Consider the following 72,089-nt stretch of genomic DNA (forward strand, 5'->3'; position numbering starts at 1 on the left):
CTTCTGCATATGGATATCAAGTTTTCCATCATCTTTTATTGAAGAGATGGTCCTTTCCTCACCATAAGTTCTTGGCAATTTTGTCAAAGATAAGTTCATTTTAAAAGTGTGAATTCATTTCCGGGTTCTCTTTTTTGTTTCAGTGGTCTCTGTGTCTGTTTTTATGCCAGTGCCATGCTGTTTTGGTTACTATAGCTCTGTAGTATAATTTGAAGGCAGGTAATGTGATACCTCCAGCTTTGTGCTTTTTGCTCAGGATGTTTTTGGCTATTCTGGGTCTTTTGTGGTTCTATATAAATTTTAGGATTTTTTTTTCTATTTCTATGAAGAATGTCATTGGTGTTCTTATGGGGATTTAATGCAGGTTTCTTTAGAATTCCTTTGCTATAATCTTCAAATAAATAGCATTCATCATATCTATGCCAATAGTCTTCATAGAATATGCCCCACAATAGTTTAGGGTTTACATAAAATGAATTGTATTTTACAAATAAGATGCTGGAAATATTTAGTATTTATTTAAACTCAATACTTCATAGTATCTCTGGAGAAGTTTTGAAAGGCATAGTATTGAGTACATGTGTTTGTTACTCCTTTCTTACGATGTTTCACTCAGAAGAATGGTTTGCAGTAGTTTTAATCACTACTTCTTTTATATTTTTGAAGTTGAGACTTTTTCATATGTTCAAGGACATTAATTTTTTAACATTTTTGTCATCTTCCTTGCACTCAATAGAATCTGCAGTATGTTACTTATTTATTTGTGTTCCAGGTCATCATTTCTCTTTTGTTATTGGGTATCCTTTGTAAAGGTCAATACTTGGCTCTCTAGCTCATCACTGACTCATAAGTTTCCTGCACAATAGACAGTAGTCTTCCTTACTAGATTTTCAGCAAATATTTGTTGAACAAATGACTCAGTGCAGTAATGTGAGTCCAGCAGGAGGTTTCTAGCATACTGTCCATAATTCTGTGCCCAATTACTTCTGTATCTCCTAAAACAGTTGTTTAGCTTTTAAGATTTTTTTGAAAGCTTTTTTAGTGATTCAAAATGGAATTGAGAAGTGCAGTACTTGAAAAGTCTCATACTTAATATTTTAGAATGTTATTTCCTTATGGTTTCTCTAAAGTGTCTAAATTACAACCACAGTTCAATAAGTTTGTTTAACTTATTTTTTCAGCACTATCACAGAAAGGGAAGTAGGAAGAGGATAAAAACATTTGTTTATGGACCTTTGTATTATACACTAGGCACTGCAAAACTTTTCTGTTAAAAAATACACAAAATTTGGTGCATTGAGTTAGTCATTGGATGAGAAAGAATAGTTTTAAGAAATGGAAATTATTTTAAAAGTAACTATCGAAGCATTGAGCTAGAATCATAAAATATCCATAACTTAAAACTCCGCTTTCCACAGGAAGCATCATACCATATGGAAATTCTTTCAGTAGCTATGAATACATAACAGTTGTTGAAATGTTAGGTAGCTTTGTAGTGCATCTGAGAGACTAATTTTTAAAAAATGAATAAATATTACTATGTTTTGAGGCAGAATTCAAGAAATAGTGTTTATGTTCTTTCTTGGCTAAGCGTTAAAGGTTGTTGTGTAAAGATGTCTTGTGGTTTCAGAGGCTATCTAGTCTTGCTAGTCATATTAAATTATTAGAAGCCTAGAAATAAGTCTTTATTTTCCTCAGCAGTGCATCAGAATTACAAATGTAAATTTGTCTCAGAGTTTACTCTGTAGGAAATGTTTGAGATGAGAGGGTTTAAAGGGCTCTGCCAATGATCTAAAACTCCGGCTTCATTCTGGGCAGTGCCACACATCTGAGATGTTGTCAGTTTAACTGATTTTGGGATTTGCATTAAGGAAACTAAAGAAAGGAGGGAAGGTATTTAGGTAGTCAGAAGAGAAGGGTCTCAGATTCCAGGGAAAGATAGAAGAGCTTTGAAATACAAACAGAGCAGGCATAGCTAAGATACTCCAGGAGACGTGCTACTTTATAACAAATTTTTAATTTCTTTTCTTCATTGTAATGCTTCAATGCAATACTTAAAATTTCAGGCGCGTTTGTTAAACCAATACAATTTCCAATAAACTGTTGTAGGGAAGTGACATATGGGTATATCCAGGTCTTGGGGCTGAAATTGCCTTGACAGTGTAGGCTCTGTAAAGACAATGAATGATGGGAAGGGCAGAGACAATTGCTGAAGAATCTCCACTCTATAGTCAAATCTGGGAAATGACAATGAAAGCCTAAAAGTGTAAGTACATCCCACATTTTGTGAACCTCAGAAACAGCAGAGATGGGATCTAGATTTCCTGTATTCATGGAGGTGAGACTTGGATTTTAGTTAAATGATAAAGGGTAAACTCAGAAGACTAGACAAGTTGAAGAAGGATCAATTGTAACTTGAAGACACATTGACAGATTTGTTCTAAGTCCACAGTATAGTTCAAGAGTGGTTCTTGTCTTATATTTCAGGGCTTACGTTATGTACTCTCAGAAAGACAGCTATATGTTCATGTGCGTTAGTATCTTCTTCCTCACCAGATCATGAACTCCTTGAAAAATTGGGATTAAGTCTTATAAATCATGGTTATCTCTGGTAATATCTACCCTGGTGCTGAGCCATATTGTGGCGCTCACCATATATGTATGAAAGGAACATTTTATTATATATTTCTTTTTAGGACTACATAGGCTGTAGTCTGAAATGATTGTAATCACATGAAATGGGATCTTACATGTATTTACATTTCTTTTCCTTTTGGAATGTGGACTTTTAGTTATGATTTCACTATTATTTTTTTCTTTCATTACTATAGCCACTATCAATGTTTTGTGCCCTTTCAATAGCATCTGATTTTCAGGGTTCCTTAAAAAGAATATAAAGATAACTTTGAATTAAATTCTTTTCTAAAAGTTAAAACAAAACACACAACTAATTCACATCACAAATGTATACTCCTGTGTTAAGTATAATTCATGAATGCTTAAGTCCACACATGCCAACTGATTGTCCAGCTTTTCACACACATGAAGTGCAAACATGGTTTGACGTGCTGAGTGGAATTGTGACCAGCCAATATTAATCTGACAAAAATAAATAAACCTTTTTTTTTTCTCCAAAGTGTCTTCTTCTCAAAGTTTTATGGATATGTTTAACTGATTTCTTAGGACCAGGTAAGCCCGAAGATTAATAAGCGTCAGGAATAGCAGTGAACAAATAACATGTATTTCATTTCCTCTGTGGAATGGGAAGAGGCAAGAGGCAGGAGACAGAAAGAAGCCAACTGGTCACTTACTTCTTATGCACAGAATCTCTCCACTTATGGAAATACCAGATTGATCAGAACCCTGCCTGCGCCAGTCCATGATTAAAGAGAACAAACCACACCAAGACGGGCATGCCGTTTGCTTTTCCAGTCATCTTCAGGAATAATATATGATACTTTCAATCAAGCTGGAAATTTCTGGTGGCTATATTATAATTTTAGCTAGCGAGTTTTCAGGATTGGTAGGTGAAGAAAAGCTCTATTAAAAAAAAAAGTTGTCAATAAGATGGGAGGGGGAAAGTCTTGGTTGTTCCCTGTGCTGTTGCTTCTGCTAATTCACAGCACGTTTTCCGAGATTGTGCAGCTGACGCTCAGCAGACTTTTAGTTTTTGTTCAGGTCTGGTTTTGATCTGTAGTGTTCAGGGATGAGCAATTCCTTTCAAGTTATTTGCAAACCTTGTCAAAGCCTGATTGCAGCATGACATTGATGACAGACTGATTATTACTTGTCTCAAAAAGCGGTGTAAGAACATTTTGGCTTTCATGCAAACATCCAGCTTGTCATTAGCGTACAGTGCAAATGGCAGCGGTTTCATACTGGAGTCCTGGAAGCACAGGCAAAAGGAAGGGTTTCTGTTTCGATTGGTCCTAGAAAAATTTCAATAAAATTTTAGTGATAATTTATGTCAAGTTCAATTCCCACAACACCAAGACAAATGGTCTTTCTTTGACGTTCTATAGGTCATCTTGAGAGACATTTATTACAGTAAGTTAGACAAAGAATGAAAAAACCATATAAAATATTATTGAAATACAAATAACTCCTTTTCCAAGAACTCAGTAAGCTTACAAGTGAGTTCATTTGCAAACTTCTGCTTACTTAGAAGCCCTAGGTGTTGATAATTTCTCAATAACTTGACCCAGATTCAGCCAATTGAATAAATTAGCTACCTGGGAGGTGAATTAGACCTTGCATTAGGTACTTATGGTTTTCAAGCCACAGGAACTTAATTGCATTAAAGAAGCATATGTAGTCTAAAACTCTTTCCATGAAGTAACAACTCTGTAACTTCAATTTTATTTGAGAGCTATAAAAGTTAGCTCCATGTCTACCTGAAGCTTAGAAAAAAGTTACGGGCTGGCAACTAGTGGCATCTAAGATCGAGATCTTATATTGCCTCTTTATCTGTGTTCCTTTGCTATTTCTTGCGTCTATTTATAGAAAGTTAAGGGAATAATATCATTAGGTCAGAGCCACTTGTAGAGAGAAGAAACCCAACTCTATTTCTTTTTTTTTTAATATAACATTTTATTTTTATTTATTTATTTACTTTTTGCAGTTTTTGTCTGGGGCCAGGTTTGAACCCACCACCTTGGTGTATGGGGCTGGCGCCCTACTCCTTTGAGCCACAGGCACCACCCTCAACTCAATTTCTTTTTAAAAAATATTAACTATATAAGGACATGACTTGTTTAAAGTTAATGGGAACTTTTAACTGAAAAACTGTGTGTACGTGGAAAATAATAAATCAATATGCAAAAAGAATCACATGTATAAATATATTAGCAACAAAATTTATTAAGAGAGAAATCAATAAATTAGCCAGGCATGGTAGCTAATGTCTAATATTCTTAGCACTCTGGAAGGCCGAGGTGGGAAGATTGCTTGAGTTCAAGACTAGCTTGAGCAAGAGCGAGACCCTGTCTTTAGTAAAAATAGAAAAATCAGCTGGGCCTGGTGGTGGGTACCTGTAGTCTCAGCTATTTGGGAGGCTGAAGCAGGAGGATCACTTGAACTCAGGAGTTTGAGATTGCTGTGAGCTAGGCTGATGCCAAGGCACTCTAGACCAGGAGACAGTGAGATTCTGTCTCAAATAAAAAATAATCAATAAATAACATTTACAAATAAAGAAATAAGCCCCCAATACTTATGAATAATTTTCATGAAAACCATCAAAGTCCTCTATATTGCACACAACAAAACTACTGAGAAAAAAATTCTTTAATCCAAATAATTAGAGGGATACACAATGTTTTTTCATTGGAGAGTGCAATATTATTACGCTGTAAGTTCCTCCCAAGGTGATTTATAATGCTGTGTTCTCTAAATACAAACTAACAGAAAGATATCTTTTTCCTCTTCTCTTTAATGAGAGAGAAGTGATTGGCGTGCTAACTCTAAGACACAGATGAAAATGCAGACGACCCAGAATAGGTAGGCAGTCTTGAAAAGAACAAATCTGGAAGAGTGATACAAAAGAGTCAAGTCATCATAAAGGTGTGGTGATTAAAACAGTGTGGTGTTGATGCAAAAGTAAATAAATAAGCCAGTAGAACAGAAAAGATATTCAGAAACTGACCCAGATAAATGATCACTTGATTTATTGTAAAGATGTCACAGTTACTCCATGTGAAAAAGATGACAGTTCTGTTAAATGATTTCATCAATTGGATATCTGTTTGAAATAAATTAATCTGTATCAATCTTACACCCCCACTTCAAAAATTTATTTTACAGTGGAGTTTAGACCTACACGTGCAAGTCCAGAGAACTATAGTTTTCTAGAAATCATAGGAGAATACCTTCATAGTGGCAGGATAGGAGGATTTCTTAAATTGTGTTGTATAAAAGAAAAGATTACTAAGTTAGATTTTATTTAAATTAGTTAATTCTATTAAGGAGGGATAGCTATAATAGTATATAAAGGGAAACTGCCGAATGGGAGAAGATAATTGAAAAAATATAGAGAGACAGAAAAAAAAGAGTCACACATTTATATGTAGAATTGTCTACATTTACGTATTTATTCATATTTAAGGTATATATAGAAAGCCAGTAAATGAGAGAAAGAATAACTAAGATGAGAAATATGATTTAACAGTCACTTAACCAAACAGAATATTCAAAAGGACAGTAGCTATATGAAAAATTAGTCAAAATCATTAGTCATCAGCTAAATACAAATTAAAGCCACATGAAATAACACTACATCTCAAGCAGAATGACCAAAATGTGAAATGTTTAAAAATATCGTGTTTAAGGATGTGAATGAAATAGACTTCTCAAAAATCATACAAATTCACACTCTGTAACTCAATAGTCACTTTGTTGGAAAAGTGGCAATATCAACAAAAGCCAAACATAGATATAAAACCAATTCTTGTCTGAGTTATATACACAATAGAAATGAGTGATTATGGCAACAAAAACATGCATAGAAAATTTCCCTAGTGCCTTCATAATACCTGCAAATAGGAAACAACTCAATTATCCACAAGCAGAAGAATAAATCAAAACATTCTATTTGTAAAGGAGAATACTTAGCAGGAAGGAGCAGTAAGAATTACTTGCAGTGAACACTGATAACATAGAAAGAAGTGATGTATTTGAAAAGATCAGGAAAAAGAGACAGAAATTTCAGAATCCTAATTTTTCATGTGCATGCACATAATAAGGAGCAAGCTGATACTTTCTAACATTGATGGATCAGTAAAAAGAGATAAGGTATAAGAATGCTGTCTACAGTAACTATTAGAAAAGATTCCAAAAACTAATTACAAGGCATTTGATCCCTTTATATTTTTACTTCTAAACAATATGTATTTTATAAAATGTTTTACAATTAACATTTTAAAAATACAAACGTATTTTGTATTTGAGGCTACTGAATGTGAATTAAAAGCTGCAGGACACCCATTTTGCTAATGTTGATATGTATACCACAGGAAAGCCATCACAAAAGGAGCAAAAGCCAAAATCTCTCCAAGTCAAGAATTTAGATAGGCCTTGACTGAACGCTTCTCACCTACCCGCCTCAGTTAAAGACCATTTACACCAACACAAGCATATGCATTAGTCAGTGTGTGAGATTCAGAGGGGAGAACTTGGCAGAAAGACAAAAAAGAGTCTCCAAACTTCTTTGGAAAGTGTTTTGCCACTTATCCTAAAGCTATAACTCTGCCAACTGGAGTCAGTGGGCTATTATAAATTTATATATGCATTTAATCTGCCTGGAGAATTTTTTTACTTATATGGTACGTCAACATTTCAAAACAACCTTTTAAGATACAGAATCTTCCAAGAGGAAGGTTCTTTATATGTGAGAGGCAGCTTTCCTTCTGAGGGACAGCAATGACTAGTTTGTTTGAGAACAAAACTGACAGTTGGGAAAGTCTTAAATATAATTCTGGCTTTTCTACTTCCTTAGGTTGGCCATACAGAATAAAAACGAACCTGTTAAGGAAGCAGAATTTTGGAGGAGGATATACACGTAGTAGAGAAGCATGAGAAACTCCAGTGTAACGAGAGTGGACCTTGACCACTATTTGCGTTATTGTGTCTGATTAGATTCAGCTGGAAACAATTAGCGATTAAGCATCTAGGTTTGTTGAATCTTTGTGAAGCGAAATGAAAATATGCCAAAAGGATTCTGTTGAAAGTGTATAGGATTCTGTGAAATTTATTTTGCTTTTATAATCTGAAAAGAAAATAGTTTAAAATATAGCAAATGAGTGAGTTTTTTAATTAATGAAAACAATAAATGAAATAAATAATATCATAACCTGGAAGTAAAGTTCTTATAGAAAGCCCATATCTGTTATGGAAGAGGGATCTTTGCCTCTAATAGGTCCTGTAAATAGATATGGTTCCCTATCGGGAAATAACCCATAGTCTCAGGGGTCTAAAGCTATCTCAAAGAAACGCAGGTCACTGGCTGGAGACATAGTCTACCAGTAATTCTTTATGGGTGAATATTTGTACTCTGTTTAGTTTAACTTCATGCAAGAAAACAAAATTGAGCATAGAGCCCAAAATATTTACCTCAAACTGTATCTGATAGAAGGAAGTAAAGCAAAGGGACTCAACAGGAAGCCACTGGAGTTTCAAGGAATTAAATGGAGGATAAGGTGAGTAGATAGAGGTGCCAGTAGAAAGATTCTTATAATAAGGAAACCTTCATTTTCAAATGGGCTCCATAAATCCTGGTTTAGTAACTAGTGGAATTATGAAGTTGATTAATTTATTATAGTATTTGTCAGAGAATTAAGCTTCTCCAAAATAAAAGTCTAGTCTTTTAAGGGATGATAGAAAATTCAATATTTAAGGCAAATATTTCAGGTAGGCTAAGATAATAAATAGTAAATGAAAAAGAATTGACATAATCACGTATGGTCCACACCTTAGAAAATATATAGCTATGATCATTTCACAAATCCTGATATGAAACATCATAACTCAACTTAGGATATGTATCTACTCAGAGAATCTTTGTAACTTACAGAAAATGAAAGTTTTTACAATTATGATGAGTAAGCATGTTGTAGGACTGATCATGTAAGAATAATTCCAAGATCTTTATTATGACTCCTTTACTGTATTTATTGCAAGAGGGTACAGTAGAACATTGAAAGGTTCGAAATATTATCTGTGGGGTATTGCATGACCTAAAATTCCTTGGGATTTACATAGCAGTATTTCTCCTAGGCTTAGATTTTCAATGTCCATGTTTTTGATATCTTCCAATCTCTAACTGTGATCTAACGACTAGGCCTCAGACCATACTTCTATTTGCATCTGTACCTAGATATTTCAGGTAAGTAACTTCAAACTCATAATGTTGAAACTAAAGTCATTTATTCAAACCTGGTCCTATTCCTAAGTTCCCCATCTTAAGGACTGAGATTGCCGTCTACTTAGAGAAACTCCTCTCTCAAATCATATTTCTCAATATATTCTGCCTAAACCTGCAAAGTTTACCCCTTGTCCTAACAATTAAATAGGAAATTAATATTCAACACTTCATTTACTTTAAAACTTTGAGTTAGTGCCCCGCCTGTGGCTCAGTGAGTAGGGCGCCAGCCCCATATGCCAAGGGTTGCGGGTTCAAACCCAGCCCCGGCCAAACTGCAACAACAACAAAAAATAAATAAACATTTAAAACTTTGAGTTAAATTCTTGATTGTGCATGCACACATACATATATGTATGTACATATACACACAAACATACTCCTATGCATATACCAGCATACACACACACGCACAGAAAAGGAACCAGAATGCCATTAACCTAAACAAATTTCAAAAATACTGGTTATGAGAAGACTCTCAAGGAAAACTCTACCTTGAGAAAGAGAAAGGAATGCCTCATAGGGTTTTAGCAGGACAGGTAGGTAAAGTTCCTCTAGTTACAGAGAACAGTTGGACAAAGGTAGGTCTCAGAAGAGGCAAGAATTGTTCTTAGGAGGAAGAAGTCAAGGTCATATGCATGAGGGGGGAAAAACCATCTGTGAGGGACAATGATATATGAAGGCCACCCTGGAAAAGTCCCTCAGTTCTTGAGGGTGTCTCACAGTTTCCAGCAAAAACAAAGAATAAAAATAAAGAAAGGAATGATGTATAACTTCTACACTAAAACACAATCAACAAATGCCTAGATTCTGCCTCTTTTTATTGTATTTCATTTCCACGGCTATTTGACATAGAATTTTCTGTGATTGTAATCCTTAGTAAAAAAGGTATGTTTGAATTCACATAAATATATTTAAGGTATATATTTAGATATATCTCTTTTACATCAAAGAATCATGTTTAGAAAACATTTCCATAACCTGATGTTAAATAGAAGTGCCAAGAATAGCATTGAAAAAGTGCATGCAGTAATGTATTTTTAATGATTTACTGTTTGCTGACAAAGCCCTTTAATATATGATTATTCCCCTCATATCTAGATCCAAAAGTAGAAATAGAGCACAATGCCCTAGATGGTTCCATTATTATTTTTTTTAAAGGCATCTGAAAAATCTCCCTCTAACATTTATTTAAAATATATTTCTGGTAAGAGTGAGTTAAAATTAAAGTGTTCTGGAATCTGTCGTAGCCAAGTTGGTATGCAATTGAGTTAGCTATCAAAGCAGACATCCGAGAATGATAACGTACATTCGGTTGGAACATTCACAATGAGAAAAGGACAGACACAAATAATACAGAAACCTCTTGCCACCCATTATCAACCCTTCTGAGAGAAGGGATTTCACCAAACACTGGGCTCTAGGAGTGAATGAGGCATTAATGTCTGAGTAGTAATCATGAAATGGTGAACAAGTTAAAAATGTTGACAGCTTAAATATCTTATAGAATGAATGAGGTCCTGAAATGTGTCTGACAGAAGTCTTGGGAGATGAAAAATAAGAAAAAGAACGTGTTAGATAGACTTGCCATTGTTTTTGAATGAAATAAAATACAGTGAAGCAGCATCTCTGGAATGTTAATATACAAAGCAGGAAGGAAAAAAGATGTAAGAGAACTACTGTCTTCTGTCAGTCCCTCTGCCTTCCGCTTCTGTCCTTTCTTAATCACCACCTCTTAGGTCCTGTCTTCTAGTTAATATTCTTCTCTAAGCCTTTTACGTTTGTGCCCTCAGGCGCAGTCTTTGGAATGCCAATAGTCTTCAAAGATTTCTCTCTATTAGTTTCACCTTATAATGTTTCAACAGTTATGTATTTTCCAGCATCTGAGATTGAAATTTCTGTTGGGTGAGGAACATGAACGCAAGGGAGATTTCTTTGCATTAAGAGCCCGAAACTAACAAAGGAGTCTTTCCCTCAATTTTAGCAAGCATATCACAAAAACGGTGAATTATTTATTCTCAGACCATCATATCAGGAGGTACATAATATTATCTCTGTATACATTGATGGCGTTAATATTGATAGAGGCTTAGACGAAGGTGGTATAGGGAGGGAAAATTTTTCCTTTCTCCTCTTGGGGTTTTTCTGCGGGGCCTGAGAATTAAACACAAGACAGATTGATAGGAGAAAAGCATAGGATTTATTTAATGCATGTTTTATGTGACAGAAAAGCCCCTCGTAAGGTGATAAAGATCAAAAGAAGTGGCAAAACCTAAATGCTTTTATATTAGGTTGAAAAAGAGGCAATTATAGGAAATTAAACTATAACTATATGGGGAGGCTAAAGGAAGATAAACGTTGTTTTGAAAAGGTCTTTTTCTACAGTTTTCTTGGTCTGAACTTCGTATTTTTATTTTTATTTTTTTTAGAGACAGAGTCTCACTTTATCGCCCTTGGTAGAGTGTCGTAGCATCATAGCTCACAGCAACCTCCAACTCCTGGGTGTAGGTGATTCTCTTGCCTCAGCCTCCCGAATAGCTGGGACTAGAAGCACCTGACAAAATGCCCAGCTATTTTTTTGTTGCAGTTTGGCCAGGGCTGGGTTTGAACCCACCACCCTCGGTATATGGGGCCGGCGCCCTGCTCACTGAGCCACAGGCACTGCTCCTGAACTTCTTATTTTTTATGGTAGGAATGTTGCTTTGTTACTTTCCTTCTGCTATAGAGACAGCACTTTCCATGTGGGGGTTTTATCTCTTCTTTAGGAAGAAAAAGGGGAAGATTCCCTTCCAGCACCTGCTTTTTATTTTTTTCTTAATGCCTCTAATTGAAAATAGCCCTTATGCTAACGTAGTATATTTGGGGGTAGCATATTCTGCCTCCCTTCAGTGGGTAATGTACCAGGTTTCTCCCTGGTAAAGTTGTTGTTTTCTCTAAGAAATTAGAAGCAATTTGTGGGGTGAGTCTTTGATACTCTAAGATACCCTCTTCCTCATCAACATTTTACCCACTATTTTAGAATCCATTGATTATGAAGGATGGGTTATTAACTGTATCATGGTATTTGTGTGTATTAGTTGGCATTCTACTATGAAGGAAAAGTCTTCCTTTCCTTTCTTTCTTTCTCTCTCTCTTTCTTTCTCTTTTTTTCCTTATTCGGAATAAATTCAGGGAGTCTAATTTTGTTCAATAAGTTATAAATGATAATCATTACATTTTTAAGCTTAAAACAACTATGGTTGATCAATGGAGCCCCTTGAAGTCCTGTGTCTTTCTGACACTTTTAAGGATGTTCTTATTTTCTGGGCAAAAAGATTTCCTAGGAACCTTTTATTCGTGATGTCCTAGAATCCAGCCATCCTTGCCATTTCAAGTTAAAGAAAGTTCAGTTCTATTGGATCATCTCTGTCTCCTTCCTCCTTAACTTTATGCTGGATCCCACCCAGGAGAGTTATGAATCCTCCCTTATGCCTTCATCAGTAAGAAATTATTTTCACTCAATCTAGCAGATTTATTGAAGAATCAGAAAGATTTTTGACATAGTTTTAAATTTCCTTAGAAGATGTTGACTTTAGTCACTTCATGGTCTATCAATCTTTGCCATGGAAATGAAAGATCAGACAACCTTGCTCAAAATGACTTTCCCACTCAAAACCAATTAGAATCATTCTGTGACTATTCAGTGGATTATTTTGTTAAAGTATCCAGTCATGAAAGAGTTAAGAGAGACAGAGAGGGAGAGAGAGAGAGAGAGAGAGAGAGAGAGAGAGAGAGAGAGAAGGAAGGGAGGAAGGGAGAAGGGAAGGAAGACAGGATAGAATGAAGGAGGGAAGGAGGAAGGAGTAAGAGGGAGGAAAGAAGGATGGAAGGAAGGAAGGAAGGGAGGGAAGGAGGGAGAGAAGGAGGGAGGGAATAGAAGGATGGAAGGAAGGAAGGGAGGGAGGGAGAGAAGGAGGGAGGGAGGAAAGAAGGAAGGAGGGAGGAAAGAAGGAGGGAAGGAAGGGAGGGAGGGAGGGAGGGAAAGAAGGAAGGGAAGGAGGGAGAGAAGAAGGACGGGAGGAAGGAAGAGAAGGATGGAAGGGAGGGAGGGAAGGAAGGACAGGAGGAAGGAAGAGAAGGAGGGAGCGAGGAAAGAAGGAGGGAAGGAAGGAAGGAAGGTTGTTTTCTTTATCACTAAAGAAAACACAATGGATTCAATTCAGATAGTTCACTTGAGAAGTTTTTTTTTTTTTTTTTTTGCAGTTTTTGGCCAGGGCTGGGTTTGAACCCACCACCTCCGGCAACTGGGGCCGGCGCCCTACTCCTTTGAGCCACAGGCACTGCCCCTCTTGAGAAGTTTTTAATAGAGCGTGAGCAGAGAGAAGAGAGCAAAGAGGAGCTGGTGAGACACTCGCAGACTAGCAATATTAGGGAGACTTAACTACTGAAAGGTCAAAGGGACACAGGAAAGACACAGAGTTCTGGTGAACCACTGGAGTGAGGACCACAGAGGCGGCTCTCTGATGGATGCATTTGTGGTAGAGGGACATGGCCGCTGATGTATGTGGCACTCACACAGGAAGACACTGCCCTCTTCTCCTGCTTGTGCTCTCATTGCCCAAATCTAAATGAAGGTCAGCCTGCAAGACAGCCAAGGACATGCACTTCACAGCAATCATCTCTGGGAACACAAGGGCACCAGAGAGGAGAGGAAAATAGGTTTTATGGGCAGAGGAAGAAGATCCAGTGCAAAAACGCTCCAAGCCCTCTTCGCTGCCCTGGGAGCTCAGTGTAATCTCATCTTCAGCGAGGTTGTAAATGCTGAGTTTTTCTATGCTTAATGCCTTGAAAATGCACTTTTCGTTTAGTTTCAGAAGATTCTCCCATGCACATGTGATGTTATATTTACTTTATTAGAAGGAGCTTGCACTTCTCTCCTGCTCTGGAAATATCCAATTTGTTATTCCACAGAGACAGTATGTCAGGTGCACATTTAGACAAGGCAGTCATAAACAAGTCTACATTCAGCTCACACAGTCTAACCCTGTTAGCGGCTATCAGTTAGGGTATTTTCAAGGGGACTGAAGTTGATTATGTGAGAACAAAGAAGCAAAAGTCATACTACATAATAAAAATGGAAATTAGTTTAAATTCTCAATTCCGTTCCCTGAGCCAATGAACATAAAGTTCATGTTCTGCACATCTGTTTGCTGAGAGGGATCTCTGGTTATGTTAGGGTGAACTAAAATAAACCCCATGTAGGTTTTTGGGGTCATCCTCAAAACTGAAAACATATATCTAGGTCTCTCTGCGGGCAGATTTAGGGATATACTAGTTGGGGGGTTTATGCAGGTTGTGATTTTCTCATTTCTACAAGAGCTATCAAATTGCAGTGTTTTCCCATTATATTTTCCTTTTTAAGCTTGGCTAGCAAGTCGCACTGATCTAGTGCCAATATTACATCTATGAGATAGCTGAGGCCAAATGTCTGCATTTTAGAAAATTTAATTATAAAGAAAAGAAGAATTTATAAATAGCCTGCTACCGCTAGAAATGTTTTCATTACATGTATTTTCATCCAATTATGAGCCAAAGCAGCTTTCTCTTTTCTGATTCATTTTCTTTCTCTTTTCCTGAACTGTGTTGGTGATGTGTTTACAGCCTGGTACTGCAGCGCCGTGGCGGTGCCGGGAGACGAGGCAGCCGACGTGACCAGACACAAAGGTGATAAAGGCTCGTCTCATTTCAGTGTTCAACCAGAGTGGAATGCAAATAGCAAGCAGCGCATGACAAAAAGTAAATTCGATCTTTAAAGTCCTTCTTTTAATAATCTCAGATGGTATTGGCAGGTCAGGTAAGGCTTTTCTACAAATATAGGATTTTTAGCTCAACAAAATCCCCTTAAAATCCAGATAAGAGGTAAGATAGCTTTGTCCCTTCACGATAAATGACATTTCTTCCTTTTCCACACTGCCTTTTAAACACACAAATGCATATGTGCACCTGTGTTTTTCTAATGGCTTCTCCTTATTCCATCATTTAATTATACATCACACTCCCGTAGCAAATGTTTTTGTGTAGCTACTGTTTTGAGACACTGACCTGGATGCTGGAAGTTCAAAGGTCAACAAGATACAAAATGTGAAGGCAAGAAAAGATACAAAATGTGTTCTCTGGATCATCTCATGCTGCCTGGAGGAGGCATACCCAAAGACAAATAATGATCTTGTGTAATATGGCAAAATGCTTTAATACAGATGCAAATCCAGTGCTTTCTGGAGCACCAGGAAGGGAGTAACTAGGTCTGTCTTTTGGAATCAAAGGGCGTATCCAAAAACATACATCAGAACTAGATTATAAAAGATGAAATAGAAGGAATTAGAGAAATGCATTCTAGGCAAAGCAAACAAATTGTTCAAATAAAGAGTCAGTCCTGTGATGAAGTTCGTTCGAATCATTTTAAACCCTTTTTGTTCATTTCAAGATGCCACAATAACTTCAAGAGTGCATAAAGTGTATAGCTCTTTATGCTCTGTTGAGTTGAGGTCGATAGAAGTTAAGGGCACACATTATATACTGGGGTAGCCTCCTGTTTAAATTTTGGCAGATCCTTAAACCAGCTTAAGGGCTTTTGTGTTCTAATATCTGAAATACTGAGAAGAGTACTCCACCAGAGGACTCATTTGGAGTTGATTAAATGGCCCAGCTTGTAGAGGTGTAGGGCACCTAAGGGACTCTTGCAAAATGATTTAATTACAAATAAAGTTGTACCTTATGATTAGTGTAGGGTGATTAACACAGGCTTCAGAATCAGACCACATTGGATACAAACCTCTCTCACATTTACTAGCTAGCGAGCCTGGGCAAGTTAACTAACTGCTCTGAATGTCAGTATTCTTCTCTGCAAGACAAACACAATGGGGTTTAGAAGCACTGTTGGGAGGACTGACAACACCGCAGGTCAGGCTTCTGGCATACCGACTCTAGACCATAGCAGCTGCTTCATTAATGAGTAATGGCAAAATGATTCACAAAGTTGATTTATCCTAGTCACCAGGCAGGAAATAAAGGCAACAGTGTATTTACATGGTAAATGATCCATTCTGCTTTTTAAAGAAACTGTATTATCCTGCTGCCGCTCTAAAATAGTATTTTGCAGCCCCCAGTACTTCTGAGATGGCATTAGCGTCTGTGCTCTGTGTTCCACAGTTCATGGGGAAGAAAGCGGTGAGTAGTGCGTTAAGAGTCAAGGGGACGGTTGCCATAAAGGAGAAAGGTGGACAGGAGAGTGAGTTCATGTTTTTGCCATTCTAGAACCTTCCTGCTCTGTGCTCACTTTCAACAGAACAGGTTCCTGATAGGAGAACACAATGCTTTTGATGTAGCAGGCTCTTTAAACATTTATATAGGATAGATTAAAATCAGGGTGGGAATTTTCTCTTCCATTTTCCACTTGGAGCAGGTTTCTTTGTCTCTTACAACCACACTCAAGCTGAGCATGTCAGCAGCGGCAGAGGGAGACTTGTGATCTGAAGCTCGGTCTCGAAGTTGTTTACTGTTGAGTACGTTCAAGCACCATTGCATTTTCTTCTCTTTTTAACATGTTCCTGGCAGTCGGATGGCTTAAAGCATCTCTGTCCAAATGGAATCTTTTTTTGCTTTGTTCTCTCTTCTCTCTGCCCCAGACACATGGCCACTTGGCATATGCTGTGAGTTCTCCGTGCAGAGCCTGCCAGCAGGCAGACAAAGCGTGTGTGGACACGCATGGGCAGAGCAGCCACAGTGGCTGTGAATTCAGTCAAACCACTGGTCATTTGGTCAAGCATTCAGATCAAATGGTTTCTTTGGCTGAATTAACTGTAGAAACAGTAGATCCTGTCGTACATAGACACAGAAAAGAAGGGCAGTCATTCACAAGTTTCCTTTCAATGCCCTGCATCATAGAAAAACGATTCCTTAACAACTTTGATATTTAAAAAATTCAAATTAGGTAATTATTAGCCTCATGCTATCCAATTACTTTAGAATCTGCACAGGAACGAGAGAAGGGTAAACCCAAATAATCAGTTTAAAAGACAATGCCCGTATCTCCTTAGAAATGACAAGGATTTTTAGAAAGCTTTGTAACAGTTATTCTAGACATAACAGGCAGTTTTCAAGGTTAGTATATTCCAGAAGGTCATTTCTGTATAAATCCAAATGAATTATAATGAGTATCATTTAGAAAGAAAAAAGAAACAAATGTGCATATAAAAGTAGCTAATATAATTTTTAAGTGGTAGCCATACATATTTTGCATTGCTTTTTTTTCTGCAAACAGAAAACACACAGAGGGCATAAGAGATGCAATGGCTTCTTAATTTCATTGGTTTGCTAAATTTACATTTCACTATTTGAAAAATACAGTATTTTTTAAAACTTGAAATGCACAATTGTTGCTATTTTTGCTAAGAAAAACTTCTTGGCAAACACTCTATGGCTCACTAAGTTTAGCATAAAATGGTGTATTTACTGTTACAATAAGACAGCGCTTCTCAAGCTGGCACATTTTTTTTTTTTTTTCCATTTGCAGTAAGATTAAGCATGGGGGCCACTGAACTATAAGAACACATTGAAGCTATGTGGTATGGTTTCAGGTCCTGAAGAGGTAGTGTATGGATTTGCTGTGTGACCAACATTCATAAGATAAACAATAAACAGCTGAAGTTTAATATGAACCATAGTCTTATCAATCTCCAGTTATGGTTAGCTTCATTGAATATTGGTTGATTGACCCAAAATAAACCACAGCTTCCCTTGAGTGATAGGGTTTCAAAATGGGTAAAGAAGGCCCTCCTGTTAGCAAACTTATCTGCCTTATATAAGGGAAGCATACTAATGGTGCAAGACTACAGATAAAAGTTGCCTAATCGGTGGGTTCTCTGATTCATACCATATTGCCAAATTATGTAGGTTTTGTCTACTAAAACTTTATATATTCTGAATTGCAATTATACAAGTCCAGGTTGTCAAAAGTATTATTTGTACCGTATCTATACTCTCCTATTTAATTTCTTGTCCTTAAATTTGCCACGATATCAATATCAATGTCTATAATTCTATCTATATTACAACTATAGCAAGAATTCTTTAATATATTCCACTTTTCCTAGAGAAAAACAATTGTTCATGAACTTCCATAATGTATTCCTAAGCTAACTTTTCTTATTTAATTTATTATAGTTCCTTTCCTGACATAATATGTGTATATATGTATGTAAAGGCAATCATTTTTCAACATATCCATATTTTATTTCCTAGATGTAAAACATAAGCTGGATATTCATACCTCCAAGAATCTATTCTGAAGGTAACTCTTCTTGATTTATTAAAGCTTTTTCTTACCTTCACGCTCTATTTAAAGCAGTTACTTTTACACAGCAAATATTTTTTCAACTTCCTGTTACTAGTCATCACAGCTAGCATTTTCTGTCTTCTATTTTCATGTTTGCAAATTCTATGCATTCTTCTGCATTTGGCTATAGTACAACATATGCCACGAGTCTTTTCTGATTTCCTCTGCTGATGCACCTTCTCCTAGATATAAATATTAAAATTATTTTTTTCAAAAAACCAGCTCCTTGTTTCATTAATTTTCTGAATGATTCTTTTGTTTTCTTTATTTTTCTTTATTTATTTTTTATTTTTGCAGTTTTTGGCCAGGGCTGGGTTTGAACCTGTCACCTCTAGCATATGGGGCCTGTGCCCTACTCCTTTGAGCCAAGGTGCCACCCTGTAATTCTTTTGTTTTCAATTTCATTAATCTCTGATTTAATTTTGGATATTTCTTTTCTTCTGCTAGGTTTCGGCTTAGATTTTTCTTCTTTTCCCAGTTCCATAAGATGGCTTGTGAGTTTGTTGATGTGCTGTCTTTCTGTTTTGTGAATGTAGGCATCTAAAGTGATAAATTTTCCTCTCAGGACTGCTTTTGCTGCATCCTACAGGTTTTGGTAGCTTGTGTCTTCATTGTTGTTATGATCAAGGAAGCTAATGATTTCCTCTTCTATTTCTTCCTGCATCCAACTGTCATTCAGCATAAGGTTGTTTAATTTCCATCCCTTTGTGTGGAGTTGAACGTTTTTGTTGGAGTTGAGTTCTAATTGCAACAACAAAAAAAATGAACAAATGGGACTTAATTAAGCTGAAAAGCTTCTGTACAGCTAAGGAGACAACAACCAAAACAAATAGACAACCTAAACAATGGGAAAGGATATTTGCATATTTTGAATCAGACTAAAGCTTGATAACTAGGATCTATAGAGAACTCAAATTAATCCACATGAAAAAAGTCAACAATCCCATATATCAATGGGCAAGAACGATGAATAGAATCTTCTCTAAAGAAGATAGACAAATGGCTAGCAAACATAAAAAAAAATGCTCATTGTCCCTAATTATTAGAGAAGTGCAAATCAAAACCACCTTGAGATATCATCTAACCCCAGCAAGAATGGCCCATACCACAATCTCAAAGCTATAGATGCTAGTGTGGATGAGGAGAGAAAGGAACACTTTTACACTGCTGGTGGGACTGTAAACTAATACAACCTTTTTGGAAGGAAGTATGGAGAACCCTCAAAGAACTCAAGCTAGACCTCCCATTTGATCCTGCAATACTATTACTGGGCATCTACCCAGAAGGAAAAAAAATCCTTCCACCATAAAGTCACTTGCACTAGACTGGTTATTGCAGCTCACTTTATAATCGCCAAAATGTGGAAACAGCCTAAATGCCCACCAACCCAGGAATAGATTAACAAGCTGTGGTATATGTATACCGTGGAATACTATTTAGTCACTAAAAAAGATGGAGAATTTACATCTTTTGTATTAATCTGGATGGAAGTGGAACACCTTATTCTTAGTAAAGCATCACAAGAATGGAGAAGCATGAGTCCTATGTACTCCATTTTGATATGAGGACAATTAATGACCTAGTAACGGTGGGGGCTGGGAGAAGGCGAGAGCAGAGAGAAGAGAAGGAGTCAAGGGTGGAGGAAAGGAAGAGCAGACAGAAGGAAGGAGGGAGGTGGATGGGGGTATCTGTGTGTGACACACCTTTTAGGGGCAAGATACAATTATAAGGGGGTCTTTACCTAACAAATGCAATCAGTGTAATCTGGTTCTTTGTGCCCTCAAGGAATCCTCAACAATAAAAAAAAAAAAAAAGAACACAGAACATGGAAAAAAGCTCATGTTAATCTGTATCTTCAAGAAGTACACGAACTAGTGGTGAGACAAATATGATAACCAATACCGTCTCACATTGAAAGGTGCTGAAAGTACAGAACAATGGGTGCTAGTATACTGATAAATGGCTATATTGTTATCTGAGGCATTATTAAATATATCACAGAAAAACATGCTTGGACTGAGAATAAAGAGTGACCATGAGTTCGCAGTGAAGTACATAGTACAGTGAGGTGGCCTAGGGAATTCCACACAGAGGAATGCGTGCAAAGGCACATGCTTAAACACACATTCGAGGACAGCTAAATACCTCAGAGTGGTTGGAACTTACCTGGCACGGAGGGAGGTGATGAGAACTAAGACAGAAGAGGCAGTCAGGAGTGAGATGGCAGAGGGCTTCCCTTCCAAACAGGAGTTTGGAGATCAACTTATAGGTTATCAATAAGGACTAGGCTCATATGTTGATATTAAAAATGTCATTTTGAAGAAGCTGCGGGATGAGAGGAATCAGTCAGTTATTCAGGGAGGGGGGAATGAGGATAGCTGAAATTTGGGTGGCAGGGATAGAGAGATAAAGGCAGAAAAGAGAGTTCAGGACAGCTTTTGAATGCTCTTTATTTAATTGCTTCAAATTCACTGCAAATACTGACAGTATACTCTGCTTTATTATAGTGATGGTAATTAATGTTGTATCATACTCAACAAATGTTTTAATGATTTTAAAATTTTTTAAAAGTTAGGAAGTTTCCTATGTACCTGTCTTGGGGGTGAGGGTGCCATTACTAAAAAAGGATATGTGTGAGAAGGCATGGGCTTGTTCATCAGGGAAATAAAGATGGCTCCAGATTGGGCGAGTTTAGTTTTCATCGCTTATCCAGATGTTTGTTTAGTTTTATTACCTCTGCTCAGACTATTAGGTTCTTCAGGACAGAATCTATGGATTTTTCTTCTATATATTTACACTGCACATAATTCAGAGTATTACCCTTAGCAGTTTAATAAAGAATGAATAGATTTGGAAGAAAGTTATGTATGTCTCAAAAACAGTCCTGGTCTGGCTATTTTAAGGTACCTCAAGTTCAAGGCACCTCTACAACATCACGGCAAAGAGGGTTCAAGTATTTATTTTCTTCTGCCTTAGGATTTTTTGATGAACCCAGTGGCTTACATAAATACACTGTAGATAAAACTGTATTTTCTTTCTGACAACATGAAATCTCAGAAGGTCTTTGCTAACCTGCGTGTGCTGTGAAATAAAAACAGCTTGTTAGTTGTCAGTGATAACTTTGCTAATCCGGTTCATTAATTTCTGGATCCAAGATCCCGGGATGTATTAAGTAATTTTAAATGATAAAAAAATTAATGTAGCAATATCTCAAACTTTATGTCACACTGAAAACACCAAAGTGCCTAAGTTGAAATTCAAATTGGTTTGAAAATACGAGTCACAAAGATCTCTCATATAAATAACATTTGGGCAACAAAACTGGGCAATTTTCATTTGATATAATAATATTCTACTATATCTAAGGGTGGAAAATAATAAAGCATTAAGAGTATTGCAGTACATTACAGCATAACATTTTTTTTCAGTTTGACTCCATCTTGGACCAAGGTCATGATTCATTTATGAATTTAATATATTTAATATTTTTAAACTCAGTTCAATTTTCTTATGTTTGTTTCTGATCTCCTATGGAAAATGATTGCCTTTATTTCTTATATCAACTCCGATACAATTTTAATAGCACTGTAAAATAGCATTTTATTTTCAGTTATTTCTCAGGAATGAAAACAATAGTTTTCGAGTTGGCAGTTGGAGGGACTTCAGTTTCCAAAAAAAACTAATCCAAATTATGATGTTAGAGCATTTTTTTTCACAAAGTTGTTTATCCAAACAAAGATATTTTGTAGTTCAATTTTATGTCCTGTCTGAAAGCTGAAAGCAAGGAAAAGAAAAAAATATACTTGCATGATTGAACAAATTGAGGTACTTTTTTTTAGTTTTTGAAAATCTTACATCTAACTTGAGTGAAGGACAATTTGTTAAATCATTATTGCAATATTGCATTTTTTTGCAGACTTCATAGAAGCCTCCCTCTTTTTTCTAAGCAGCCAATTTTTTTGGAATTACTTTTAATAACATTATCTCACATTACCCTACTTTGGATATAGTTATGATAGGTTTTTACACAGGAATAGCATAGTCATTTAACACAATAAAAAGAGTAGGCTAGACAAATATAAAGAGAATGTTTAGATATATTTTACATATCATTGATGTATTACATTTACACACGAATTCTGTAATGGAAAATTAATAAAGAAATAGGAGTAAGAAATTCAAAATAGGTGTTATCCATGGTAATTGAGAATGACTAGGACAGAATTTCTCCAAGTAGAGCCTCCCAAACTTCTGTTGGCTCATGAGATAAAGCAGCTGTTTCAGACCTACAAAGGAGTGAGACAGAGTTTTATTGCCCTGACTTGATCTTGTTTTTATTAACATGATCCTTCTCTGACTGAAACATTTTCTGCTGCTCTGATTTTAGGGAGTTATACAGTTTCATAAAAGATGCTGATTTTCAAAAATCACAAAATGCACGTTTTTATGTATGAGGAAAAAGGATAATATATAAACTCCCATACTGGAGGACCATGTGAGACCATTTGTTTAGGGAATGCTGATTCTGACTGCAGTACAAGATTTGCAATAGTCGTTCTGTTTCTTAGATGAGAAAACCATTGTTTCTGGAAAGTCCCTGTGGAAAACAAAAATGCGCCTTAGACTAATGAAGGAAGAAATGCGCTGAGATGCTTTACCAAAATGGCAAGGCCTCCAGGCACGTTTCACGTGTCCAGGGGATATAGGGAGATGGTGCTAAACATTGCAATCTTGCTCTCCAGGAGCGTCATCCAATTGGCATTATGAGACAAAGGCGATTTATAAATGCCACAGTCATCCTTCCCTTGCTGTTGAGGGAAAAAAATCTGTGTATCTAATGCCTCTTGGATAGGAGTGCAAAGATACTATTGTTATATTTCATGACCATGCAAATATTTTCATTGTATAAAAGGTAGGTTTTCATACTTGGGGCATTGACTTACTTGAAGAAAGGCCACTAGCCTGGTGGACCAGAAAACCTTTTCCTGCTTTGCTTGTTTCCTATTTTTTTGCTCATTTACAACAATGTAGGAGAATTCAGAATTCATTACCTTCTAAGAGGGCTCCACCTACCCTCCCCTTCATCTCCTTCTTCATATCTTGGGTTAGTCAGATGAGAACCGTATCTGAGCACAAAAATGCACAGAGCCCTGGTATATGTGTGGAGGTTACTGAGGAAATCAGTGAGGTCTACTCTCCATAAAATGCAGAGACAGGACACAGAATTTTGGGAGGTGACTGTCAGAGTAACGTAAGTCATGTTACATCATGAATTGCCAGGAAACACTGAGGAAAGAAATATTTCACCCACAGCTTTAATTGAGCTTCATTTTACAACGTACAGAAAGAACATTTCCTGGGGTTTTTCCAGAGTCTGTATCATGATCTGCAAAATAATAAAAAGGTATTTTTTTGTTGATTTATATTAAATATGTATTAAAATATGTTTATGATTTTATTATTTTTATGATGTCTGTAAGGATAATTCGGTATCATTATTTTAGAGAATTATCCTATCGTCATTTCGTTCTAAATGCCCTTGCAAAGATGCTATTTCTTGAATTCTCTAATATTTATTCCTTACATGACCTGAATTACATAATTTTCAAATGGGGCAAGTAGTTATTTATTATTCGTACGTTTCAAGCAGAGGACAGAAGTGCTGATAAAAAGGTTGGATAATGGCTTCACTCCAAAACTATTTTCCTAGGCCACAGTTTGGTGAACACTATATGAAATCGTGGACCCACAGAATATTAAAGGAGGAAGAAACTTGAAGATTGCCTAATCCAACCCAATCATTTTTATAGATCAAGAAACTAAGCTCAGAGGATTAAACGGCTCACCTATGACTGTAGGCAAGTTAGCAACTGAACCTGAACCAAGACACACGTACGGTGACTTGTGATTCAGTTTTTTTCCCTCAAATCATTCTAGCTCTCCATTGTAACTTTTTAATTTTTTGGAAAAGGTGCTGTAATCACAGGGTTCAGCATGTATATAAAGGAAAAATAAAAAGTAAAATCTTTAATCCTTGTATCTTTTTTTTTTTTTTTTTTTGAATTTCAGATTCATGTGAGGGTACAAATGGTTAGGTAACATTGGTTGTGTTTCTTAGGTAGAGTTCAAGTAGTAGTTGAGGCCTGCATCCAGGGGGTGTACCCTTACACTGTGCCCATTAGGGGAGAGTTTGCTAACCCTTCTTCCTCCCTTGAATTTCGTTGTGTTTTTCTCTCATGTGGGCTTTTCATTGTTTATCTGTTGGTTTCATATCAGTGTTGAGTACAATGGATACTTGCTTTTCCATTCTTGTGACACTATTAAGAAGAATGTGCTTCTTGTTTCTTTTAACTCTTTTATCCCGTTACTCCCATTGGAGTAAACAGGCAAAGCAGGAAAAGTTTTTCTGGTCCACCAGGCTAGCAGCCCTTCCTCAAGTAAGTCCATGCTCCAAGTATGAAAACCTACCATTTATACAATGAAGATATTTGCATGGTCATGAAATATAATGTTAGTATCTTTGCACTCCCATTGGGGTAACTGGATAAAAGAGTGTTAAGAGAGGGGAGAGGGAAAGTAGTTAAAGTGTTGAGCCCAAAAAAGCACCCTCGTATGGAGACTTCCTCTGCACACCTGCCTAAAATGGAAACCCATGCTCTCAGCACTCTGTATCCTGTTTTCCTATTTAATTTCCCTACCAAACTGGTCACCTTCTACCCTACTGTATATTTTGTGTTTTTCTCACTTACTGTTTGTCTCTCCCCATTAAAATGCAACATAAGCTACATGGAGGAAAGAGTTTTTGTCTATTTTTTAGAGCTGTGTGGTGCTTAGTGGGAGCTCAGTATTTGTTAGATTGAGTTAAATCAAGTAACCATTTTAACTGCTGGTTAGTTAAACTAGTTGAACTGTTGCATAGTTGGTTAGTGTGTTACTCCTTAAATATTGTATAATTCCATTTTCTGAATAAGTGTATTATGCTATTTAGCTAATAAATATTGGTCACTGTTAAACATCTTCACTGAGAATTATAACTCGTGTAAATGTATAAAGTTCCCCTCTTTTTTTTCTCCCTCTTTCTTCTTCTCATAAGAGAAGAACCATCATCAGTGGCAAGAGGCAGTTACGGCAACTGCAACACCAAATGCCAACTTCGTGCTCAGAAGAAAACACTAGGCCTAAAGTTCCCCTCTTGTACCATGACTACTTCCTGACTGATAAACTCATCCTCCTATTCATTTTTTTTTTTTTTTTTTTAAGATAGAGTCTCACTCCGTTGCCCCAGACTAGAGCACCATGGAGTCAGCCTAGCTCACGGCAACCAAAAATGCCTGGGTTCAGATGATCTTCTTGCCTCAGCTTCCTGAGTAGGCAAGTCTACAGGCACCGACACAATACCCAGCTGATTTTTCTATTTTTGGTAGAGGCTAGGTCTCACTGTTCTGGCTGTTCTTCCACTTCTGAGCTCAAGGGATCCTCCCGTCTTGGCCTCCCAGAGTGCTAGGATTACAGGTGTGAACCACTGAGCCTGGCCTCTTGCTCCTTTTTGATTTTCTTTCATGTGGTGTATTCTTGCGCATTCTTTTATTCTCACATTGTCCTATGTTTTCTGTTTTTTTTTTTTGTTTGTTTTCCATTTTCACCGTGTTCTCTTTGATTGTGGTGTGTATGTTAAGGTGATGTGTGCATGTGTGCATATGTACATGTGTACACAGGTATTCAATGTTTAAGAATATTTGTTAATTTTTTCTATTGCTCTAATCATAACTTTAACACTCTAATTTTTTAACTAATTTTACAATAATAAAATCCACACATTTTTCTTTTTCCCGCTCTTTTAATATTTGATTCTCTTTTTTACTCTTTACCTTTGTACTGTTAAATATGATTAAATTTATATTACCTAATATTGCATATTCAAATGACATATTTGTCTTTTAGGTATTACAGATGAGACAATTAATAAAAGCTGCTGTATGTGTATTTTTCCCCCTTCCCCAATGAATTTTTGTATTGTCTCTAAGAGATTGAAAAACTGGTGAGAAAGTAAATGGTTATACAAATATGAGAAACTGGTGACCAATGTGTATTGGTTTCCTGTTGCTGCTAGAGCAAATTGTCACAAACTTAATGACTTAAAATAACTCCAATTTATTACCTTACAATTTTGGAAGTCAGATGTTAAAGCTCAGTGTCACTAGTATAAGCACAAGATATTAGCAGACTTTCTGTCTGTATGAATTTGATTCCTTTATTCCACATGAATGGAATTATGCTGTATTTGTCCTTTTGTAATTCCTTTATGAAATTTAAAAAATTAGACCTTTAAATATATTTTTCTTTTTTAACTGGGTCATGAATTATGCTTATGTTTGGGATACCATCCCCTAATTTAGCTAGCATTTTAAGTTACTTTAAAGCCTTTATCTTTTCTTTTTTATTTTTCTATTCTCTATCTTCTTACTACATTTTTCATAGCAACAACCCTTCCTTGTGGTTTTCATGCTTTCCTGTATTCCTGCAATAATATTTTTTCACTTTTGTTCTGAAGTAAGGCAGATCATATTTCAGCTCACATATAGTATTTCCTTAACATTTTTTAACTGATTATTTGTGTTTCTAGTCCAATATCATAGAAGCTTTCATCTCATGAGCTAGTTTTTCTCAATGTATGCTGAAATATTGGTTGACAGTTTTCAAAGGTATCATGACAACGTTTTTACTCCGTGGGGGCATTATGCTTCATTTTGTATATTGTCTTTGTATAGATGCTATCTCAGACTCGGGTATTGTTCAATTCATCATTGAATGAATTGGAATTTTTCTGGACAATCTATTTGTTTCTTCAAGGTTGCATTTTGCAGAATATCTTCTAGGTTTCAAAATAAAAATTTTGTTTTCTTCTATTGTTTGGAAAAAAAAAAAATTTTGTTTTCTCTGCTAGCAAATATCTCTCTAGGTAGCCTCTTGTGAAAATGTCTCTTCTGGGAGATATTTTTTGCCTAACTCTTCCACCTCTACTTTCTTCATCCAAACCACTTTGGATAGAAATGCAGGACAGATTTGTCATCATCACTGCTCGTACCATTTCCTACTCCTGTTAATGCAAAGAGGACATATGCTTTCAAAATTCACAGCAAGCCACTCACCTTCAGGAAATAATACGTTTTTGCTGGTACTTTCTGAAATCTGCTACCACTGAGAAATTTTATAACTCTCATATTGTTCCCTGCATCTTTTTCCCATGTAGCTCCTGTTCGATACAGACATTTCCATTCTGCTTTCTAGTTTCCCTGAAAATGCAGCTAGAGAGGTCTTTATTATCCAATGTTCTTTTGCATTATTTCTAGGAGAAGAAAGGGAAGAGTGCTGACTTACGCAAGGAAATTTCCTTACTAATTTCTTACCTGAGCTCTAAAAAGTCGTATGAGTTTCCAAGTGAGGAATAAATAATCCTCCTATGTATTAGACACTATTTAAGGTTAGGTTCCATGACATTACCTGCAGTGTGCTTCATGCATCACTTCTTATATTTATCTCTGTACTTACCTTTTCATTTATCCCCCCATATCCCACAGAGTCCTTACATTATATCTGTTGCATGATAAAGGCTTAACCAAGGTGTGTTGGAATCTAATGGGTGAATTAATATTACATATATATCAGAATGATGGCGTACATTTCTTCTGCTCACCCTGGACATTCTCTACCTACTCAAGAATATTTTGCCTACTCAATTAACTCAACTGAATCAGTAATACTTTATCTGCCAAATTATTTATAATTGATTTTTGTTTAAATTGCAGGACAATAATTTTATGTTTTTAAATTTCAGATTAATATAAGGGTACATACAATTAGGTTACAGTGTTTGCATTTGTTGGGTAAAGTCCCAGTTGCTGTTGAGCCCTTCACCCAGGAGGTGTACTATATACCCCTATATTGTACCCAACAAGTGACAGCTTACCACATCTGCCCCTCCATCCCCCATTCTTGAATTTAAATGTGTTTTTCTCTTGTGTGGGCATGTAGTTCATCTACTAGTTTCATATTAATATTGAGTACATTGGATGCTTGATTTTTCATTCTTGTGATACGTTACTTTGGAGGATGCTCTCCAAATCCTTCCAGGTGAATACAAATGCCATAAAGAAAGATGGAGACTTCACATCTTTTGTATTTACTGGGTAGGGCAATAATTTTGAATGACTATTGATGGACTACATACGTTGACAATAATAGTGCTGACATATAAGGATAACCTCTGTGTACTGTCTCATCATATATATATATAATTTTATATGCAGAACAAATAAAACAATGGGATAGCAAATGTCTTCTATCTGGATTAGAGAGCACAATTATTTGTTTGCAGCATTTGAATCTATTCATTCCCTTTCACCTGGCTCAATGGTACAAAGGGATTCACACCATAAATGAGCTGATCAATAAAGAATTAAAGCTCTTTGGTATTTTCTTAGTAGAAGATGCAATATGCCCTTTTTAAAGATTTTCCCCCAGCAATAAAATGGTTGTTTATTTTTAACTTTTTAGCTTTGTTGCTCTATCTTTATGTAACATTCAAACTGAGATGATATTACAGAGGCAATTTGTGTAATTGCAAAGAATTTTCTAATCTCTGGATTTATACCGATATGTAATCTTCTCAAGATGAAATAAAAGCCCTTGGTTAGTATGCTGGTTAAGATGATGTCAATTTTCAATTATAATCCAGTCTAGAGTAGCCCTACTGAGCAGAAATACTGTATTTTGTGTTAATTATCTTAATTTAATTGCTTTTTTATTAATCTTAATACTCAACAAATGGGATCATATCTGCAATGAATTTTTAAAGAAGCTTTGTAGAGGTTTATCATTAGTTCCCCTTGAGTTTTATTATAACAAATATGAAATATAAAAGCAATTTACATTCTTTGCATTTATATATTCAAAAAATATTTCAATGCCCATTTCTTAAGAATGAAAATGCTTTATTGGTGAAAGCTCTGAATATCATTCTTAAACATAATTACTGGTAGCTTTATGTATTATTCCTAGAACATTTACAATATAAAATGTAAGATATTATTCAAAATGTCTTTAAGAAAAAATACAGTATTTCCTCATACCTCATTTTGCCATATTGAGATTGTATGTGAATATATAGACACAAACATATATCTATATCTGTATATATGTATCCATCTATCTTATGTAGCTGAGGTCTATAAATGATATGTTTCCAATTGATGAGTAAGTAGTTCGCATGTTTTGGCAGAAACTATTAGAGGGCAGGTTCCATGACTTTTTTATATTTGTATTTCAAAGATGCTTACCAAAATTTGTATATGTATATAAATTTAATATTGATTGTAACTTTAAAAAGTTTAGAATCAAAGAGAATTTAAATATTCCCATTAATCCACATTAAGATCATTAAGATCACTCTTCATTACTGTGGTAGGCAGCCTCTAACACCTTCCCACCTCCATCCCTCACCCTATAATCCCTGCCTCAGTTATTTCCAGCCTTGCATAATCTCCCTTCCACCTGAGTGGGCTGGACTTGCTGATTTACCTTTGATGAATAGAATACTGCACTTCCCTCATTAGGTTTTCTCTCTCACTACTCATGTAGGAGGAACCAAGCTTTCATATTGTCAGCAGCCCTACGGTAGGCCCTTGTAGCATCATGAAAAAAAAAGTTCCTTGATTCCAGGCTACAGGAATTAAAGTTTTGTGATAATCACTCAAAGAGCTTGGAAGCAAAACTTTGAGCCCCAGTTGAATTTTGAGATTCAACTTTAGCTAATAGCCAACCACCTAAGAAACCTTAAAACCACAGGCACTTCCTGACCCCCAGAAACTATGAAACAATGTGTTTATTTTTTAAAGCCACCAAGTTTTGGCATTGATTTGTTACACAGCAATAGACAGTGAATACAATTGCCAATAACCTTACCTCCCTAAACCAGGTCATTCCTCTGATGTAAGATTACTAGCTAGCTCTTCAGAGGCTAGATTTTCAGGTACAAGTGTTTCTTCACACATTTAATATTGAATGGAATCATTTATTCTAAAAATTCATAATATAAAATGCATTTTATTTGATTAAATTTGTAAGTTAGTAAAATGGAGGGAGTTTGCATTTTAGCATTTGAGATTATTACAAGCTATTTTGGAAGGCTATCTATTATTTTTACATAATGAGCAGCTGGTTTTAAAACTGTATCTAGAACAGTTCAACTACATCTTCAAGTTGATCTTTTAAAAATTTAAGAATATTAGGGAGCATACATGTTTTGTTCACATTATTTTTGTACAGATTGAGTCAATATTATACACATAAGTGTGCCCTTCACCCAGATAGTTTACACTGTACCCAATAGTTGTGAATTTACCCATCCCCTTTCCCTGCCAGCTTGATTTTCACTGAATTTACTCTCATATGTGAACTTGAGTGTTGATCAATTAGTTCCAATATGGTATTGAGAACATGTGTTTGTTTCTCCATTCTTTGTGATGTTTCACTTAGAAGAATGGCTTCCAGCTCCCTCCAGGTGTCCAAAAAGATACTAAGTTGCAAAAAAAAGATACTAACTTGCCATTTAAAAAAATGGCTGAGTGTATGTTGTTATCTATTCTTTCAAAGATCATATGAGGATATGAGGATGATTTCATCTCTGAGTTCTCTGTTCTGATCCACATGCCTATGTCCCTCCCTATTTTTGTGCTGGTTCCACTCTAAAACATTCTCTCCACATCTTTTCAAACTGAAAGGATGCATACTTTCTTTTACACACATTGTTCTCCATGATTCCTCAGAGCTTCTCATAGTTAGAAGAATGAAGGAAGGATGAGTGAAAGGAAGAAAGAGAAAAAGGAAGGAAGGGAAGGAAGAGCGGAGGGAGGAAAACTCTTTCTTATGAACTACAAAGTTCTGCCTACCTGGACCTGCCTATTTTGAATATCCCGTTGTCCAAGCTCACAGCCCTCCAGCCCCAAATGTCTTGTTGTAGTTTATTTTGTAGATGATTTCTTTGCACACATATTCCCCCCCTACATGAAATCCTTTTTCAAGTGACACCCATTCTTTCTTTCAGGTTTAAATTAATTATTACTTCCTCTGTCAAGTTTTAATTATTACTTCCTCTGTCAAGTTTTCATAACTGCCAAGTGGTGTCAAATCCCCTTTGCTTATACTCAAAATAATGTGATCTCTTTTACAAAGCAGCTATGCTAGTTTGTGACAATGCGAATTTGTCACTGAGCTGTTGTTTTTTTAAAAACATTTGCCTCTTTCCCTGTACGTATTGTAAACTTCTTAAAGGAAGTAAGTCTGTTTTGTTTCTGTTGCTCAAATTATATCTCTGGCTTCTAGAATGTGTCTGACACATAGTAGGCTTTCAAGAAATACTTGTGATGAAAAAATTAATATGTATGAATAAAATTATGTTATGTTAATGATGAAAGCTAATACCATAATCTGCTGAGGACAGACTCAGGGGTAGCTATTAGGGCAAGAGCCAGAACTATACCCTGAGACAACATATGTATAATAAATTAAAAATAACTCAATAAAAACTTTACCTTCAGAAATATGTTATGACTTTTAAAATGTTTCTCCATCAAGCAATCAGTGGTAATCATAAAATATGTATATTTATAAAATAACAGAACTTTATTGTTCTTCATTGGAAAACATATAAACACAGTCGAGAGAGCAGGATTAGCCCTCCTACACACATCATCAGCATCAAATGATGGTCAGTATTACACCAAAATCACTGTGTCTGTCTATCTACTTTTGTTAGTAGGATATTTTAAGGAAAATATCAAAAGAAATGTTATTTTATTCCTAAATATTTTAGTATGTTTCTTTAGAATAACAACCATGATGATATTATCACATCTAAAAACATTACTCAATATACAGACAATATCCAATAGCCAATCTATATTCATATTTCTCTCTTGTCTAAATGTCTTTTTACACGTGTTTTCTTAACTCAAGCTCCAAATGACATCTGATCATTGTATTTGGTTATTACAGATATAGGAATGTTTAAAAAAATAAAAATATGACATACAATATTTATATTTCACAATGGATTTCGTAACTTATGTCTCCATACCAGATTATATAGGTATATTTACTTGACTTTAGTAACCACAAACATGACAAAATAAAGGTGGTTGTAAATTTTTAAAACACTTCCCATTAAGAAGTAGGACCTGTGCCCTTTCCCCTTGGATATGCTTTGACAAGTTAAAGATGGTAGAAATGATGGTATGAGAGTTTGGGGGGTCCTGGCCTTGAGAAACTGGAAGATTCCAGATTTTGTCTGTTGGACAAAAGAGAAGATTGGAACATTCTCCTTACAAACCGTAAGCTACTCTGTAAGAAATCTGAGTATCCTGAGTCTACCATCATGGAGAGGCCACAGAGAGATGCTCTAATGTTAAGAGTCCCAGCTGAACTCAGTTTTCCACTCATCCCACCAAGACACCAGATACGAGAGTGAAGCCATCTCGGACCTTTCAGACAAACCCATCTGCCAGCTGAGTAACACTGGTGACCTTAGGCAACATCATGTGTGTTGGAAGAATTGCCAAACTGAGTCTTACTATATTGTTGACATTGTGTAATACGATGCTTACTGGTTTAAACTGCAAAGTTTGGGGGGTAATTTGTAAGTAACAATAGCTATCAAGAGCCTAACATAGAACTGCCCTGAAACTCCTAATACTTCTTAAAAGTAGGTCATAATTCACCTAAAATTAACCAAACCCAAGCATATTGTCATTTAGATCTGCCGTTGTTTTCCCATTTGGAAAAATTTCCAAAGACTTATTGTGCAGAGCATGGATATCTAGGTGAGTTAACCCCATCTTTTGCCAATAATACTACTGATCTTCCCCTCTCTTTTCAAGTTCAATAGAGTTGTATTTGAAATATGTATAGATGAACAGAAGGTAAAGTGCCCATCCAGTTGAAGTTCAGAGGAAGACAGAAGAAATGAAACAAAAACTAGAAAGACATTGTCTAATGGCTTCTAGATGGCTTGATGAAACTTTAGGATCTTACATGAGTTTCTAGTCTCTCTAATTTCCAAAGTTTGATTTCACATTGTGAATAAGGTTTTCTAAATCTGTGAGAAAAATTAAAATGAATTATTTAAAAACTCAAATTTGAAGTATTTTTTTCCATGAAGAGCTGAGCTCTCCTTGGTGGATACCAAAGGGTTAGAGGTTGAAAAACTAGCAGAGTTGGAAATTTTTCCTTGTGTTCTAAATGAAAAGTGACATTTCAAAGAGATTCTTTACTATGTCTAAGTCTGTGTATTATATTCCACTAAGAAGTCACTCTGGTACCCTCACGCATCCTCTGATGCTCATCCAAACAGAATTTTCATTTTAATATCTCTGTAAATATAAGCATGTGTCACAATTCCATTCCTAATTGTCCCTGGTGAGTTTAGTTTTTATTTATTTTTTGTCATAAGCATTAAAGACTTGTCTTGAGCAGTTGGGGCCCATTTCTTCCTCGTTGGTGTAAGAGAACATCCCCTGTGACATTTCAGAGGGCAAACTAATTGCCTGGAGTCACAAATATCTATTGTGCATCTTTGTCTTATAGTACTCCTTCACAAGGTTCTCTCTTCCTCAGGTACTAGTTCTTGAATTTCCAATGACTTTTTCCCCTTTTGTTTCTTTACATATAAAACAACTTCATTTATAAATCTTGTGACCAAGCATAGGGACTGTAGCCAAAGCACATTGTATCTGGTTCTCTTTCAAAAGACAAGAACATATTTCTCTTTGGAGAGATCAAAGGGAAAGTGCAGTTGGCAAATTTCAAAGCATGATTATGGGTTAAACATTATCCTGTTCGCTCGAAGGCCAATTGTTGAAAGAATTCATTGGCTAAGAACGAGTCAGAGTTAGGTTTTTCAGACTAGGTTTATTTTATTTCTTGATTTTATTTATGTGGACAGTTACAAAGTGCAATTCTTTTTTGTGGTTTGCAAATAATAAATTTCAAATCTTTATGTCAATGAAAGAATGAAAACATTAAAATATGTAGTACATTTTTCAGGCACCAAATAGCTGGCATCTTGTTGATGTACTCCAGTTAGAAACCACAACGGAGGGCTCCATGGTGGTTCCCAAGGAACAGCGAGTGCTAACAGGTTTTTTTCTCCAAACATCCCTCATGGGAGGCAAATATAGGGCACTCCATAATTGTAGATTTCTGCTTGCCTTCTAACAAAAGCAGCTGGAAAACACCAAGATAGCGCCTGCAGAAAAAGTAATCAGGGGTCTACTTTATATGATGTAAAAAAGAAATGGAACCTTCTAGGAAGCTTCCAAACAGGTCAGCTACAATGATCTTCAATAGGAAGACAGCTGACTTCCTGCCCTTTCGAGTTTTTTGGTAATATTTTACCTCCTTTTAATTCGTCAGGGGCACATCTAGGAGAAAGGAAAGAGTGCCTTGAGTGTTAATTTAGCTGTTTTTGCCAAAAAAAAAAGTAGAGAGTAAGAATGGGTAGACCAAGAATCGGTGTTTTATTGTAATTCCTTTATAATGGTTAGATAGCAAATGGTTAGATAGCATTTAACTAATTTTGTATATGCAAAGGAAAATTAGTATTTTGTTCAAGAAGCAAAACATGCCTAGGCTTTGAAGCTATGCCAGAACAACAAAAACAGACTAGAAGAATCTATGCCTTCCATGCCAAATTTTAGAAGAGAGAAATCTCTATAGATGACAGAACATAAGAGGTTTTTACATAGTGACTAATTCACTCAGAGGTAGAAAAGAGTAGAAGAAATCAGAGACATCAATTCCATTTAACCTATGCTTACATCTTTGGAAGCACAATAGCCTGGAATTGAATCCTTTGTAGACCCCCCGGCAGTTGGTATTACCTGAAATTATCTACTTCTAAGCTTCTCTTTATTTTTCTACTGGGAATCAAAGAAAACATTTTTCAGGATAACTGTGAATATTATATTATCGGAGTAAAACAGATTCTGAGCAACATTTTTTACATGACTAACTTTGAATAATTTTTATTAAAATGAAGTATTTTACTGAGCTGGAACTGATGACACCTTAGTAACAATTTACAACTAAAATTAAAAAGGGATCTTCCTTAAATGGTAACATTTCCCAAAACAGAATTTTTGTTAAGCTGAAATTGTCAAGTTATTAAAAAAAAAGATGCAGTTGGCTTATACTAAAACATAAAACACAAGATTTTCAAGTATTTCTAGGTAATTGAGTTTCATCTGATTGTTAGTGGAGCAATGCATCTACCATGGGGCGCTCAGTTGAAATCACAGGTAAGCGGTATCTAACTTATGCCAGTGACAGATGTTTGCAATCCAACTTAAATAACAGTAACTTTCTGAATTTCCTGTATTTGCTTTATTTGGGAAGAAAGCAATCCGAGACCTTATTAAATGTGCGAAGATTGTTTGGAGTGATATAAAGGGCTCACAAAGTGCAATGCAGTAATGATGTTGTAATTTGAATAAGTCATTGAGCAATTGTGCTTTGATCTTGTGTCTATTGGCTTAAAATTGCAGTGATATCGCAAACTTCTTACAGAACATATAAACCATCCTTCCATTGTTATCTTAAGGTAAGTGCTTTCCAATTGTCTGGCATGTTCCTTCTTGATTACTCTTAGTATCAAATTTATTATACTTTAGCTTTATAAGATTATTCAAAATAGAGTTCTTACATATTTGTGTGCCTATTTTGGAGCTCCTATGAATGATCAAAACTTAATGCTGGAATTATCTGTGATAAAATAGTAATAAAACAGGAAAAGAAAAACCTGAAAGAAATAGGGAGCTTGATTTATAGAAATAAGTTTATATTCAGTGTGCTATTTCACAACGGGAAGTGTGTAGGCACTACTAAAACAATTGTGGCTAGCTGATACATCAGGACATTTATTTTATTTATTTGCTATGTATTTACTTGAATTAATTAATTAAAATATCTGGACCTTTAAACCTAGGAAACACTTTATGATGCTTTAGCCACCAACCAAAAGGAAATAATATATGAACATTAGTCAGTAATAGCACGCTCCACTCAGACATTCTTATCTAATTACAATCCTTATTAGCATACTTCTTTTCCCCAAAGCCAGACCAGGATAAGAAACAGGGAAAGGGGAGGAGGATGACTAATGAACCGTAAAAGTTCCTTTATGGTTTAGTTAAATAAAATCTAATCTTACAATAACAAAAATATTTCTAGATCTTCAGGGAAAAGTGTCAGTGAAACACATGGCTGAGAGTGACAATATGTAGCATGCAGAATGGAGAGAGGCAATCACTGAGGTCAACAAGAAGATGCGAATGAATCTTAAAATCTCATTAGGAAAAAGCAAGCAAAGAACTAGAGAGAGAGTAGTTCATGACTTTTAAAACTGTCACCAAATAAACTATATTACTTCTGGAATTACCCTCCTATTAGTTTAGCACCAAGATGCTGGTCCATTGTAAAAGATTCCCCTGAGAGGAATGGAGATTTTTTAAATCCAGAAAAATAAATCAGTCTAAAGTAGATTTCTAAACATAGAAGGGATCTAAAGGTGACAAACTGAATAACCAAAGTTTGATTTTGGCCAAAAGGAAATACATAACTGTTTTTAACATTTTCATTTAATATTTAAAATGAAATAGTGATTGGGTGAGCATGAAGCATACAAAATGTATTTGTAATATAAAGAAAAATTTACTGTAATGACATGAGTATATATTTCATTGATTTCAAAACAAGTGGGGATGTTAATGATATAAAGATGTTCTTTTATAGTATACTTACATAGGTCTAAATAATCTAGATACAAATGCATCTACTTCTGTATATGTGAGGATAGATATTGGGAAAGCAAACCAATTTCAGAAAATGCAGAAAATCAAGTCAAGAAATGATCGTCCTTACTGGTCACATACGATAAATAGGTGGGCTACTGTGCTGATTATTTATATTATTTACACATTTTTCATTGTATGAATGATATGTCAAATGTTTTATTCTTAACTACTTATGGGTGAATAACTCTAAGAAAATTATCGCTTTGCAACATACAAATTCAGAGTTAGGCCTGGTGGTGATGACACCCAAGTACAGATTGTCTATATTGGTGGGAGAGATATTCACACCTTTGCGTTCTCATGGTTAAGTATGCACTAACCTTGTTTCATGAAAAAAATTATTAGACATTGTCTATAAAATTATTTTTAGTCTATAAGATATATATATGTAGATGTGTGTATATATAGCATAAATAAATTTTATATTTAGGGAAAAAATAATATCTGAGTGGGAAAAGGGTTCTACCATATATAGCAAGGTGGTGAATTAGCTGGATTAAGGAGAAGATGACCGCGTAGACTCTAACTAATCCACTATCCTGAAAGATGAAACTCCTGAATTACCATTTTTATTATAGTTAGACGCTAATGAGGGAAATAATGAGTGGAAGTTAACCACACTTGTGCAACTGTTGATACATAAGGGAGTGATAAACAGAGGCAGTGTGGAAACAACCACTGTGGGGTGGAGATGGAGAGAGAAAGGAGAGGCCTCTGGATATCTGGGCCATATGTCAGTGGAATAGATTCTGAGCTCAGTGAGCCTCAGAAGGACTTTAGACTCTTGTTGAGTCATGGAAACAAGAGAAAGCAGCTTTGCTTCAACTTATAGCTGACTATATGAGGTCTGACTGGAAAGCTATGCTTTTGGTTGAACTGATGAGATCACAGTAGCTTTGGATTTTGTAAGGATGCAGTGCTTGGAAAAGATACTATGTGGAGGAGGGTCAATATGAGGGGTCATTTATGAATCATTAACCTCAATAACAGCTTCTCAATTAATGTTAATATCCTTTCTTTTATATACATACAAACTGTATAGTTCTAAGGGATAAAACTACTCTATATATAATTCTAAGGGATAGAACACACACACACACACACATATAGTTCTATGCAATCACCTAATCTTATAATCCCTAAATTTGCATATCTAAAATGATTATAACACTGTTTATTTATAATGCCTTTTCCAAGAATCAAATATGTGGCAATTTTTGAGGCACCTGCTTTATAATTAGAAGTCACAAGTGAAAGTGCTTTGCGTGTCTCCCAGGAACGATTCACTTTAAAGTGCAGGCAAAAAAGGAAAAATAATGACCTAAACAGAAAAATACCATTTAAGCTTAGCTCCATTACATTACTTAAAGTTCCTCTAAGAATAATAGACACCAAAATAGTACAAACTACATAGACATTAAGGAATCATACAATATTCATGACCTCGGCTAAAATAATGCATAATGGAAGCATTCAGCACTTTTTACACCAGTGCGCTTTCGGTTTGGCTGATGGCTTTCGAGCCATTGTTTATGCAAGTGTACCGCTAAGGAGATGATGCATATTATTAAACCATTATCTGTGGATCTGCATAAGCTACCCACTTTCAAAAGGTCTAGCAGCATTGGGCTTAGACATTTCAATTAAATTAAACATTCGGGGTCCCAATCTGTATAGTAATTATTTGAAATATGAAAAACAAAAGTTTATTTTATTTTAAATTGCCTTTTTATTAAAAAAAAAAAAAGAGAGAGAAGAAGAAGCCAGCTGGGGAAATTTCTATGTTATTAACAATCTTTGGATTACTGGCTAACTAACAAGCAAGATACACCTGTATTCAGGTGTAATGTAATTTGATATTAAACACAAGGAAAAAAACTTCCAAATAATTTGATCCTTCTAATATATATAGAAAAGAACGTAAGCAAGAACAGAAGAAACAAGCACATTGCTATCTTGTACAAATCTTGTCCTTGCAGATGGTAAATAAGGGTAACTATTTACTCCTCAAAATTATAAAACCGTAGCATGAATTGCCATAGTGCCTATATTTGTCAGTTACAGAGCAAACCTATTCGGTGACTGCTGAAATCTTGAAACTTTCAGTGACGTTTTTAATAGGTTCTAAAATATCAAATACATCTGGGTCTAGGTCCTACTTCTCAAAGGGGGATATATAGGAAGGAGTATGATCTGGTTTTTATTTTTCTAAACCTTAGGTAGCCCACATTTTCTCTGGGCATTGTGTAATAAAAAGGAAGCAGGGAAGGGAATTGAGATAAAGAGAAGCAGCTTCTTGGCCAAACTGGCATTATAAATGAGACTACCTAAAGGGCGGTGCTGGTGATACTGACACCTGACTGCACTTAGGAAAAAGAAGCTGGCATCGAGGGCGAGACAGTTGAGATCAGGCATTTCAGGATCTTATCTATGACTCTGCACCTTCTCTGTATGTTGGTTTGATCCAGTATATCTTATCAGGGTTAGGCTAGCTCCTTTTTAAAATATAGTCAATTCTGTCCAGGGCCAGGAAAATAAAGATATTGAAAAACATACGGAATATAATACACAGTGATAACTTAAACTGAGGGGGAGTTTTATGATAAGTTTATGTAAAAAAGTACATGAAGTCCGATAGGACTGGAGGAAAGAAATGTCAGTAGAAATTAACAGCGGGACATGTGAGGCTTAGTCAGCATTCTAGCGTCAGGACTGGTTTGACCACCGTGAACGATAGAACTACTGGCAATATTTTGCCATCCATTCACAATTTATGTACAAATAAAGTCACATAAATAACTTTTCAAAGGAAAGAGCAAAAATGCGGTACGTGTGTTTAAAAGAAGTGCCAAATCCTCTGACAAGATTGTACCATTTAATCCTAAATTCTTCCTTCTCTCATTACAAATCTATATCAGGCCCTAGACTTCCACCCGGGCTGAGTTTGTATTTGTTTAAAAAGCCTCAACATCCCAACCCCTAAAATGGCATATGATTGTTCGCATAAAATGGAAGAAAACAATACTGAATAAAGTGATCCTTCAGAGGATTAGTGAGAAGTACTGTCTAGCTGATAGTACCAAAAAATACAAATTCAAAATCTCTTGGCTGAATTAAATTGAATTATGGCAATGTGCTCATTGGGTAATCTCATTCATCCTCGTAAGTGACTCCTTTCTGCACATTGGCCTTTATATTTATTACTTAACAAAACTGTACATCATAAAATGGTGTGGACCTCCAGAGTTTATTCTGAAGGGTCCAAACCTCAATCATTAAATCAATAAAGGTCGTGGCCAATATGAAGTGTCACATTTCGGAGACATTTTGTAAAAGTATGTTTTGCATCTCACAAGTCAGTCCATTTCTGTTAATACTACATAGAAAAAACTGCATGAAAAAATTACGAATATAGAAACAAAACAATGTCACCTAATTTTATTAAATTGTGTAAATAAACATGCTGATATAAGTGCACACCTCATTTCCCTTTCAGGAAGTAATTTTTTTCATGCAGTTTTTGTACTCTCAGAGACAGGAAAGAATCTTAAGGTTATCTAACACATTGGCACTTAGCAGGCTTATACCATCTATCCCAGGTAGTTGGCTATAATGTCATAAACTTTTACATTTAAAAGTAATACTGGACCCCTGCCCCTTTTCCGTATCTAAACATTGAATCATAACTGCAACATTCCAAACAGGTTTTTCTTTTTTTTTTTTTTTATCTCTCTGAACATATCCAGTTTGCTTTTTAGGAAAATGTTCAGTCCTGGGAGTCAGTAGTCTAAGAGTCAAGTCTTCAGTCTTCTGACTTTTTTTCCTCTTCTGAAAAAGAGAGTGTCAGGGTGATCACTGCTAAGACCTCATTGCTCTGATTTTATGATTATCTCTCTCCCTGACAGCCAGGAAATCCATTCAAATCTTGTGCTGTTCTTGCTGTTAGAAAGTTCTTCCTTGGGCACAGCAGAAACTTCTCTGCAATTTCAGCATCTTTTGTAGTCTTTAGAGTCTGAGTTGGAATCTGAATCCTTATACTACTTAGGAACAAGTTCTAAATTCTAATAGTCTTTAAGAGCCATGGCATTCTTATTTATGTGTAACTTAATATTCTTTTGATGAAACTGAAGTTAATCTTTGGCTCTCTTCTTAAAGAAGCTAAAACAAAAGGGCCCATCAAATGCACTCTCTGTTGGATTGCCCAAACCATTATGTATAGTGCAGTAAACTCCCATCAGTAGGCATGGAGATCACCTGGAATGTCCAGATGGTTCCCCAGAATGGGGGTTTTCAAAGGACCATTGCTAGACATATGTGTCTGGTTAGAATGTTTAACCTTCATGGTCTTTAATCATGTAGCATTATGTGAAATGCCACCAGCTGAATGGCTTGATGAAGTGTTTTGAAGCGTAGAGTTTCCAATCTCCTGACCACCACCAGAGGCCCTGCAGCCTATTGGTCTCTGAGAAAAGAGGGCAGATGGGAGTCGGCCTTCACATTTTGTTGCTTGCGCATTAGAAGTGCTGTGATCAAACAAACAGATAGAGATATCAACTGATGGGATGGACGAGGAGTACCCCAAGACAGAGAAATATCTGATGCGTGGTCATTCTGCTCCAATTCTGCCCTTATAATTGATAATCTTGAAAATTTTAATTTTAGGGGGGCAAAACTTATACCAATATTATATGTCAGGGAAGTTCATTGCTTGACACATGGCACATGCTGATGAAAACAATGAGGGTGAAAAGCCTTGTTCATTCTAAAGGCAACCGAATGATACGGGAAACAAAGTCGCAATTAGGACACTTAAATCAGCCTGTTCTAAGATCGAATCCTGTCTCCATCACTGACCAAGTGTCGGGCCTTTTCTGAAATTCTGTATTCTCATCCATAAAGCTGTAATAATTTCAGAGTCGTGGTGAAAATTAGATAAGCCATGTAAAAGGTTTATCACAATGCTGGAAACTTAGTAAACACACAGTAAACTATTAATTATTTATAGGGATTATAATAATCATAACACACTTATGAGGAATGTTGATAATGCTTTAGCAGCAGAACTTGGCCAAAAACCCTTCTGTGTGTGTAAATGACTTGACTTGTGTGTGGTGATGATTTGGGCCATTTCAGTATTTCTCTGTCTGACATGAAGTTTTTCTAGCTCAGATTTTTTTTTTTTTTTTTTTAAATATCGGTTACCAGACCTCCATGTGATACTTCAGAGGAGCATTAAGGCTTGATGGAAACATTTCTTGCTCGCTTTGTAGAGTCCAGGGTCTGTCCAAATCAAAGCATATGAGCCCTCTCTTGCATTTATTTGGGGTCAGCATCTTTGCTGTTGTTGCTGAAACTCTGGGAAGGGAGCGATGCACGGAGCTGTGCTAGCCAATTTGGCAGCATGCTTTTTCATCCCACTTGGCTGTGCACAATATTCTGTCTGAATTTGGAAGATCTGTCTGCTTTTTTCTTTTGTAGAGAGGCTATGAGAAATGAGGCAATGGATTTGCCTTATACAACAGCCTGGAAAAATAGGCCATGGCCTAACAAATAATGAGTTCCATGGCCTCTTTCCAGGGAGTTCCTGGCTGGAGACTGCAGGACAGGTTGAGACGCCTTCTGATAGATTTTGCACTAATTGTCTTTTCTAAAAGAAGTTCTGTTTAAAACAAAAGGTAGGGGGTGGGTGGGTAGGATGAGGCATGGATTCTTATATGGCATGAGAGCCTTTCAAGAAGAATCAATTTTATGCAGATTTCAAGGTTGCAGATCAAATCGTGCATCCTAAATCATAACAGAAGCCAAATGATTCTCATGTCTGGCAGTGGAGGGTGAGAAGGTTTGACCAGGCCCCACGTGCTCCTCATTTGAAACCGCCCTCCACTTTTCCCTTGTCATAGACCTGCAAATGACCGCGTGCTGCTCAGCTTCCCTGTATTTCTCTACCACATATCCAAAGCCCTTTGTCCAAACAGGGTCTGCTGACCCAGGTCACTCAGGCCATTTGGCTCTTTGTCATTTCCTTTTGCAATCAGGTTGGAAGACTCAGGAACTGTAACTGGTTATTTCTCACCCTGTACTCTGCCCACCTCCATCCACACACTGCCATCGTAATTGTCTTTCCTGACGATGACTGACTGACGTCCTCCTATCGGGCACTCTTTGTTATTTTGGTTTAGAATTCAAAGAATGGGAAAGGATGGAATATCATCAGTCTTGAAAAGCAGCTTATCTGATGACTCAGCGTCTGCACCCAAATTACTGTTCTGAAAAAGATGTCGTCCCCTCACTTCCTGGCTCTCACATGAGAGTTTCCACATTCCCCAGCCATCGTGCACTTAACCCCTTGACTGCTTGCATGAATCATGATGGCCATGGACTGAGCCTCCATTCCTTCATCTCAGAACAATGTCCCCCAGAGCTGCTTTATAGAGCTGTCCTCAGATAAGAGCAGTAAGGATCCCAACGGCGTCACTTCCTTCTCTGTATTCTGTGACATTCGCATCTCAGCCGATGGTGTCTGGCAGCCGTACAATGAGGCCCTGCATGTGTCAGAGAGATGGATGATACGTGCAGTGTCTGCATTTCGCCGCTGACTCTATGAGCTCCTGCTGAACCTGACCTCCAGGATGTTAGATTCTGTTCCATGAATTAGAAAAACAACCCACCTCCCTTGAGAAATGTTGTATTTTCTCCCAGTACAAAATACCTTAATAGAAATAATAACACGCATTAGGTATTTGATGGATAGCACGTTGTACTTTCATCCTCAATATTCCCGACTCCACGACTCTTTGTTTTTGCCATGTTACTCTGTTATTACTTTTTCAAAGCTAAAACAAAAAGGTGCCTGGTACAGGCAGTAGGCTTTACACTCTTTCACACATCTTTGCTTTCTTCAACTGAACTGGGAAAAATAAATTACAAATGATATTAATGAACCCCTATTTTTTATCAGGGAAGTGGCTAGTTAATTCGGGGAAAGTCTGCTCTGATCTAAATTGACTGGTTTTTGTTTCAGCATGGAATCAGCTCTGAACTGTGCAGAGATACACTGCAGTGGGGTCGTTGGTAATGGATTATTAGGAAGGATCTCAGTGCACTGAGGCTACTCAGGCAATCTGAGAGAAGCAGTGATGTGGGAGGTACAGCAAAGGACTAATAACCATGACTACGTCACCATCTGTGTTTTGGAACTGGGGCACAGGACCTCGTGTGCACAGGACTCCACACTGACGTGGGAAGTTGAATCTTCTGTGATTGACTTCTTGAGAGTTTTCATGATTTGTGAGCTAGAGGACTTGAATATTCATTTTATACTGAGCCCAGAAAATGATGTAGCTGGTCCTGGTACCAAGCTTTGTTCATAACAACAAGGTTTGTAAATGATAACAAGGTTCTAGAATGGCAGCTTCCTTCTTGGTTTTGATTTAGGTACAACAGGGTAGATGTCAGGGGGGATGTCAGGATGCCAGAGTGAGCATGAGGCAGCCTGCCCACCCCATAGGAGGGGTTACAGGAAGTGACAGTGGGAACCTGCTCCATATGTCTGGGGTCTCTTGGCCAGATCAAGGGTCTAGAAAGGGATTTCAGAGTAAAGATTTGTGAAGATTTCTCCTAATACTCCCCTGCTTCTTTTGTATGAAAGATAAGGACTTCTGGGGGACACAAATGACAGATATATGACTCATGCTTGAGAAAGCCACACTGGACTGTGGCTTACATCCCGCTCATACTTGGAACATACAAAAAGCTTCAAGGAGGGGTAAAATAGGGGAATCAAAAGGAGGTGATCTGCTTTGGGAACCAAGTGTGATGCATGAGAGCTGGCTGTGGGCCATCTAGAAGAAATCCCTGGGACAGAATTTCTTTGGGTCATCCGAGGTCTATTTTGGGATTGCTGAGGCCATGAAGAGATCCTGGGGATCTTCAGTTTGTGGGTATGAGTTGAAGCAAGAATCTTGAGACACTGAAATGAAGATGGATCTGCTGGAATAAAGAGAACTGGAAAGCCAACTGTCCAAAGAGAACATTTGAAAGATCTCCCTAAAGTAACAGTCTTAGCCAGTTTGGGCTCCTGGAACAAACTAGTATAGACTGAGTGGCTTAAACAACAAGCATTTATTTCTCACAGTTCTTCCGGGTGTAAGTTCAAGATCAGGGTGACAGCATTGTCAGGGTGCTGGTGGGACCTGCTCCCTGCTGCTCAGACAGCTGTCTATACTGCATCCTCAGCTGGCGGAGAGCGAGCCCTGTGCTACTCGTTCCTTTATAAGGATCCTATAAGCTCCATTCTGGGAGCTCTATTCTCATGACCTCCTCTAAACCTAACTACCTCCCAAGGGTTTTACCTTCAAATACTGTCACGCTGGAAATTGGGTTTCAACCTAGAATTTGGGGGGATATGCAAATATTCATTCTATAGCAGCAACCACGAGGTCATCTGTGATCATCTGTGTGGCTCTTCCGACAAAAGCGGTGGCATTAACTATATGCTATATGCCAGAAAACATAAAGCCATCCAAGCACTTCCTCTCCTTGCTCTCTGTGACTTTGATCCCAAAGAGGATATGAGGACAGGGAGAGATGGTGAGCAGGTAGGGAGAAGGGGAGAGCCATTGTAAGTTCCAGCCTGAAACAGGTCCCAGCTGGTTGAGGGGTTATGTTGCAAGTTTAGTCAGAGTTGGGGCTTTCGCTATTATTTCAATTCTGATAACTGAATTGAGCATGCTTTCAATTTAAGTAATAATTGGATTTTCTTTTTACCTAATAATGAGAGGACAAGCCAGGGAAACTGCCTGAGTCTTCCTTTTAGGGATAGGAGATGTTTATATCTTCTCCCACTGTCCCATCAAATTTCATTCAGTGACCCCAGTGTGCACTCATCATACTTATTGACATTTTGGTCACATCTTTATTACCTATTCCATCTTCCCAGCGTTTTACAGAAAGTACTATCCACATTTTGAACATGAGAAAAATAAGAAACGAAGGGGTTAAGAGACCTTTACAAATTAATAAATGATAGGGCTAGAGTTTGAAGCCAGGTTCATATGTTTTTTAAGACTTATCTTTTTAGAAGCCTGATTCACTCTCCTTAATTAGAAAAATACCATTGCTTAAGTATTTAGTATAGGCCAGGAATAATTCTAATGACTTCACTTATATAGTATTGTTTACTCCTACATAAACCATGAGTAGATTCTATTCTTAACATCTATAAGGGGAAAATGAGGCTTATAGGATTTCAGTAACTAGTCTGAAATTCCGTGGGTAGTTACTTTCTGCCTAACCCCCAAACCTGTGCAATTTATTAAGAGAGAGCGAGAGTAAGGAAAGAGAGAGTGTGAGAGAGATATTCTTATCAGTTTTCTTCGCAAATAGCTCACATCTTTGCTAACACAAAATGCATATGGAGGTCCTCTTAATTATGTAGCCTGTATCCAGCACCTAAACAACATAATTATTAGCTGGACATGTTCCCACCAAAATGTTATTATAAATCTGAGCAGAGAAAACTAATAGTCTTGCTAAGCTTAGCCAATAAGGAAGTGACCAACTATGTGTAACTCACTCTTCAGAAAATGCTATTGGCTTTTGTTTCCAGGAAAATTCAGAGAAGCCTTCATGGAAAAGGCGAGTCATTAATAATAGCTTTATTTAAATAGTTCAAAATAAAAATGAGAGCACCCAGTTTGGGGTGGCAGCAAAAGCAAAACCACAGCATTGAGAATAAATATTACGTAACTGATCGAGGGAGAAGGCAGAGAAAGAGTCACTCTTTCAGGAAGAGCGTTGTTTGTTCTTAAATAGTGGGGCATTTATGCAGAGACTTGAAGTTAGGTTGATTGTATGTGAACAGGATGTGGTAGAAAAGGAAAGTTCATGGCAGGTTCTTCATCAGATGATTAAGTACTGAAAGTTGACTTTTAGAAATACTTGTCTGGAGTGATATGCTGGTTAGATTGTAGTGAAAAAAGTGAATAGGGCCAGTGAGTAACTATTCCAGTTGTCCTGGTATGAAATATTACCTCATTGTGGAATGGACTCTTAGAGTCTCTTAGCTTTCTTTGCTGAATGAAAGTAAAAAGATGGAGATAGGAGTAGAGATATCTGAACTGTATACATACATACACACCTACACAGAAGGTGCCAAAAAATGTATACACATTTAAAGAGGTGTGATCTATGTGTTATTTTTTGAAGTTGAATCGAAGGTACTGTTTCTGGTCAACTGTACCTAGACATGCTATACCCATCCCTTTCACCTGCAACTCATACCCTTTTTGAGATTGTTTCATTTTACTTGCAGCAAGCTTTCTCAAAATGTGTATACTTTTTTTGTCACCCCGTATATACACACACATCTCTAACTCTCTACCTGTTTGCAAAAATCTGCAAACATTTCAGAGAACTGCTATAGCCCTAAAACAGTGTGAAGAGGTTTATCTTTGTATTCTTTTTTTTTTTAATTGAGACAGAATCTTACTTTGTCACCCTCAGTAGAGTGCCATAGTGTCATAGCTCACAGCAACTTCAAACTCTTTGGCTCAAGGGATTCTCTTGCCTCAGTCTTCCTAGTAGCTGGGCCTACAGGTGCCCACCACAATGCTCAGCTAATTTTTATTTTGTTTTGTTTTGTTATTTTTGTTTAGAGCCCCAGAACATGTGATTGACACCCTAACCACTGAGCGATGAGCACCCAGCCTATCATTGTATTTTCAATAATGCATATAAAGTTCATAGTTCAATTTGCCAAAATAAGAACAAAGCACATAGACAATTTCTAATATGTCTAATTGTGTGGAGAAAAAAATCATCATACTGGGAGGCATAATGTGGTGGTGGGAATAGCAGTGCCTTAAGACTCAGAATAATGTGTTTTCATTTGGAGCATGCTATTGCTATCTAAAGAAAACTTTGTCTTTTCTTATTTCTCAATATTGTAAAATCGGGACACAATTCTAGTTTGTTACCTACTGCACTTGTAGACATCAGAATATTCAAAGAAAATCCTATGAATATTCTGAACACTTGTAAGTGGATGACTTGTATTTTAAATTCCCTAACATTCTCCCTGGATTTGGAATCGCGAATTAACACTTATCATCAAAGGCTTTGTTGGAAAATGCCAGAATGCCATTAAATAGGATAACTGTGGGGCAGGTAGGGATTCTTAATTTGCTCATACTTTCTCTTCCAGAATCTTCATAATAAGGTCTGATGTACTCTGAAGGGGAGGAGAGGAGTGGAGGAGGGAAGGGGAGTGTGTCGCTGATGTATGTTTTCCAAATCTCTCACTGGCAATGTCCATACCGTGGTTTCTATTTGAAGTGTCAACAATGGAAAGAATTTACCTTAGAATGGCTGCCAGGAAGCCTCTAAAGCTCGAATCTCCCTTTCCTTTCACATCCACTTCTCTGGTGTGTCTCTGACATAAAACAGAATCCACTCCAAAGGGGCGAAGTAACGTTACCTAGGATCCCAGACAAATTTCTTTTAAGTTTGGCTTATTCCTTTGAATGAATTCTTAAAAACTGACCTTTCTGTTGAGGCATTTTCTGGAACAGTAGGATGTCTTATTGAAGCACGCCTGTTGAGAGTCTTTGAATGCCTTTTTTTTTTTTTCCACAGCTGCACAAGTCTATTCAGACTTTTGATGAGAAAAAACACTCTGATATTATTTTTACTCTTCTCTGGAATATTTAATTTCCATTCTCATGAATTATAATTTATTTGAAGTAATAAAATAGAAGTATATCTTAGGAGTCAGATGTGAATTTGCGCTCTACATTTCAAAAACACTTATTTCGATTACTTCTATATAAAGTATTAGTCAGTTACATCCCTGTAGGTATAATGGACACAGGGCTTATTTCTTCAAGGATTTATGTCTGGAATAAATACACACTGCCCTTGCAAACCGGCTCTTGAATTTGTAGATGACATAGTCAATGCTTTGGTTAAAATTGAGAAGTTCTCAGGAATGTTATATGTTGTTCTTGCCAGACATTTTTTTCTTAGACCAGACTAATGGATCTCTAAGGAAAACTTCTCTTTAGAAAAACTTTTTTTTTTTTAATGTGAGAATAACAGGGGGTACACATTTATTGTTTACATACTTTGCTTTGGTACAGATTGAGTCAAAGTTATAAGTATGCCCTTCTCCCAGATAGTGTGCACTATACCCAACAGCTATGAATTTACCCATCCCTGTCCCCATGCCCCTTGATTGATTTTCAATGAGATTTACTTCCATATGTGTACTTAAGTGTTGACTGATTAGTTCCAACCAGGGATTGAGCACATGTGTCTCTCCATTCTTGTGATGCTTCACTTAGAAGAGTGGTTTCCAGTTCCATCCAGGTTGTTACCAAAGTTACTAGATTGCCATTTTTTATGGCTGAGTAGTACTCCATAGTATGCATATACCACATTTTATTAACCCATTCATGTATTGGTGGGCATTTGGGTGGTTTCCACATCTTTGCAATTATAAATTATGCTGTTACAAACATTTGAGTGCAGGCGTCCTTTTTACAAAATGATCTTTTTTGAGTATATGCCCAACAGTAGGATTGTTGGATTAAATGGGAGGTCTCGCTTAAATTCTTTGAGGTATCTTCATTCAATTTTCCAAAGACGTTGTACTAAATTGCCATTTCACCAACAGTGTATAAGAGTTCCTTTCTCTCCAAATCCACACCAGCAACTGTTGATTTGGGACTTTTTATTTTTTATTTTTTTTATTAAATCATAGCTGTGTGCATTAATGCAATTATGGGGTACAATGTGCTAGTTTTATATATAATTTGAAATACTTCCATCAAATGGGTTAACATAGCCTTCACCACATTTTCTTAGTTATTGTGTTAAGACATTTATATTCTACACTTAGTAGATTTAACTTGTACCCTTGTAAAATGCACTGAAGGTGATTTGGGACTTTTTCATATGAGGCATTCTCTGTGGAATTAGGTGATATCTCATTGTGGTTTTGATTTCATTTCCCTAATGATTATGAGTAGAAATGTTGAGCATTTTTTCGTAAGTTTATCCTCAATGACACATTCCTTTGAATACATCAAATTTGGCAGTCCCCATAAATATATATATTACAAAATACTTATTTGTGTATAGTTTAGACTGTATCATTTTAAAGACTAAGATTTTCATCTGTAAAAAACAAAAACAAAACATTGTTTTATCTGTAAACTTAAGCATTAAACTAAATAACAGAATTTTGTGATTAATTCTTTAAAAAAATCTTCCAAGCAGATACCTTAATGTGATTTAACTCACTTGTGAAAAATACAACAAAAACCCTTCCAATTAGTTTTTAAGAACTATTGATTGACAACAGAGTACATGAAACTTTTCAACGTAAAGTTCACTCAAAATTCTTGAAATTACTTCACTAGTATTTAAGAGTAATATTTTGTTTAATTTTTAACCACTGAGAAATGAACAAAATTTAGTACCGTTTATTTTATTTTTATATTCCCATTTTAAAAGGGATATATGCAGAAATTGACTGACAAAATTTCTCTCAACACCTAGCAAATAATTTGCTTTAGTGAAAGAAAAAAATGCTAATAAATACATAAAATAAGTTATCTAACATTGCTTATGTTACTTTATATTATCTTTGAAAATTCTCATTGCCAACCAGTATTTTAATTGGGGTTTGGTATTATCCTATTAGAGCAGTAATACCCATATGTTATGAATAAACATGAATATAATATGGGTTTGTGCTTAAAATTAAATATTGATGGATTTGCATTGACCAAAGATGCTTGAATGCCCCAGATATAAGTGAATACGCTGAATGACTATAACTCAAATCATATACATAATTTGTGTGTGTGTGCTGAATAGCATTTGCAGTATTAGGTAATATTTCCTTTGCTCCCATAGTTGTTCATAGTCTAATGCTGCTTTCCTGCACAAAGCATTCTCTTTCTCTGAAGGAAGAGAAAAAGTCGGGAAAGGAATGGATACTCTCATCCCCCAAAGGCACTGAGTTCTCACTGCCTCTGGCCAGAGCCAACTGTGAACAGGATCTCAGGTACTCGCAGAAGAAAAGGATCCATACAGTGCTTTCGCCAGTAGGAGGGCTCTAGCTGTAGTCAAAACGCTCAGCACTCCCCTACTTAAAGACACTCTTGGCTGGCATGGTGAAGGGGGGGAAAACAAAGTCAGAAATATCTCCATATAGCTTCTGGGGGGTGGGACTTGAGGGGCCTCAGAACCTCCCTGCATCCATTAACAGGACATGGGGAGCAGGGCACTGGTGTCTGTGCTCCTAGAGGTAGCATGGAGTGCTAAAGAACTGAAGACAGTTCCGTCAATTCTCAGCAGCTCAGACTGCACGTGAGCTGCTGAATATTTCCTGAGCTCTCTAAAGTGCTGCAGAGGCAGCACCAAGACAACCTAGAAAACTGAATAGGTCCCAGCAAATAGACAATGGAAACCAATCAATAGTGGCCCTGAGGAGAAGAGGCCCGGAAGGGACCCCTGGATTCTCGGCAGATGCTAATGTTGGCAGGGATGTTGCAAACCATGTGAGATCTCCTCCCCACCCAAAGCTTCAATAAATAAGCCAACTGGAATTTAGGCACGATCCGAGGGGAAACAGCCGTGCGTTACCAAAGAAGATTAAATTTTTATCATCTAGAAGACATATGTTGTTATAATTTATATCATTACAAATTGTATCATTTGCATGGGTGTGTTTGTGAACTAAGAGTCATTCCCATTGGAGGTGTGGGTGAAGGTGTGCTTGGAAAACTGGAAAACTAGAGGGGAAAAGAATGAGAGGAAGGACACAGACAAAGGAACGGATCAGTGGGGAGTAAGGATGCATGTAAGCCCATAGTAATAATTCTACAGCTGTGCTTCAGGTACTTTAATTCTTATTGTTGTTAAGCAGGTCCAGGCTAGGTTTGAACCACCCACCCCTGGTGCACAGGGCTGGTGCTCTAACCACTGGGTACAGGTGCCCAGCCCATGTGCTTCCGGTATTTATAATAAACAAATACACTGCAAAGGTTTTGAGAATACAGCAAAGAACATAGACACTTTCAGCTCTCATGAGGCATATGGTTGAACACTGAGAATTGAAGTCACAGATAGTTATATTATAAAGTGTATGTTTCAGAAGGAGTAAAGAAGCACTTCCTTTTTCTCTAGAAAACCCAAGTACGTTCTAAACAACAGCTATATTGGAACACAAGCAGAGGGGTTTACTCTGGAAATCACGGAGGTGGAGAATATTTGGGCAGAAAGAGTGTTGTCCAGAATGGCCAGAACTCATGATATTTTATGGAATAGGCAGAGATTTTGGGATGTCCCAGATCTTCTGGATTATTTTGAAATTAGCATACATTGAGAACCACAACATAAATAATCTAGCACAGTTGAGTTGATTGTTTTATCGTTCCATAAACTTCCTGTAAATAAAACTATTTTCTGTCTTAGGGACATATTGCTTCAAATGTTTTGAACTTTATGTTGTGTACCCTTTACTTATGAGTTCAGCAAAATACTTTGATTTCAGCCAGTTTCTTCTAACGTATTGTCATTTGTACATTTCTAAGCAGCAGCTTGTACTCTGAATATTTCACAGTTTTTTAATTCCATCACTTGACTTTAAAAGTTGTTTGACCTTAACAGGAGATTTGCCAGCTCTTCAGAAATGTGTTTCTGAAAAGAATAATCCATTTCTAAGATATATAACCATAACCATTTGTCTACAGTTGCTTTCTGTACAGATGAAGGGATAATTTTAGATAACTGCAGTAATAGCTATCTAAGGTAAATATTAATATTAGAGCTTCAGGTATTTTAGGATCACAAAATATACAAGATTTATGGACCAACAATAGCAACAATAATACATACATACACATCATTTTTAATGCCTTGAAATTTCCCTTATTTTAAGGCTCCAACTTACTTTGAAAGTTTTTATTTTAGGCTAAATATACTGTATATATGTAGCTTGCAAAGGTCAAGTGAGTATCACAAATTGTCATGATTATGAGTATTAGTCTGTCTTGGAACAATAAATTTGTGTAGTTCTCCGGCACCAGAGAGGAATTTGTAAGAAATATGTTGTCTGGATGTCATGACTGCTTACTCAATTTTCAAATAATTGTAGTAGAAAGCATGCATTGTAGAGCTAACTCAGTCAACAGGCCAGAAGGGTGAGAGAGTCTCTGCCTTCAACAGTGTGCTTTTCCTCCCAGCTGCCATCCTGATTCTAGCTGGGTCAGGTCAAGTTCATTAAGAACATCTTTCTGAGACATGGAGCTGCTTGGCACCAAGGAATCTGTCATGCCTGGACACCGGGTTTCCCTCCAGTGTCAGGATTTAGCATCAAGAATACATCTGTGCCACCACAGAAAGCAGAGCAGATTCTTTATAAATATTTACTTGTTTACGCCAACCTTTTGTCTCATTGGAATGGATACTTAAGTGATTATAGATTATTTTTAACGTAGGCCTGTGGGTGAATGGCTTTGCTGTCTCACATGAATAGACCTGAATTCTACTAAGCTTCAGAGGATATATTAAAGACTGCATTCTATTAATGCAGTCTTAAGATGAATTGATAGCTTTGTGTGAAAATAGAGTTTTTGAATAATCAAATAGTATTTTGTAAGGACTGAAGAAGAAATAGGAAATTTTGTTTTTGTTTTCAAATATTAGAAATTAATAGTATAAAATCTTCACAATACAAAAATATAAAAAGTATAAATTTACATCACGGTAGATTCTATGATAAAGTTGGAGATTAGACTGTGGTTGTTAAGGGGGGAAACCATCTTTAAGTTATTTTGTGGTATAAAACAAGCTTAGCAAACCCATGTCTTCCTCCATAGCCTTGGTAGGGAGATCAAGAATAGAGTATTTTATAATCCAATTTTTATTGAGTGTGGCATGCTTAAATTATAATCATAGTTAAAAACATATAAACATTAACTAGGCATCAAACCAACAATTTCTTTTTAAATAGTATTGCACAAAGTCTATGACCCCAACAAGGAAAAATAGAGATGAAATAAAATTGGAGGTATAATGATCTAACTCTTTATTACAGTTTTCCTCCCAGAACCACCTTACTAGAAATTTATGCAAAAAAGAATCCACAAAACTAGTAAAACTACAATCTTTTACAAATATTTTTCATGCTACCCAATAAAATTCCAGAAAATCCCGAAAGCATTTGGTCATATGAAAAAGGAGATAATAAGAAAATACCTTATGAAATTTAGAGTATCAGGCATCTTATTGAGCTATTTATTCAGTCAGGGAAGAACAAAAACAATGTTCCTTCATGGAAGAGACATTAACTAACATGAATTCAATGACTCCTGTGAAGTGTTGGAGGAAGGAGATGAAAAGGACTCCTTGTGAAAAGGACTATTTTTAAGAGCTAAAGCCATATAGTACCTCAATCTATAGCTTGGAGTAATGAGTTTTTGTCATCTGTAATTATTTTTATATTTGTATGTAGACGTTAAACACAGTGTAAAGAGTTTGAGATACAACCATGCCTTGGTTTTGTCAGTCTGGCAGCAACTGCTTAAGTAGAATGAGTTTTTTTCGTTAAACCGATCCTTGAAAGAATAAGGGTACGGTGTGATGGGGTAATAGTGCAGAGTACAATTGATTGGAGTCAAACGGTGTGAGTCCGGGGGAGTGGAGTGAAGTGTGGTAGAAGAGAGGCATTTATTATAAACACGGACAAAACCACTCTTAATATCCGTGGCAAGAGTACAAATGGAGAGACACATACATTATACCTAAATATTTAAAAGTTGTATTTCTGGCTAACTGTTAGGTAAAGTATTTTATTATGTATCCCTGAAGAATAAATAACTAGAAAATATCTGTAAATCTATAATTGTTAAATAACTGAGTCAGCCAAGTACCAGAGAATACTAAGGTCAATCCTTATTGCATATGGCTAGGTATTTTGTTGATGCTTATAAACATACATAATTCACAAATTATTATCTATGTATTCAATAAATTTATTTGTGCCTCTATTTCTACAAACTATAAATTGTGCTATTATTAAGACTTTCATATAATTTATATTCTAACGCCATCTAATGATGTAAAGAAATAAAGTAATAACATTTATTTATATTCAGAATTCACAAGAGTTGAATCATTTTCAACAGCAAATATGAATAAAGAAAAATATAAAAGTAAAATTAAATTATCTTTCATAGGTACTTTGAGAATTCTTTTTCTTCCTAAAGAGTCAATATTATCTACTAAAACTGGGAGACAATATTATCTACTAAAAATGGATGAATGCAATAATTTTAAGCCTAGATTTCATATACAGCTTAAATTTTAAATGTAATTTTTTAAAACTTTAATTGAATTTTATTAAATAATTTTATAAAAGTACAACTCTTGATAATTCCAACACTCAGTAGTAATCCACATGTCTGTGAAGAGAATTATTATCAAAATATCCTTTACATCTTATGTACAACTACCGCAAATACTACACTCCTGAGAAATGATATTTTATTAGATAAGAATGTCTTGTAGTCATTGTACCAGAGAGAAGGGTTGGGGAATTCTTTTTTCTTTCTTTTTTTTTTTTTTTTTTTCCAGTTTTTGGCCGGGGCTGGGTTTGAACCCACCACCTTCAGCATATGGGGCTGGCGCCCTACTCCTTTGAGTCACAGGCGCCACCCAATTCTTTTGTCTTTTTGTCTTGCCTAAAGTGCTCCAGCTGATCACTTCTCTCCACCTTCTGAGTCAGTGTCCATCTTCCATGTCAACAGCACAAGGAATCTCAGTCCTAGGGGAGGACATAGGAAAGGAGATGTTGGGAAGCATTTTTTTGAAGCTTAAGCAGATGCAGTCTAGAGAACTGATATGTTGACCTACCGGTCCTGTGCCAGACACAGAGGCATCCACATGTTCTTTAATACTTTTATTTGGTGTGTGTCTTTTTGACATGTGACCACCAAAAGCACTGGGCAAGGGCTATTTTGCCCAGGCTGAAGAGTGGCACTAACTACAGGATCTAGAGGCAAACTTCCACCACTTGCATTAGGGTGTCACCGTTTATTAGATGAATATGTCTGACTTTTCTTGTGCCTCTGCAGAGATCCTTTCAGCTACATTTTCTCCAGAGTTTTGACTCCCCTTCTAGGCCATTGCTGTAATAATGAGTTATTCGTGGGCTACAGATGATTTTGGAGGGAAGCTAATCAACTCTGTCAGGGGATCTTTAATATAACTGTGCATGCACACTCCAGAAATACATGCAGGGGAAAAACTGACCAATGGGACACATGAGCACATGGATGGATCTCCTTTTCTCTCTGCAAATGGATACTCCTGAGATGCCTTCATTACAAAGCTCCCAAAAGATGGTCCAGAGAGATCAAGATCGGTTGCATCGGATGCCAAGTGCTGATCAGCTCAGCAATGCTGTCTTACATCAACTCTCTTCTTTCTGGTTCCTGTTCCTTTTTTTCCTAACTCCTACTTCCCTGACTTTGCATAACCTAATATTTTAGCACATAAATCACTGTCTCAGACTCTGCTTTTAGAAGAATTCAGGCTAAGAAAATGATGTGGAGGTGTGGACATGGGTAAGAATAGTACTTAAACATATTTGGATGGTTGCACCAGTTAAATGCATTCATACATGTAAAACACAACATTGCCCACCACACAGAAAGCATAACATGAAGCAAAGGTTTATGTGCCAATAACTTTTACAGTACCTTCTTCCAACTACAAAATTTCTTCAGATAGAAACCGTTGGTTCCATGACTATTTTTCCTTCATCTACATATGTTAAGCAAAAATCCTAAGCCAAATATATGCTATGTACCAGATAAAGAATATAATCTATCCTTTAAATGTGCTTGTAGCCTTGTGGAAGAGGCAGAAAACAATAATAAAAAAAACACAATAAACCCCAGTAAATACAGAATAAAAACTGATGGAGATAAAAAGCAGTCACATGAAATGAGAAGTTTAAAAACTGATTTGAGATGAAACCATAACTTAGCTAAATTTTGAAGGGCACACAGCAGTTGACTGGGTTAGGTAAAGCATTGAAACAATTTCAGAGAGAAAACAATGAAACAATGTACAGGAGACAGGAGAGACCAGTGCATTCAAGTATTAAAAGAAGTTATATATTTTTACATGAAAAACTCGAAGTGAAGAGAAAGAAAAGATGACTCTAAATAGCATCAGGAATAATGGCTCCCACAGGCTGGGAAGGGTAGTGGGGAGTGGGAATACAGTGCGTGTGGTAAATGGAAGTCAAAATAGATAGAATGAGCAAGATCTAATACTTGATAACAAAACAGGGTTCTATAGCCAACACTAAGTTAGTGCATACTTTAAAATAGCTGAAAGAATGGAATTGGAATGTTCCCAACACAAAAAAATGATGAATGCTTGAAGTGCTAAATACCTCAATTATCTTGATATGATTATCATACATATTATTCCTATACCAAAACACCACATCTGTCTCATAAATATGTGCAACTGTTATGTAGCCATAATAATTAAAAATAAAAATTAATACAAACTAAAAAGTAGTAAGGGCCACATTCTGAAGAGCTGTGTTCATTATCCTAAGATGGTGGATTTTACCTTAAAGGCATCAGGGAGATATAGATGGAGTTTAGGCAGAAGATGTAGACTTTGGGGGAAAAAAGGCACCTTGATGACAGTAGAACGAACTGAACGTTGATCAACAGGTCAGATCAAAAAATGACCTAAACCAGCAGTGGCAAAAATGGTGGAGGTGAGAGGAAGGAAACCAATTTGAATGTGACTAAAAAGCAATGTAGATCTAAATGTAAACAGGTAAAAAGATGTTTGATAGTGAGAGATAATATAAATCTGTACCTATTTAAATAGACAGTGTATAGATACATCAGGTGACTTACAAGGTAGCAAAAACAAGAGAGGATTGTATACTATTCTCAGTCTGTGGCTCAGAAAAGGTGGGGGAAGGTAGTACCGATAACCAATATGAGGTATATCAGAGGAGGAGATATTAGGTGTGGGGTTTGGCAGGCATACGATGAGTTTAGTTTCAGACATGCTGGGTTTGAGAGGTCTAAGTGACAACCAAGAGCAAATAGAGTTGTGGAGCTGAGAAGGTAAGCAGTTGCGTTGAGTCCCAGTGGGAGAAAGGAGAAAAGAAAGCGGTACTCATAAAGAATACTATGAGAGGATTTGAAGGTTTCTTCTTTTGAAAGTTTTCTTGCATACATTAAAATATAACTATATATACATATTTATTTATGAGATAGAGTCGCACTCTGTCAATCTTGGTACTTGGTAGAGTGATATGGTGTCATAGCTCACAGCAACTTCAGTCTGTTGGGTTCAACCAGTCCTCTGTACTCAGACTCCCAAGTAGCTGAGACTACAGGCGCCTGCCACAATGCCTGACTCGTTTCTTGAAAGAGCATCCCGCTCTTGCTTAGGCTAGTATCAAATTCCTGGGCTCAGGCAGTCCGCCTGCCTCGGCCTCTCAGAGTGCTAGGATTACAGCCATGAGCCACCACATCTGGCCCTATATAACTAAATATAAATAATTCTAGTTGCTTTTTAAGCTCTTTGACTTTGTATATTCAGCTGATAAAATGAGAACAAATTTGCTTTGCTTTCAATAGTCTTTTCTAACATTCCACAGGATCAGGAAAGGGAACAACTTCCAAATGTCAATAAACAATTATCTGAATTATCCACCACCACAAAAAACAGTAAGAACAGTTGACAGTTTCTCTATATCTGGAGCATATTAAAACTATAGGTTAATACTAGATATCATAAATGATACCTATATTACAACTATTTAGTATAATCTCAGAACATTTTATGGTAGAAGCTACGTAGATTCTTTAGGAAAGGCTGCTTGGTAAGTGATTTGAAGCTGAAATCTGGAAGAGGAGGAGAATCAGCTTTGCGAAGGCAAGGGAATGTTGCATGCAAAGAATAGTGTCATGTGGAATATCGAACCAAAATATCTCTAAGAAACACACTATTTTATGTAAATTATTCCTTCCACAAGGAAATGCTTAGAAACCAGATAATTTCAGGAGCTTGGCTTCTAGGAACTGAAGCCAAGTACTCAAACATAAAATTCAGCCTTTTAATCACATTCAAAGATTGAATGCTTGGGCAAAAGACCAACCTAGAACTAAATCTCTAGACTTTGGTTAATTATGAAAATGTCAAAGTTGCACAGACGATGGCATAAAAATTATCCATAGACTTTATTAGAGTAACTTGTGGTATCTATTAGCTACTGAAATGTCACAACACTATGGGAAAACACAAATTAAATATATTTTAAGACATAGAATTTTATATCCAAGGGTATCAGCCATGAATTTCATTTAGTCTGTATCAAAACCAGAGGATATTATCAAATTAAAATAAAATTCTATGAGTGATATAAATTCTGACTCTTACATGTACAGTATAAAATTTAAATAAATCTATTACAAGTTTATGGCAGCCAAATCTGGGTGTTTGAATATGTGAAGTTTTAGTACTGCCATTTTCTTTGGCAGGGATGGGATCGGTCCTGAAATAAATACCAGTAAACAGTCTTCCCCATTAATTATATGTGTAACCACCAGCTGTTGTTTCAAATTAAGGTCTATTTTATTTTAGATTTCCATGCCTTAGTCTCATAATCAGCAAAATAACCGGAAAATAATTGAATAAATACAGCAGTAGTAAAATATTCAGGTATATCAATATACTCCAAACAGTCATGCAATATAACATAGATACTTTTAACACCTACTCCACATCTAGATCCAGTTCAATTGGTAGGTATAGATTAAAGTGCATTTAATACAGTACCTAGCACATTGTGGGTGTTTGTTGAGTAGAATATTCAGATGAAAAACACACCACTGTAGCTCTCAAGGAGCTTCCGATCTAATTGGCTTCATTTGAACTTCTTGGAGCCAATTCTTATAAATTGAATAAAAGATTTATAATCTTTCCTGGAATATAAATATCTCATTAGCAACCACAGGCATTTTTGGAAACAAATTCATAAATTTACTTAAATACCAATCAGATAGCCCTAAATTGAGAATATTATATTAAATTACTAAGAAATCCAAAGCTTGGAGGCAAAGTAGAAATCCATTATAAAAATAGGGGTAGTGAGTTAACCTGTGCTTTACTCTTTCCCAAGTGAAAAACCAGGTGCAATATACATTTCTAACCATACTGTAGAAAAATCTTGACCCCCCTGCACACAAATATGCAGCCCACCAACCACGACTATTTTTAGATTTTTTTTTGGCTGCATTTTATTTTATTTTACTTTTTTGCTTAAAACGACCTTTATGGTGTAAGATAATTTTAGATCAGATTTTGTCCTCATTCTTATAAATTCTCAGTCATCTTTAGAGTATTGCCCTGGTAGCTTTTCCTGACAAATTCTTCCCAGAGTGTTCTCTCCTTTCTTCATTCATGGCTACTTACTTTTATGCCCTTAGCAGACTCTGCTCTTTACATATATGTAAATCATATCTTGATTCATTAGACTCATTTTGATCATAAAGGCAGATGCATTATTATTATCCTCATATTCTCGATGGAGAAACTGAGAAAGAAGTGGCTTAATGAAAGGTGTAGATGTTGTTCTTGGTGAAAGAGGGGCTTACACAATGGAAACATGGCTTCCGAGTCCGGGCTATTACCCACTCTACTCTACTGCTTTGATCAAACTCTTGTATTTGCACATTGTATTGCAATCATATCTTACATCACTATCTCCTCTTCTGGGAGTTTGTAACAAAAATTTCATAACACAAATTTCCATTCTTGTGTGTCTTCCGAGGCAGTTATGCTATCTGGTACCTTGGAGATGAGCAAAAATATTTGTTGAATAAACATAATGTGGACTGGAAGAAACTTCCTTGTCAAAGGAACATAATTTTCAAGGTTTCCATCAATAAGTGAAATTTATCAATATGATAATACTATGTGTACCAAGATAAATTATTGACCCTTGAACCTTTTCAAAATTTCTATCATGCAGGGGTGATTGACAGATCGTCAGCTTTTGGAATAGTAATAAAATGTGCCAGGAGTACTATTTTCTATTAAAATAAAATATATTCTTGCTGCATGTAAGTACTGTTTTCTATTTTTTTTAGAAAAAGGTTGATTTTTTTTTAGCTATATTTTCAGTCTGACACCAGATCTAATTCTTTTTGGTCCCCGTTAAGTCCACCATAAGCCTATTCTCTGTTCCAGAAAACCCACTCTATTTCCATCCTCCACCAACCAGATAATTTTTTTCCTTTCCTCCCATTGTCATTTTCTCAGCAGGTTCCAGCTGGCATTTTGTGGCCTTTAGCTGTGATGCAGGTTTTCTGCTACCCAAACCAGTTGTCCTCACTCACTTAATCATGGGCCATCTGCTTGATTTTCTAGGCCTGTTTATGCTTACATATAACCTCTTCAGATGCACTGTGTGGCTTCTCAACCCTCAGTTCTTTATTATGTGAGAATATTTATAAAAATGAAGCAGAAACTGACCCAAAGAGGATAACATGAGTATGTTGTCAGGTGACATTAGTCTTTGACCCCTATTAAATGGCCATTGGGTGTTCATAAAACAAACCACAAAGTTTCCTTTATAGTTTTCCAATACTAGGCACAATTTCTTTCTCAGCAAATAAATAATTCTCTATTTTTTCCACACAAAATATATTGGGTTGACTGTGTAATCTTTTCTTAACGCTTTCTTTTTTATTTTTGGCTCTTCGATTTCTGCTGGCTAGATCAAGAAAAAGTAATTTCATTAAATAAATATGCTTTTATCTACACTAAAACTGATACCGGTCTCAGGGCACACAGTACTGCCTTCTAGGATCAGTCAGCGAGAGATTGGGGGAGCTTGAGCTTTGGCTACAACACCAAATCATGATAGATAGTCAAATTTGTAATGGGCCACGGGGGTGCACATTGAATATTTTCTTGAGAAAAGACTTTACAATGAGTCCATAGTTCACAAAGCCTGGACTCCTGAACAGTGGAACAAGAGAACAAATTCTAAGCAATGGAATTGGGGGTGAGGGGGGTGGCATTGACTTTTTAATTACTAGACTACTACACTATCTAAATACTGCATTTAGAAAAATGTGTGAAAGTACAAAAGAGAAAATGAAGATAACCCATAATCCTCCTATCCCCCCAAATCACTGTTAACATGCTAGTATATATTTTCAAATGACTATAGGCATATATATGAAAAATTAAGAGCTATGAACATTTCTTGTCTATTTTGCTTACTATATATTATAATCAACACACAAGGGGCTGCAAATGCTTTGTCATATACATTATAATAATCAAACTCCATTTTTGTGTATATGTTATTTACTCGGCCACCATCCAATTTTTGAACACTACCTAAAAATAACTATCATAATTTTATCAAATGCTTCTGATGTCCTGCCCCCATTCTTCAGACCTTCTCATTGATTTCAGCACAACTGCAGTGGACAATTTTCTTTGGACTTCAATCTCCTGTAAGCTCACAACATCTCTCCTGAAGCTATTTTTTTTTTTCTCTTGCTCTGTGGCCAAGAATGACCAAGAATTGGCCCTAACCTATGCAGATGGTAGGGGAGTGGAGCAGGGGTGGAAAACAGAGGTGATCCCTGCAGAGTAGACCTCAACCAATAGATTATGACCCTTCCTTGATGACAGATACTCAGGAATAAAATTCTGATAGGCATTCTGCAGGCTTTTAAGGTGCTCCCAGGTGGGATAAAGCCCAGGATGTTCTGTATAGTGACCTTGATTTCAGACATTTTAGTTTTATCTCCTTCCTTCAGTCTCTCCTGTCTTCCATTTCTGCATCCTGATATCACTACGCAAACAAAAGACTTTGTCTCTGGCTCTGCCTGAAGGAGTGGGAAGAGCCAAGCAGTTAAATTAGTGTTCTTTCTGTAATTCTTTGGGCATATCACTAATTATTTCCACTAATTGCTAGAAGTAGAATTCCTGAGATGAAAGTCATGAATAAAACTTAATCCAAGTATTTGGATACACATTACACATTGATAAATCTTATTTAAACAGAAAAATACCCATTTCTTGATTATCTTGCTTCTCCTCAATGGATTTATTTTTACTTTACATTTAAAAGAAAACTTTAGCTCTATATTCATTCAGGAAATAATCATTTTTTATTACCTTTGGGGTCATTTTTAATCTTAGAAAAGCCATCCAAGAAAGAGATATCTAGTTTTTATGAATTCGTTTTTCTTGATCAAGTATTTATTACCCTTTCAGACTTGAACATAGCAAAATTCCTCAAAAAGAATGAAATGCCACAATAAAATCTGCCAGCATCGATTTCCACTCTTTGGAAAATCAGCCGGACTCACCTTTATTTATAGATATCTCTTGGTAGAATTTCTCATTTGCCAATTCACAATCACTTGAGATATAAGGTAATCTCCACGCGAAATCTATTCAAAAGAAAGTTCCTTATTTGAATAACTACGTAAGTGTTACGCTTACTTTGCCTGTGGAGGCCTAACCTAGTTGTCCCTAGATAGCTTAGGTGCAAACAACATAATTTTTTATCTACCTGATCTGGCTCACATTGAATGATTCTGTGATTACTCATATCTATTAACACTCAAAATAGATTATAAAACGATCATTTGATATCTTGTTTAATCTGTTGAATAGGATTAGCTCTCCATTTAACCCTTCCCTGATCTCTCACCAAATGTTCTACCATTTTTGTTTCTTTCTACTATCAGTTGAAAATTTTTATTTTTTTCTCACCTTGATTTGCTCACTTTCTTTAGTTCTTTCATTTTTATACAATTGTCCACTATGAACAGTAACATACATGTGTCCCAATGACCATCATAATACATTTCAAACATCTTATTATTTATTAACTACTCTATTCCTTTGTGAGGAAAAAATCATACAATGATGCAAATATGCTCTGATGTGACTTTTGAATAATGAAATTAATCAGGAAGATGTGGAGGTTTCATCTCAGGGCCGGAATTAAGATGCTATTAAAATACCTGGCAGTGACTAGAATAGCACTTGGAAATGGAGGACTGGATTAGAAAAGAGAAAGTATTTTATAATTATTTGTGAAATTGAAGTCTTTTTAAACTGATAATTAAGGTATACTCATAGGATTATTTGGGGGAAAATAATTAGAATAAAGTTATATATGTAAGAACACACGAAATAACTGTTATAAATCTAATACAAATTATAAAAAACACTAAATCAGGAAAAGGAGATTAAATAAGATTTTCGCTAGTGAACTTATAAGCAATTTTAAATAAAGATACAGAAGGGTTACTAGGCATGTATCAAACAAAATGAGAATACTAATGACAAAGTAATTCTGAGGCAATGAGATCACATAGGTTGGTCTTCTGTGATAAAGGTAAAATTTCCTAGGCAGACATTAGATTTGATTCTTGATCACCAGGAAAAATTAGATCAGCTTCTAATCGTAGAGGGAAACCTTGAGAAAACAATCACAAATTGGTGAAACTGAATCCCCTTCCCTAAGGGAAGGGAATATAAATGTCAGCAATATTAAGAAAATTAACTTTAGGAGGTTAATTGTGTAAAGTTTGAGAAAAGACTAGTACAATGAATCCTTTGGCTTCTCTTAGAAAGTGGACTTCAAGGAAGCTGGCTTTCAAAAAGAACATAGTTCATCCAGTCACTACAAATTATACCAGGATATTTGAAAACCAAAAAGGGCAACAAGAAGCCAATATGATTAAACCCTGAACTTTGGATAACTCTGAAGGACAAGTAAGAAGGTCACATACAGGTAGATTTCAAAAGAATATTGCAAAAGGAAATCGAATCAGAGTAAATTACATATTTAATTATCAGAAATAAAGTACTCAAAGAGAATTCTCTGTTTGCAGAGGATGAAAATAACAATTAAGGTGATGTAAAGATTTTTCTCATTTTTTCATTCTGCAGATATTTATTGGCAGCCTACTGTGTATAAGGCATCATTTTAAGCACTGGCCATTCACTAGCGAACACAAAAAACAACCTGCCTCCTTCGTGAACTTAAAATATAAAAATATCATACAAATTCATTATAACATCTTCCAGTGTATTCCCTGATGTTGTTTCTATTCAATTTAATTGTGTACCTTTTTTATAAGTGTATTTTTGGTGTTGATCATTCACATTAATCCAAAATGATAACCTTGAGGACAAAATCCTTTATAAACTCTATTCATTCAAGGAGGAAGAATTAACATTTTTTAATGATATGCATAGTGGATATGCAGATATAATAAGAGTTGAGATGAAACTGCTGTTATTTATTCGTTTAACCAGATCATCAAAATACAACAGGCACTACTTTACAATATCCACTCCTCCTTTCGTTATCAGAAAATCCTGATTTGTTTTTGCAGGGAATCACGACCCTACACTCAACACATACAGCTAAATTTCTTGATGAGGTAGATCTCACTCTTCCTCCAGGAAGAGACTAATAATCCAAGGAATAATCCTATTTCCCCTGCCAGTGGCTGGTTTGGATATGGACATATGGCCCAATTTTGGTTTATAACGTATTTTCTACTAGAGCAGCTTCAAGTTGTTCTTTAATAGTTAGGTAAAACTATTGATGATGATACACTTGTCACCACCTAAAAAGAAAAAATAAAGACATAAAATTAAAAAATAAAACTCTACTTTTAATTGTGTTCCTGAAAATGAAGCAGGGGATATAATTTTACCAATTGTTCTCTAATGAGTCTTCTGATTTTTCTTTTTCATTTGTCATTTAATTAAATTAAAAAATTTCTGCTAGTAGGAGAAGGTTCTGGTTGTTCAGTGGAATTGCTTTTCCAGGTGATTTAAAATTGATTGATATTCTATTTGACAGTCCCTTCCTAACTGATTTTACTCACACTTTCTAAACAGTTCCCAGGAGACCTATGGCTTAACCCTTGGTACCCTCTTAAGTTTGACTTACACTCCCAACTGTTTCTCTGAGTGTGAAATACATGCCTTGCTCATACAGCAGACCTGAGATGTCTTCAACTGAAACTATCGTGGTCTTTCCTGCCGTGTCTTATACATCACCATCGCCCTCCAGGTCAACCAAACCAAAATCACTCCCTCCACTTCCTACCTCTTACTTATTCCTGTAACAAATTGGCTATAGACTACCAGTCTCTAAATCTAAATATCTCCCAAATCAATTCACTCATTTCCCTTTCTGTAGTCAATGCTTTGTGCAGAAACTTATCCACTCTTCCTTGGATTTTATAATACTGATCTTATGGGTCTCTCTGTCTTCCTGTGTTACTATCAAGTTATTTTCCTACAGAGGATATGAGAGAGACAGTGTGTGTGTGCGTGTGTGTGTGTATTTAAGTATCAGAGCTTACAAAATGTCATGGCCATCCGTGATCTGACTCTTTTATATTTTTATCAGACTTGACCACCATTTCATTTTTCCTCATAAAACCTGGATTACTAGTCAACCCAGAACATTCACCAATTTTTGGAATGTGCAGTTTTTTTCTTTTCTTTTCTTCCCAATGCTCTCTTGGATGACATTTCCTTAGGTTTCTACCTGTTCAAATGCTATTCATTCCTAAAATCCCAGTGCAAATTTTACCTTCACTTAGAAATTTTTCTGATTTCCAAGGAAAGCTATTTTTCCATTACTGTTAAGTTTTGAGGGGCTCTTTCAAGTGCTTATTTCCCACCTGTGGTCCTCATACTGAACACATAATCAACTTGAATTATTAATGTATGATTATTAGGTAGTTTATTTTTAGAAATATGATTTTCATGAGCCTGATAATAATCCTTGTTCCATATACTACATTATTATTATGTAATTTTCGTCCTACTTTGGCAGTACCTTCTGTGAAGATGACCAATAACCCCCCAAAAGCATGAAAACTAATAAACAAAAACATTCAAGTTGTGCAAAATAAAAGGAAAGGACAATTTTAAAGAACTAGGGTCACTTACCTTTATGATGATAAAAGATTTAACAGGACATAAATTGGACTCCCTGGCTCAGATCTACAAGTTGAGTGGACTATAAGAAAATATTTTCAATAAATAAATAATTTTAAAAAAGAAAGAAAATATTTTCCATAAAATCTGTGCCTTTCTTCCCTACTTGCCTGCTGTAGATTTAGATCTAAGAATTTGGTGGCTTTGTTTAGGTTTAGCTCTTTCTACTCCTGGAACCCAGATACCTTTTTGTGATAGTTGTGACTTTATCTGAATACTTGGCGTGACTTAAAAGAAGACATAGAAAGTCCTGTTCAATGAACAAAATAAATACTTAGTGATCTCAGATGACGTCTGTCACAGCATATGAATAGTTATATTGTTATTTGTGCATTTATAATATTTTCATCCCTTTCTTTATGCCAATAAACATGAAACCTCTGTGAACAGAAGGACTTTATCTGGCTATCGACTGCTGTATCCCCCAGAACCTAGGACCGTGCCAGCACCATGGTGAGCCCCATGAGTAAAGATCTAGTGACTCGTTCAGTTGCAATAATTTACCTACCAACAATTAAAAGATACATGTAGAAGGTACAGATACCTTCTCAATTGTGTTTGGCTATATTTGCTCCTTACCTACCTTCCCCTCACATGGTTGCCCTCATTGTTAGACCTGCTTACAGGCCTGAATTGTGGGCAATGAAGAGTCATGTGTGATTTTCAGGACATAGTTTATAACAGGGGAAAGATGTATGATTTTGACTCTATGGATATTACCCTATCCCATTATGTTTTTAGTTTTAATATCAAAAAAATGTACTAACCCTGAAATGCCTCTCCCTGTTTCCCTTTCCATACTGCTGATTTGGAGGAGACAAGGATTAAGATTCTTAGTCCCTGGCCCGGCGGCTGTAGTTCAGCAGCTGGGACACCAGCCACCTGGGCTGGCGGGTTTGAACCCAGCCAGGGCCTGCTAAACAACAATGATGACGATAACAACAACAACAACAACAACAAATAGCTGGGCATTGTGACAGGCACCTGTAATCCCAACTACGAGGCTGAGGCAAGAGAATCGCGTTAGCCCTACAGTTTGAGGTTGCTGTGAGCTGTGATGCCACAGCACTCTACTGAGGGCAGCATAGTGAGACTCTGTCTCAAAAAAAAAAAAAAAAGATTCTTAGTCCCTGAATATTTGTGGATAGAGTTCAGGAGTCCATGAACTTGGATGAGAACAAGCTATATATTTATTTTAACTGTCTCTAACTTAAATTTACATTCATTTAACTTTTGATAGCAGCCAACAATCCCCAGTAGTATTAGTAGTGCCTGACATGGCTACTGGTCAAAATCATAGATGTTTTTATATTTGCTCATATCTCAAAATATTACTTACCCTGAACGCTATTTCAAAATTTTGGTGGTTTATAAAACCGTCCTGCTAGATATGCTTATTTAATGCTAATTTAAAAACACATCTGTTATTATATTCCAAATTTATTTTGTATATATTTTGATAAAATTTTTTTTCAGTCACATTTAAATTCTTTTTTTTTTTGTTGTTTGTTTGTTTAGCTGGCTCAGGCCAGGTTCGAATCAACCACCCTTGGTGTATGTGGCTGGCGCCATAACCATTGTGCTACCAGCACCGAGCCTAAATTCTTTATTTTATTGTATTTTTTATTTTTTGAGACAGAGTCTCACATCCTAGGTAGAGTGCTGTAGTGTCATAGCTCATAGCAACCTCAAACTCTTGGGCTCAAGAGATCTTCCTACCTTAGCATGCTTAGTAACTGGGACTACAGGTGCCCACCACAACTCCCGCCCCACTAGTTTTTCTATTTTCAGTAGGAATGGGGGACTCACTCTTGTTCAGGCTGGTCTCGAACTCCTGAGATCAAACAATCCATCCACCTTGGCCTTCCAGAGTACTAGGATTATAGGCGTGAGCCACTGCTGGGCCCCATTTCAATTCTTAATGTTGCCAGCATAAAATGGTGTACTTTGCTGGCATTAATACCCTTGGATATTTATTTAGGTTAGAATTTAGGACAGTCATACTTAAGTGCCTTATGGATGCCCTAATGCCTTAGGACCGACATACCTATGACAGGCACTGTTCTTTTTTATTTTTAATGTTTACCATTATTTTATTATTTTTAAGTTCAGTATACAAATATCCATTGTATCCAATTAACAATTAAAGAATTAAAGTTAACATGACAACCCAAAATATGGAATACATAGAAATAATCCTTCCGAAATATAAAGTATTTCCACATGGAAAACTTCTGGTTATTATTGAAAATATAAAAAGACACATAGCTGTGTATATTGCAAAATTGTTATTAATGATTTTTTTATTTGTTTAGGTATTCCTTCTGTTATAACTAGGGTTATTGTCTTTCTAGGGGTATCAGTATACCACATAACAAATTCAGTTTGTTCTGGGGGTCAGAAGGATTGTAGCAAACAGCTGGCCCACTGTGGGGCACACACATCTGATATCAGGTGTTACTATATATGCAAGTTCCTTCAGGCTTTCCTGAATATTCATAATAAGAGTAAACCAGTAACACAGTTTTGGCGGTTTGTCTAGTTTGGGTTACCTTTTGGATACAATTTACACAACTTTCATCATGTCTTACACCTAAGATTAAAGAAGAAAGGGGAAAAAGTCCAAAGCAAAGAATCAGTCATCAGTCCCACGCGGCTGCTGCTCATCCTTGAGCTTCTGCCGTGCGTAGACCAGTCAGCTCCTGGTGTGTGACTGGGGCAGGGCTGGAGTCTTGTTTTTTCACGGTAAGATGGTGGGGATGCTCTGGGTGTTGCTGAACCGTCCACTCCCCATGGCTGGCTGGTTTCACACGTGAGTGATGTATCCAGGCAGGGATGCCATTCACCGTCACTGCTGTTGGTGTGGACAGGATCACCAAATAGGGGCCTTTTCACCATGGTTTCAGGGGCTCAGGCTCCAATCTTTAATCCACACTTGGTTACTTGGAGAGTGGGGATGGACTGGAGGTGATAAACTAACAGGATATAAATTCATTCATTCTGAAATCTTTTTTGTTGTTGTTGTTATTTTTCCCAGTGACATTAGTTGGTTAGTAAATTAGTAAATTTTGTTTCTTCCAGTTCTCTCAGGGTCCTTGGTAAATTTCTTAAAATGGGAGGGGTCCTGTGATATAGTGTTTTATAGGGTAACTATTCTTTCTTCCTTTTTTTTTTTTCTTCAGTTTTTTGAACCAGGTTACCTTGATTGTACTCCTTAGGTAAAGTCCCTAATATAATTTTGTCCCACCCCTAAAAGATATGCCACACACTGTGACTCCCCAGCCACCTCCCTCCTTCCCACTCTCTACCATCTCCTTCTCCCACCCACCCCCTACCGTGTACTAGGTTATTAACTGTTCTCATATGAGAATTCAGTACATAAGATTCTTGTTTCTCTATTTTTGTGATGCTTTACTAAGAAAACGTGTTCCACTTCCATCCAGGTTAATACAAAAGATGTAAAGTCTCCATCTTTTTAAATGGCCGAATAGTATTCCATGGTATACATACACTACGCTCGTTAATCCATTCCTGGATTAGTGGGCATTTAGGCTGTTTCCACATTTTGGCAATTGTAAATTGAGCTGCAACAAACAGTCTAGTGCAGGTGTCCTTATGTTTAAAGGATTTTTTTCCTTCTGGGTAGAAGCCCAGCAATGGGATTGCAGGATCAAATGAGAGGTCTAGTTGGAGTTCTTTGAGGGTTCTCCATACTGCCTTCCAAAAAGGTTGTATTTGTTTGCAGTCCCACCAGCTGTGTAAAAGTGTTCCCTTCTCTCCACATCCACACCAGCCTCTACAGTCTTGAGATTTTGTAATGTGGGCTATTTTCACTGGGGTTAGATGATATCTCAGGGTGATTTTGATAAATTTACATCATTGTGGTTTCTTTCTTTTGTAATCCTACTTTATTGTATGTATTTAAAACCATTATACTCAGAAAGAGTCTTTAGGCTTCACCAGAGTAATAGATGAGTTTATTGCACAAAAGAAAAAAAAAAAAGAAACAAACAAAAATGAGAACTCTGCCTCTGGCCTGGCAGAGTCAAAAGAAAGTGCCTGGGTCCTGAACCCCCACAAGACAAGAGTTGCCAGTTGAAAAGTAAACCCTTTATCGACCTACTAAGGGTATGAAAAATAAATTGCTATTGTTTTTGATTTATTATTTATTTTGGAGCACATTTGTTAACTCAGACTGTCCTACCCAAACTTATATAATGCTACAATATTTTCTTCAGTCTTTATACCTATGCAATAAAATACTATAACCAAGAAAGGATCAGGAAATAACAAGGATGGTCCAAAGAACTGCATGAAATAAACAGAAGATAAACTGAAATACTCACATACGTAGTGTAGCTGTTCAAAGCTAAATGACTTTCAGCCTGATTTATTACAAGTCCATTTGTATAATAAGCTTTTTTATAATTAATGACAGCTTTCATATTAGGCTTCTGAAGACTTTGGTTGTTAAATCTCATTCACAGTTAGACCAAAGAACTTTGTTTTTCTTATAAAATGGATCGTTCTCTGTACTTCAGCTATGATTGAAACATTTTTGCCCCTCGGTGACGTGTACTCACATTTTAGTCTCAGTATTATACTTTCTGCTGATATTAAAACTGCAAATATAATGAGAAAAAGTAATATCCATAATGTTAAGGTTGTACGTCCTTTCACGTCCTTTCCTTCCACACCACCAAGCCAGATGAAGCAGATTTAGTTCTCTTTTTCTTTTGAATGTTTTAAGTTGGCCACCGTTTTCAAAAACCAG

General features: G+C 36.3%; 1 pseudogene; it reads right to left on the reverse strand.

Moving 5' to 3' along the window:
• Positions 1 to 25,349: 25,349 nt before the first annotated feature.
• Positions 25,350 to 25,454, reverse strand: LOC128568347 (uncharacterized; annotated as a pseudogene).
• Between the last annotated feature and the right edge of the window lie 46,635 nt (positions 25,455 to 72,089).

The sequence above is a fragment of the Nycticebus coucang genome, chromosome 16 (genome assembly GCF_027406575.1).
Source record: "Nycticebus coucang isolate mNycCou1 chromosome 16, mNycCou1.pri, whole genome shotgun sequence".
In the NCBI taxonomy this organism is placed as follows: domain Eukaryota; kingdom Metazoa; phylum Chordata; class Mammalia; order Primates; family Lorisidae; genus Nycticebus; species Nycticebus coucang.